General features: G+C 36.3%; 7 protein-coding genes across 9 annotated transcripts; 2 read left to right on the top strand and 5 right to left on the bottom strand.

The window, feature by feature from the left end:
- Positions 1 to 7,035: 7,035 nt before the first annotated feature.
- LOC125211761 (transcription factor MYB20-like) lies at positions 7,036 to 8,361 on the bottom strand. Its single transcript, XM_048111681.1, has 3 exons — positions 8,169 to 8,361; positions 7,953 to 8,082; positions 7,036 to 7,580 (listed from the first exon to the last, which is right to left on the bottom strand). The coding sequence occupies exons 1-3, from the start codon at positions 8,299 to 8,301 to the stop codon at positions 7,181 to 7,183; spliced, it is 663 nt and encodes a 220-aa protein (XP_047967638.1). The 5' UTR covers positions 8,302 to 8,361; the 3' UTR covers positions 7,036 to 7,180.
- An 18,059-nt stretch (positions 8,362 to 26,420) lies between these two features.
- On the bottom strand, positions 26,421 to 27,973 carry LOC125217095 (GDSL esterase/lipase At5g37690). The gene is made up of 5 exons (XM_048118920.1): positions 27,666 to 27,973; positions 27,396 to 27,523; positions 27,088 to 27,327; positions 26,756 to 27,005; positions 26,421 to 26,664 (listed from the first exon to the last, which is right to left on the bottom strand). Exons 1-5 carry the CDS (start codon positions 27,898 to 27,900, stop codon positions 26,474 to 26,476), a joined length of 1,044 nt encoding a protein of 347 aa, XP_047974877.1. The 5' UTR covers positions 27,901 to 27,973; the 3' UTR covers positions 26,421 to 26,473.
- A 1,127-nt stretch (positions 27,974 to 29,100) lies between these two features.
- Positions 29,101 to 31,680, top strand: LOC125217093. The gene is made up of 5 exons (XM_048118919.1): positions 29,101 to 29,959; positions 30,195 to 30,253; positions 30,366 to 30,494; positions 30,754 to 30,889; positions 31,125 to 31,680. The coding sequence occupies exons 1-5, from the start codon at positions 29,261 to 29,263 to the stop codon at positions 31,488 to 31,490; spliced, it is 1,389 nt and encodes a 462-aa protein (XP_047974876.1). The 5' UTR covers positions 29,101 to 29,260; the 3' UTR covers positions 31,491 to 31,680.
- A 742-nt stretch (positions 31,681 to 32,422) lies between these two features.
- LOC125215508 (THO complex subunit 4D-like) lies at positions 32,423 to 35,660 on the bottom strand. 2 transcript variants are annotated; one of them, XM_048116940.1, is made up of 7 exons: positions 35,437 to 35,660; positions 34,603 to 34,844; positions 33,672 to 33,815; positions 33,519 to 33,587; positions 33,037 to 33,227; positions 32,887 to 32,940; positions 32,423 to 32,794 (listed from the first exon to the last, which is right to left on the bottom strand). In XM_048116940.1, exons 2-7 carry the CDS (start codon positions 34,801 to 34,803, stop codon positions 32,617 to 32,619), a joined length of 837 nt encoding a protein of 278 aa, XP_047972897.1. In that variant the 5' UTR covers positions 34,804 to 34,844; positions 35,437 to 35,660; the 3' UTR covers positions 32,423 to 32,616. The 2 variants fall into 2 exon arrangements, with proteins under 2 accessions (XP_047972897.1, XP_047972898.1); XM_048116941.1 differs by having other exon boundaries at positions 33,037 to 33,224; positions 35,437 to 35,659.
- Positions 35,661 to 38,341: 2,681 nt separating this feature from the next.
- LOC125216807 (senescence-associated protein SPA15, chloroplastic-like) lies at positions 38,342 to 42,565 on the bottom strand. 2 transcript variants are annotated; one of them, XM_048118578.1, is made up of 13 exons: positions 42,349 to 42,564; positions 41,194 to 41,581; positions 40,693 to 40,836; positions 40,419 to 40,492; positions 40,172 to 40,248; positions 40,017 to 40,088; positions 39,744 to 39,812; positions 39,506 to 39,552; positions 39,306 to 39,423; positions 39,158 to 39,226; positions 38,966 to 39,069; positions 38,732 to 38,807; positions 38,342 to 38,653 (listed from the first exon to the last, which is right to left on the bottom strand). In XM_048118578.1, exons 2-13 carry the CDS (start codon positions 41,469 to 41,471, stop codon positions 38,489 to 38,491), a joined length of 1,293 nt encoding a protein of 430 aa, XP_047974535.1. In that variant the 5' UTR covers positions 41,472 to 41,581; positions 42,349 to 42,564; the 3' UTR covers positions 38,342 to 38,488. The 2 variants fall into 2 exon arrangements, with proteins under 2 accessions (XP_047974535.1, XP_047974536.1); XM_048118579.1 differs by lacking the exon at positions 40,693 to 40,836 and having other exon boundaries at positions 42,349 to 42,565.
- Positions 42,566 to 45,715: 3,150 nt separating this feature from the next.
- Positions 45,716 to 48,179, bottom strand: LOC125210506. Its single transcript, XM_048110055.1, has 7 exons — positions 47,877 to 48,179; positions 47,686 to 47,808; positions 47,410 to 47,578; positions 47,258 to 47,349; positions 46,443 to 47,153; positions 46,269 to 46,373; positions 45,716 to 46,138 (listed from the first exon to the last, which is right to left on the bottom strand). Exons 1-7 carry the CDS (start codon positions 48,177 to 48,179, stop codon positions 45,716 to 45,718), a joined length of 1,926 nt encoding a protein of 641 aa, XP_047966012.1.
- A 6,733-nt stretch (positions 48,180 to 54,912) lies between these two features.
- LOC125210504 (rhamnogalacturonate lyase B-like) lies at positions 54,913 to 58,915 on the top strand. Its single transcript, XM_048110051.1, has 15 exons — positions 54,913 to 55,016; positions 55,330 to 55,387; positions 55,602 to 55,723; positions 55,814 to 55,864; positions 55,990 to 56,103; positions 56,204 to 56,323; positions 56,397 to 56,538; positions 56,811 to 56,981; positions 57,051 to 57,209; positions 57,288 to 57,394; positions 57,475 to 57,565; positions 57,647 to 57,945; positions 58,024 to 58,140; positions 58,277 to 58,403; positions 58,675 to 58,915. The coding sequence occupies exons 1-15, from the start codon at positions 54,913 to 54,915 to the stop codon at positions 58,903 to 58,905; spliced, it is 2,013 nt and encodes a 670-aa protein (XP_047966008.1). The 3' UTR covers positions 58,906 to 58,915.
- The last annotated feature ends 11,660 nt before the right edge of the window (positions 58,916 to 70,575 follow it).

The raw sequence follows: 70,575 nt of genomic DNA, 5'->3' as shown, positions 1-70,575 counted from the left end.
AATTAATATGGTAAATTAAAGCGGACGCTTAATTAATGCAACTATATATTTTTTCATTTTTGGTATATATACAAGTTGTAGTACAATTTTTCTCCTTATTTAAAATATTAAGAATTAAAAAATTGACAATTAAAAAATTAAATCAAAGTTATGAAATTGTTATAATTAAAAATGTGAACTCAATTATTATTAATATTTTATTACACATCTAATTTTAATTTTTTGCATGGTAAATTAACTATGAAGCATTAAAACATTTAATAAATGAGTTAAAAATATATATGGTAATTTTTTTGATAGAGGTTCGTTTTTTGATAGAGGTTCGCCGTTACGTTACAAAATTAAGAATTTAAAATTGAAAAATAAAAAATGTTAACATTAAATTAAAAGTTAGTATTAACAAATCATTTTTAATTTGATGTATGTTATAGTGCATTGAGCCAATAACTCCATTTTACAAATAAAAGAAATTTTTTAACTAAATATATATATGATATTAAATAAACGAGTCAAGATCATGTACTATATTATCTTCTGATTGAACTAAAAAATCTATTATTCTATTAAAAAATTAAAAAAATATTAATTATATGGAGTATCTTTAAAATATTAAATAGATGAGTTACGAGCACGTGAGTTTTTTTTTTTTTTTTATCTTGGTTTGACTGTAACATTCCAAAAGTAAAGATTTTATAGAAAATGAAATCATGAAAATTAAATAATTAAAATCATAAATATAAAATTCTTAAATCAAAACTCTCAACTCAATTATTATTAACACATCACATATTAAATTCTTATTTGTTTTATAATATAGTAGATCAAACTAAGAACTTTAATTTTTCTAAAGAACATGAGAAATTATGAACTATATAACATAAAATATTAAATAGATGGGTTAAGAACATGCAATTTTTTGGGGGGAGTCAATTATAACATTCTAAAATTTAAGAATCAATAAATTTAAAGTTTTGCAAAAAAATACATTTTGAAATTTGCTCTAGAAGCTGCAAAGGGATCCGAATGGATCAAATAGGCATTTTTAATTTACATAAAGAATTAAGCAAATTGGTGAAGAAATAATTTTTTGATGGAGAATTATAATGGGAGAAGAAGAAAATGATAATTTGTTTATAGAAAATTATAATTGGAGAAAAAGAAAATAAGAATTTTTGATAAACATATAAACAGAAAAGAAGAGAGAGATCTTCACAACTAATGAAATATAAAAACTTTAAAATGTAATTAAATGTTAGGCACTTTATATAACAAAGCTCATTAACACACACAATACATTGCTTAATTAAAAGCAAGACGAGCGTTCATTACTAAAAGAGTAAAATAGTATTTATGTATTAACATAAATTTAATAATAAATCTAATATAATTTTAAATTACCCTTTTAATCCTATGTGTCATTATGTCTCTGAAACATTTTTCCATGTTAAATATAACCATCAAATAAATAGGTTAATAATTTATATTAAATATCCAATCATAATAATTGACTTACGGAGTCAAACTTTTCACTACATCAATTTTAATTAAGATTACTAAAAAAAAATTTAATTTCACAGCTAAACTTAAATACATACTAATGTTATTTATAATTGTATAGAATATTTATTTTTATATAAAAAAAACTACAAGCTAAAACATGAAAAAATTCTCCCACTTATATAGATAGGAAATAAATTAATATCCGTGCATCGCACGAGTAGGTAGAAACAAAAAGATAAGGATAGTTAAATGTGTTGTACTAGTTATATGTATAATTGAATGTGTTGTATAAATTATAAATTAGTATATTAGTAAATCATGCTCATAAAATGTGAAAAGGATTTCTGCATTTAATATTAACATGTCGATATTGATATACGTAGAAATTGGTGTAGGTATGATTGTCGATACATTTTAGATAATACCAAACATTGATTGAACGTTTAATTTCCAGATACGACACATATATTAATATTATGTTAATATGAAGTACAATGTAACCAAAATTGTAATTGTATATAATACTCCTCTTTTTATGCAAAAAAACTACTACACTCTAAAAACATGAAAAATATTCTCGCACTTAAATAGGCATGGAATAAATCAATGTTCGTGCATCGCAAGAGTATGTGGTAACAAAAACATATGTATAATTAGATGTGTTGTGATATGTAATTATAGTATTAGTAAACCATGTACAAAAAATGTGGAAAGGTTTTCACATTTAAAATCGACTAGTAGATACCTGAATAGGTCGATTGTCGATGGTCTATTAATTCGAAATACAATATAATTTCCGTTCATAATGCAGTGATTGATAAGGTTGAATTGATTATGATCCCATCCACTAATTTAACATAATACAAGATATTGCATTTAAACAGACATGTAGATACCTATATAGGTCGATTGTCAATAGTCTATTAATTTGAAATATAATCTAAATTGTGTGTATAATGCAGTTATTGATAATGTTGAATTGATTATCATGTAATCCATAAATATAAAATAGTAAAAGGTAATAATAGTAATTTTTTGAAATATTAATTTTTTATCAATATGTAAATTATAAATTATATAAGTATCCAGTAAAAAATATTGCACATAAAATGTGAAAAAGATTCTCTCATTTAATATTGACAAGTCGATACTGGTGTAGGTATCATTGTCCATACATTCGACGTAGTATATAACATTTATTGGGCGTTTAATTAATACATGTTGTATTAATTATACGGTTTGTATGATTGTACTAAAATGACAACCACTTTTAAAATGACAATATACCACCAATGAGAACCCTTAGATTTAGTAGTAGATTCAACCTTAGCATGCCACGTGGCAAACTTGCTTGCATATGTATCGTAGATTGCTTGATTATTTTTTATTTTGTATCGCAAATTGCTTGAAACCATATGTCGAGTTGCTTGCCTATGTATCGAAGAGTTTCAGGGAGGTGGTACCCTAGGGATTAGAGCCCTATGCCTCCCTATATAAAGGAGCCTTGTACGCTAAGAGAAGGGAGTTCCCCCACATTTCATTTCTTGCTAAGTAGTTTAGGAGGGGGTTCTCTTTAGAGTAGGTAGAATTTCTAGCTCTCTTCCAGGGCTGAAATCAAAGTTCTCTTCAATTCCAAGCTTTTCAATCCACTGCACACACTTGGTTCCGTCAGAGTAGCTGGTAGTTAGCTGTTGCCTTGCTTTCTTTGTACAATTTCAAGTTCTGTTTTGCAATCCCACTCTGAGAAGGGGTGATGAAACAATTTCCTGCTTCCTTAGCTTGGATTCTGTTTAATTTTCATGTATTGACTCTTGTTTCTGCTTTGCTCTAGTTTAATTTGAAGTTTATGTTTTCGTTCCTTAGCCTCGTGCTTGTTTTATGTTTAGATGTTTAGATATGTTTTCTGTTTCATGTTTTATCTTCAGTCTTAGCTTAGATCTGTTGTTTTCTTTTGAGTCCTTGTTTTCCTTTTTAGATCTACATGCTTTCTTTTCGTTTATGCATATTTTAGCCATAGTTCCTGCTTTTATGTAGTCGTAGCTTAGATCGTAGGAGTAATTTTAAGTTTTATGTGTCTTGTCTTGTTTCGTCTTCTTCAACTTTTTAGATCTGTTGCTGCTGTGTTTCTTTACGCTGATCTGTTGAGGAAGACGATTCTGTTAAAGTTAATTTGTTTTCCGTACTGTTTTGCAGGGGCTTGGCAACCCCGTTTATTCTGTTTCTCTTTTTATAGTAATGTCTTTCTTAGTTGATCAGTTAGGTAGTTTAGTTGTCCAGCTTAGTTAGTTCTTTTCTTTTCCGCACCATTAAATACTTAACCCACCCCAAAGTAAAGCGTGGCAGCAGCCAAGCCCCAAGCCGTATCACACAAACAATTCGAACCACCTCATCTCTATGGGATCGATCCATACTTCCCTATACTAGTTATTAGTATTAGTGGGTTAAGGTTTTTGACATCGCATCTCGTCCAACCTCTCATTTCCTCTCGCTCAAGTCAGAGCCGCTCAGCTTGATCAGCCCAAACCTCTACCATATCCACTCACCCGCATTTTTGTAGGTGAAACAGGCAAGAATAGGCTGGCTTGATCAGGTCGGACGCCCAACTTGAGCAGCTTAGGACGACACATTCAGCTTTCAAGAAGAGGGAGACGAGAAAGGAATCGGGCAAGATACACTCTGGTCAGACCCCTATTACCATTTATGGTAAAAGTGAACCGGGAGTTCTATTCGCGGATGGACTAAAATGGAAAAACAGGACTGCTGCGGACGGTGATACGCTCGGATTTCGCACTATTTTAAGGCCTTTATTTGGTCCATTTTGAGTGTCAAAGTTGCAATACACGTCCATTAATTGCATAGTTTTATCTATTTTGGTATTTTGACGTGTTTTGTGAGAAGTGTGCATATTTGAGTCTAAAAAGATAGCTAAAAGTCGAAGTTGGAAATCTGGAGCTTTCGAGAGGTCCAGCGGTCCGCTGCAACCCAGCCAGCGACCGCTGGCGGCACCGACAGCTGAGCCAGTAGTGGTCCGCTCGGGAAAAATTGTGTTAAAAAGAGGAACACGCCCAGCGACCGTTGGGGTGTGCGCAGCGACCACTCCAAGAGATCCAGAAGCTACGGGATGATTGCCAACTACCGCTGAAACAAGTGCAGCGACCGCTATTCAAGAGGCAGAGGCTACGGATCAACCCACGACGATCGCTGGCCAAGGTGCAGCGGCCCGTTGGAAAAATGCGGCACACAGATTTCACCTACTTTCTCCCCAATATTTACCATGCTTGGATACTTTTTGCCTTAATTGAGGATATACGAAATAATGGCTATAAATACCCCCTCAAACCTCTCCAACAATTATCTTCTTTTTGCTGCATAATTTCAGAGCATAATATTTGAGAGTTCCTCTTTGTTCATCAAAGTTTAAGGGTTTTGAAGATGGATTCATGAGAAATCAAAGCGATAAGAATTCAACCAAAGTGGTCCACTGTTTCATGCTCACACAATCTTTAGTTCTTAAGTTCACACAATCTTTAACACCTTGTATGCATATGCCAAAGTGGTCAACTTGTTGTAAGATATCTTGGGTGTAAATATTTTTAATGTCTTCTTTGTTTCTTAGTTTTTGTTTGCAGTTTTACGAGATAGCTCAGGCAGCAGAGGAAGATCAGCAACCTTGTCTATAAGGACTGATTAGCTTTCATTCTGGTGCTAGCCCAAGACCACCAATGTCAGAGGATATTTAGATGGGCAGAGCGTATCAGGTTTTACGTAGAAATTTTAGTTTAAATTTTATAAATAAACTTTTTGTTTCTTTTTGTACCCCAATTCGAAGACACTGAGTCGGAGAGGCAAGAAGCAGAAGAAGGATTGGAGCCACAAGATGCTCAAGATGAACCATTCCCCACCCCATCACCGACTGACTCAGGGGCCTACCGTGAAGAGGGTGAGGAAACCACCTTGGTGAACTCACTAGAAGTGATAGCCACCCCAAACCAAGAGGAGACACAAGAAGAAATCACAATGGAGGGTGCACAGAAGGAAGATCCGGAGATAGGTTCAATCTATGCCCACTCTGTGGCTGAACCATTATCTGGCATATCTATGACAGAGATATGCCAGAGGGACAGAGAGCTGCGTACATGGACCCAGAAGTGCTTACTATCTTACCTACCTTCTTGGGAACTGATGCCGAGGACCCGATTAAATTCCTTCGTGAGTTTGACAAAATTTGAAGAGTGCAGAGGAGGCCAAAGGGGTCAAGTGAGGATGATCTCAAGTTGAGAGTCATTCCACTCTCTCTGAAGAATGAAGCGGATGCATAGTTTAGAGGTTTGGAGCCCAACAGCATCAACACTTGGGCAGAATTTGAAATGGTGTTCCTAAACCACCACATCCCAGCATCAATCACTACTGCACGACGGGGGGAAATCAAGGAGGCCACCCAAGGGTATGGTGAGAGCTTGGGAAAATATTGGGACAGATATCAGAGCATTCTGGAGGCCTGTCCGAATCATAACCTGAAGAAAGTGGAAATATACTCCAAATTTTATGGCGGAATGGATGCTAAGAGCAAGGACTTGGTGAACTCATCAAGTGGAGGAAGCTTCTACAAACTGAGACTGAGTCAGGCTACGATTGTCCTAGAGAAGCTGTTGACCGCAAGGCGGGAGTACGAAGATGCAGAAGAGCCCTCATTGCAGGCGCAGGAGAAAAGTACTCCCACAACTGACAAGGACAATCTACTGGAGAGCCGAATTGACAAAAGTGGTAGAAGCCCTCCAATCAATGATCAAGTCCAGCCAACGCTCAACCATTCCTATTCAAGGCCACTTTCGAGCTGAGCAGGTTAACCACCACCAGAGTACATGGGAGTTCTGGAACGCAAATGAGTGCTGGAGCCCTAAAAGCCGAGCAAGGGTGTATCAACTGGAGTACTCATACGGGGGAGAATGGATCAGGGCAGAAGAACATCAGAGTTTCCAAGCTTATACAGAGCCCTACCCATACTAGTTAGTACTCCGTCCCACAAAAGATGTCACACTTGTGGGACGGCACGCGATTTTAGGAGTTTTGGTTTTGTGTGATAAATGGAGAAAGAAAATATAATTTTTATATTCATGTGAGAGAGAACTTTTTCTAAAAAGGAAAATGTGACATTTTTTATGGGACAAACTAAAAAGGAAAGTGTGATATCTTTTGTGGGACGGATGGAGTAATAAAACTAAATATTCACCTCAACAATGAGCTGCAATTCATTCTCATTTTTTAGCTCACAAATACTACCTCCGTCCCGCATTATAAGTCATATTTGGTATGGGCATGAATTTTAAGAAATATAAATAATAGTGGGTTGAAAAAGTTAGTGGAATGTGAGGTCCAATTTTTTATATTGATTTTATAATAGAATGTGAGTGAACTGAGTTGGTGGAATGTGAGACCTACATATCATTTATGGTAAGATTGAAGTGTGACTCTTACTATGGGACAGATCAAAATGGCAATGTGACTCTTATTATGAGACGGAGATAGCATCTAATATTCATATTAAACACGACGTTTACTTTAAAGGATATGTTTCATAAATACAAGTACAACTATTGTAAATTAATCTCTTCTTTAGAGATAATTTTCGAGCAACAAAACTATGGTTATTATATACTGAAAAGAAGTTCAAAGAGAAAATCTAGATAGATAAAAGCGAATCAAATTTGAAACAATTCAAATCACCCAACAAATCAAAGATGTCTCCAAATCCTTGGTCCCATGTATCCGTATTAACCTTCTCTATGCTCTGTGCCGCGTTTGACGATGACGCTCCACCACTGCTTGAGCACGACGACGATGGTGTCAGCGGCAGCAGGATCTCGTGGGGCCCGATCACAGGACTCTCGGAGTTGTTGACTAACAACACATCGTTTTGACCGTCATCAATTGAAATGGTTGACTCAACCTCCACTTGCAGAGGTTGGTGGGTGACGGGGTCGATTCCTATTTTCTTCAATTTCTTTTTTATGTGTGTGTTCCATTGATTCTTGATGTCATTATCTGTTCTCCCCGGGAGACGGGAGGCAATCTTGGACCATCTACATATATTTAATTCCGAAAATTCTAATGGTTATCATTTGTCTTCTAGTTATATTGAAACAAGTAAATGGGAAAAAAGAATGATGAATTGAAGTGTCGAAAAAGGGTGTGAATCCTCTATAGTGCAATTTTGCACAACAGCCCCAGCTGATTCTAGTACAACAATAAAATCACAGGTATGTATTTATTTATTTTCTATTTTATTTATTTGGATATTTTATTATTGTATTACGAACAACATGGTTGTGCAAAAATTGCACGCAGAGGATCCTCACCCGTCGATAAAAGGGCTTGCCCACTTCCATACTTTATAATTGCAAAAAAAAAAGATAATAAAAATAATGTTTTAAAAGTTTGAATGGTTGAACAACCTGTTCCCTAGCTGAGCATGAAGATCAATCACCAATTTCTCTTCAAAATCTGGGAGAAGTCCTCTTTTCAAATCAGGCCTAAGATAGTTAGTCCATCTCAATCTGCAGCTCTTCCCACACCTCAGCAGTCCTTCAACGTGGAGAAGATAGATAAGACAAAATATGATAAAAACACACATTTCAGATCAGATAACTACAAGATAGAACGACGAGCACCTGCGAGTTTAGGGACAGCTCTCCAGCAACATTGGCTATTAGTGAGAATGAAATTGAAGAGTTTCTTGTCTTCATCAGCAGTCCATGGCCCTTTCTTTAATCCAACTTTGTCACAGCAAGGTTTTCTCACCATCTTCAATTCACCATAACTCTCGCAAAATTTATTTATAGGAATGATACAACGGAATTGAGAGAGAAGGATATGAATGCAATAAGAATCTCACCATATATTAATATTCCCTTTTTATATATACATCTGCTTGTGCTGACAGGGATCCCATTTGCAGCATTTAAAACTTTTAACAAACTCACTCCCTATTTAATAGTACTCCTATGTAATGAATTGGACTTTTACAAAATTAAAATTGAAGTTTATAAACTATCAAGTCTATTAATACATTTCTTAATCCTTTGAAATATTATAAGAGTAAGGAAAATAATCCCTCTTTCCAATAAGAATAAGCATTTTTAGTTGGACACTAGTTTTAATATATACTCCCTCCGTTCCAATAAATATGAAACGCTTGCTTTTTGGCACAAGATTTTATGTAATGTTGTTTTGTGAGTTAAAGAAGAGAGATTAAAGTAAGAGAGAGGAAAAAATAGAGATAAAGTTATTTCTATTTTAAGAAATGTTTCATTTTTAATAGGACAATCCAAATAGGAAAACGTTTCATTTCTAGTGAGACAGAGGGAGTAATTGTTAAAGCAAGAAAGATGTAAGAAGAAAAAAGAATTAAAATATTGTTAGTGAAAAATGAGTGTCATTTCATTAGAATTAAAGAGTTTTTAAAATTAGAAAGTTCATATTTTTGTGGATGAACTAAAAAGAAAAAAAGTGCTTATTCTTGTGAGAGGAGTATAGATACTTAACATAGGTTTTCAATTACAATTTTACTACTCGAAACAAGTAATTAAATGTTTGGAAGGGCCGCCTAAGAGTTTAATGAAATTATTTAATTTGTATCTTCTTTCGAAGGGAAACTATAATTTATGAATACCGAGTATGCTCAGTGCTGTAATAATGAATAAACTGTACATTAGAATATACTAATAGCTAATAAATCCAAATGCCAGCTAAATTTAATAGTATTCACTTTTACTTATAGAAAGTACTTTACAAACATCTAATGTTATAATGGAGAGAGTGCCAATAAATTTAGACAATAAATTCTTGCAGTAATAATTAGGTTTTTCCCACAAATTTTTAATTTGAAAAATAATATTACGAACTTTATTCGAGTATATTATTTTTTATAGGTAAAAAATAACCGGCAAACAATATCACGATACGATTTTTTTTTCGTAATCTCTCGACAACAACTTCGAGAACTTCAAGTTGTTCAATCTTTATGGATAGTTTTTCTTGAAGCACATCCTCCAAAATTGTTCTTCAATCCATTAATATAGTTGAAATTTTTTTGTTGGTGGAAAATAGCAAACTCGGGTAAAGTTCGTGATATTATTTGCTAAGTTGAAAGTTCGTAGCAGAAGTCTTGTTGAAAGTTCCATGATATTAGTGGCCAATATCCCTTAATTTATTGAGATTTACCAAAATTCTAATTTCTATTTCCATATACTCCTCCGTTCTGCGATAATATAGTCATTTCTTTTTCAGTATAATTGATACGCTCGGATTTTGCACTGTTTTGAGGCCATTGTTTGGTTTGTTTTCAATGTCTAAATCACAATTCATGTCCGTAATTTACATGTTTTATCTATTTTGACATGTTTTGTGAGAATTGTGCATATTTGAGCAAAAAAGATAGGAAAAAGTAAAAAATGGAAGTTTAGAGCGTTCAAGACGCCCAGTGGCCCGCTGCGTGTGTCGCAGCAACCGCTGGACCATAGCGACCGCTACACCTGAAGCGGTCCGCTCTGGAGAAAGTTGTGCTAAAATTTGAAGACGTCCAGCGACTGCTGGGGAGTGCGTAGCGACCGCTCGAGAAAGTCTCGAAGCCACTGGACTAAATTGCAGCAACCGCTACATAAATGGGCAGAAGCTACGGGGAACGCACAACGACGGCTGGCTAAGGTGCAGCGGGCCGCTGCGAAAACGCAACCCACGATTTGATCTAGATTTTCTCTAGATTTTACCAAAATTAGCCAACATTTTCCTTATATCCATAGAACTCAAATTATCCCATATATATACCCCCCCCCCCCCCCCCTCAAACCTCTTCATTAGACACACTCATAATATACTTTACACACTTTTGCCTCACAATTCTAGAGCATAATATTTGAGAGTTCTTCGTTGTGCAAGAGGTTGAAGACGAATTCAAGTGAAGATCAAGGCTAAGAGGATTCTACGTTTGGGTTTTATCGCTTTAGTTCTTATTTTTACATTGCTTTCCCTTCAAACTATGTTTTTAGATTATTCTATCACGTGTAACTAAATTTATAGGATTCTAGGGATGTGTTAGTAACTTTTATCGGTTTATACAATTCATTTTGCTATTTAATATCTGTTTTGTTTTTACTTTGTTTCTTCCTTAAGTTGTTCCATAATATCGCATGTTTGAGTGACACATTCGATGCAGATTTAATATAACTTGCTACATAATCGTGAGAGGAGGATGGTGAGTTAGATCCACTTAATAGACACTACAATTAGTTTCCCTTAAACGGGCACTGTTAATTGAGAATGAGGACTTTTCAAGAGTCTTAGGAGCTTTTAGGAGTTACGAATCTAGGATTGACAACCCTAGTGTTAGTAATCTACGCTTGAAGCGCATGAGCATAACTACCCTAATATAACTTGCTACATAATCGTGAGAGGAGGTTGGCGAGTTAGATCCACTTAATAGACACTACAATTAGTTTCCCTTAAAACAACACTGTTAATTGAGAGTGAGGACTTTTCAATGGTCTTAGGAGCTTTTAGGAGTTACGAATCTATGATTGACAACCCTAGTGTTAGTAATCTATGCTTGTACCACATGGGCATAAGTAGTGTGACTCGTTCTATCGAAGTATAAACTGTGCTAGGGTATTGTAGGTGGAAATTGTATAACCATAATTGTGAACGCACATCCCTGGAATTCTCTTATCTCATATATTTTACCTATCCTTTGTGTTGCAATTTGCTATTTACCGTTTTCAGCATTATTGTTTTCAAAAAGTTTTCGAAAAACCATTTGTTTCTCCAAATAGTAAAAGAAGTTTAGTAGAAGGTAGCCAATCAGTGATCTTGTTCCCCGTGTTCGACAACCAGGTACTGACCTTTAGCTATACTAGATCTACCCTGTATACTTGCAGGTATTTTTAATGCTAATAAAAAGTGCATCAATAATGTATTAAACAAATAGATAATAAAGTAGGAGTAATTAAAAAGTAGCTAAAATAAAGTAGGAAATTAAAAAGTAGACAGATGAAAGTAAGAGTGAAAATAAAGAAAGAGTGAGAAAATGTGTTATTTTTTACTATAAAGGAAATTACTCAACTATCGTAGAACGTCCTAAAATTGAAAAATAACTCAACTACTATAGAACAGAAGGAATACTAAATATGTCTAAAATGTTATACAATATTACAAAATAATTCAAAAATCTACTTATACATTATAAAAATCAAACAAGATTGAGGTAGTACCTCAATCAGTGGCGGATCCAGGATCGAAAAATGAAGAGGGCAGAATCAAACAGGATTGAGGTAGTTGACAAATTGTATTTATGACATGCTATCAAAATTATCATTTCCAGTCAAGATTCCACCGTAGATTATCATCTTCCCGACGGGAAAATGATCCCGCGCGCAGCCGTTTCGTGCTTGTCGCCTAATTCAGGTTGCATATCGTCTATCGTTGCCAAGCTTCATCGCCGCCGGCAACAATTAAGAGAAATACCCTTAAAACATTGCCATGCTAGTTAAAATTAATAACCTTCATTGAGTTGCATCTATGTATAATAATCATCAAAATCATGAAATTTGGTTGAAGTTTAGTTGATATCAAATTATTTGAAAATGAAATATTAAATTTAGAAATTTTAGTTGTTCCTGATTATATATAAGGCATCACCTTTCGATTATTTAAGACGACATCTTTCGATGACTCTTAAAGTGACACTGTTTTTTTAAATGACAGATGGTCAAAAAAATCTTGAAAATTTGGTCAAATTATGGTCTATTCCGCAACTTTAAAAAATGATCAATTATATAACTTTAATATTTTTCTCAATTGTCTCATAGTCTATTATTTAAGGAAAGTTACGTATGCTTTTGGCAAACGAATAATATTATGAGAAAAAATATTCGGCAATTTAAACGACATCATGCTACATTTAATCAATTATGCTTTTAATTTTGCATATATTTACATTACGTTGATAAATTCAAAAACGTAGTATGATCTCATTTTTTTTTCATTTGCCCTTCATTGAAATAAGTACTACTCCCTCATTAAAGTGTCATGCTAATACTAAGAGTGAACTATAAAAATAGTCCCTGGATTATGCGTTTATCTTGCCAATGAATCCTGTACTTTAAAAATATCCCCAAACAACCCTGGACTAAGCGTTTATCTCGAAAATGGTCCTTTTCACTGTTTCGTGACGAAAATACCCTTTTGGAAGGTTTTGGGGGGTTTGGACAATTTGGTCTTTTTACATTTTAAATCTGATATTATTTCAGTGATGTACTAAATCTTATATTATTTCAAAATTATCATTCTTCTTCCCTTTTGCCATCCTTCACTTTGATTCTTTATTCCAATATTAGATTTAATTTTATAATATTAAATTTTAAATTTCTATTTTTAAATATCAATTTTTTAATTATTAAAATTACTATTAAATAACGAATTAATAGTTTTAATCAATATTTGATAGTGTCTAATATTTAATCAATAAGGTACGGCGACGCCTTAGTTTTAATCAATATTTAATAGTTTTAATCATAAATAGATCATATAACATGATTTATTCCGAAATAAATATGCATCTAATGTAAGACTAATATAGTTTTCGTTTATTAATCTGAAAACAATCAAATTAACTAGAAAATTTCAACAAAATTTCTCTTATATCAAATTTTTAGTCAACTTCATAATATTTTTAGTCAAATTCTACTATACATTAGATGCATATTTATTTAATTGTGTTAATATGATCTATTTATGATTAAAACTATTAAATATTAAGTAAAACTAAGGCGTCTGTCGTACCTTATTGATTAAATATTAGACACTATCAAATATTGATTAAAACTATTAATTTGTTATTTAATAGTAATTTTGAATAATTAAAAAAATTTATTGATATTTAAAAATTAAAAATTAAAATTTAATTTTATAAAATTGAATCTAATATTGAAATAAAGAAACAAAGTGAAGGATGGGAAGGGAAGAAGAATGATAATTTTGAAATAATATCAGATTTAGTACATCACTGAAATAATATTAGATTTAAAATGTAAAAAGACCAAATTGTCCAAACCCCCTAAAAGGAAATTTTCGTTACGAAACAATGAAAAATGACTATTTTCGAGATAAACGCTTAGTCCAAGGTTGTCTGGGGATATTTTTAAAGTCCAGGGTTCATTGGCGAGATAAATACATTGTCCAGAGACTATTTTTGTAATTCACTCGGCAAACGAATAATATTATGCTTTTGGCAAACGAATAATATTATGCGAAAAATATTCGGCAATTTAAACGACATCATGATACATTTAGTCAATTATGCTTTTAATTTTGCATATATTTACGTTATGTTGATAAATTTAAAAACGCAGTATGATCTCATTTTTTTTCATTTGCCCTTCATTAAAATAAGTACTACTCCCTCATTAAAGTACGTTCTACTCCCTCATTTGCCCTTCATTAAAATAAGTACTACTCCTTCATTACGTAATTCCTTTCCCTCATTATTTTTTCAACTGTCATGCTAATATTAATAGTAATAATTTAAATTTAAAATAATACCGTGATGCTAAATTCATCACTTAAAAGTAACATAATGGGACATTCGATTCTAGACGCATTGATTTATGATCTTTGTTTGAGTTACGGAGATCGGGGAAGTTGACTGAATTTCAAATCAGTATATCGTGTGAAAATGTGAAATTATGGCGTGTTTATCGGAATTCGAGTCTATCTACCTAGCGATTTTCCAATCATATCTATTGTGGCATTGACGGACGGGATAAAAGTCCATCAGTGTTGTAACTTGAAACTTCGCAAGAGAGAAGAAAGAAATGAAATTAATAATAAGAAAGAAAAATATAAAATGAAATAAGAGGATGGATGGTGTGCTGAAATACTCCCTCGTCTAAATATCTCATATTTTTCTTTTTCATACGTATGCTTTTAAATGTTCCATTTCATTTTTATTCTATTTGGTAAGTGGACTCTCCATATTACTAACTCATTTCACTTACATTTTATTACAAAACTAATATATTAGAGTAAGGTCCACGTTCCACTAATTTTGTTTACCCAATTTTCTACATAATATCAAATAATTTCTTAAAATTTGTGCCGGTCAAACATGAGACATTTAATCGTGGACGAATGGAGTAACAACTTCAAAAAAAAACAGTAAAGAAAGAAAAAAAATGTTTGAAAACAATGAAAACAATATTTAAATGTAATAAAGTCTTTAACTAGATATCTTTGGCAACAGTGATGGAGCAAGGATTTTATGTTGGATATCCAAGAAAAAGAAAAAACTTAGATCTATCACTGATGATAATTGCGGGCATTTCTCGATTTTTTTCGTCATCGAAATAGTCTTAAGAAGAATATGTTATGTTTTGTCTTTTACAAATCATATAAGAGATTTATTTTTTAGAAAAGAGAAACTTTTTTATAAATATTAAGATGTTTCATCCGATACAATAGTCAAAATGTTTTTAGGAATAAATTTACACCCACAAAATTTGGACATCCAGATAACAAATGAGCAATATTTTATTTGTTATAAAATATTGTGCTGTGAGGAACAGTAGGCACTGCTGTGGAGAGCAGCACAGTAGGGGATCCAAATCCCTCTTCTACACTATCTACTCTCCTTCTCTCAACACCCTCTTCTTCCCCTCTCTCTTCAACACTCTCTACTCTCCTTCTCTCAACACCCTCTTCTTCCCCTTCCACTCCACCACCCTCCTCCTCCGCCACACATGCTCACCAAGTTCGTATCAATTTATGTTGCTGCTGCTGCTTCTGGTGTTCAATTCGCCTCCGCTGCTCCTCCAATCCAACCATGTAATTCCTCACCTCCGCCCGAATCATCTCCTGCATCACTCTTATTTATTCCTTGCTGAAGGGTACAGAATTCACCCCCGCTTGCTTGCCGTTGCATCAGTTTAATAGGCAGGGCGAAATAGGTGGCGAAGGCGAAGCAGGCGCTGACGGATCTCTTCAAGGGAGGAGCCGTCTACTTCGGTGAAAGAGGAGCACTTGCGCTTCAGGGTGGAATTCCAGTGGTTTTTGATAGTGGCCGTCCAAAAAAGACTAAATCTGGCCGTTTTCAATTGTGAGGGACGAAATAATTTAAAAGAAAAAGTTTTGGACCAAAATCGTAAAATCATTATACGTATAGAACCACTTTTGACATTTACTCTTAATCGAAATATGTTTGAACTTTCTCATTTTTTTGCCCATTTAATTTCGTATTTGCTGATTTTTAATAAAATAAATTTGATAAAATGAATGGGAGGGCTGGGTTGTGGGAATGGCTGAGCTCTAATGATGTGACATGAGGAAATTTAGGCTGGGTTGTTGCTAAGTGCTCTAGTAAATCTACATTTCTTCAGCTTCTGAATTTTTTATGCAATTTCTTACGATTTTATTTTTGTTTTACTTAACAGTTACTCTGATTCGAAACCAAAATCATGGAGAATCTACAATAAGATGTCATATAATCGATACATATGGACACGCAGCTCCAGTTTTCGCAGTGAGAGGCCGATAGGTCTGCACATTCGATTTGATTTTAGCTTCAACGAAGTTTCTGCCCTTTCACATTGGATCTGATCTTATCAAAGTGGGAGGTCAGATTTTTATGATATCTTCGTCCTTTGGGTTAAAATCTTCGAGGTATCATCACCCATCGGTTTCCAGGGGAAATCACTTGGTACTATATGCAAATATGATAAGTGATGACGGGATCTATCATTCATATTTGCATATTTGAGTGTGTAGTAGGAGACGTAATAGGTGATCTCAATGATCAGTTTCTCATGTGGAAAAACCGTGGCCTTTAACTGAGAACTTAAACTCATCTCATTTTTCAAAAAAAAATTATTTATTTTGAGTTTAGAAACAAAAAAATTTTTAAAATTAGAGTGTTCATACTTTTCAAGGACGGACTGAAAAGGAAAAAGTTATACTCCCTCCATCCCAATTAAGTCATATTCCTTTTTGAGACGTTCCAACAAAGTTGAGTCATTTCCTTTTTTTCACAAAAAAAAGAACATCTAATCGTTTCTACTTTACTCCATAACCTACTTTACTCAGTTTTATATCTCCTACTAATTTCCTCTTTCCTGTTTTATTTTGTTACTCCCTCCGTCCCTAATAATTTGTCATCATTTGACCTGGCACGGGTTTTAAGAAATGCAATAGAAAGTGAGTTGAAAAAGTTAATGGAATGTGGGCTCCACTACCAAAATTGGTAAAAGTGAAAGTTGTCAAATTTTTAAGGACGGGTGAAAATAGAAATAAGTGACAAATTTTCAGGGACAAAGGGAGTATCATTTAACTCATATATCCTAATCTGGAGTGACAGTTTGATGAAAAAGACATTTTGCCCTTTTAGGAGGGAAAAAGTAAAGCTATTTTGTTTACCCTTTTAGTCATTGAGAGAAATGGTAACCATTGGATAGCAAAGAGGCAAATATTATTGGACAAACAAGTTTACAAATAATGATAAATAGATGTAGAATTGATTGAGAATTCATTTATTCATTCCTTTGAACTAATGTAAACTAATTTTCTGATTGCGGTGCTAATCTCTTGGGGATATTCTTCCAGGAAACCGGCGACCTCTCCGGCGACAAACAAAGGTAGTATCTTTCGATCTACCCTTTTCTGAGAATTCGAACACCAAAATATTGAGTTTATTTTACAAATTTTGAAAACATGAAAAAATTAAGAGAAAGATATCTCACTGGGAATAAGGGCAACTGATGCACTTTTTATTAGCATTAAAATACCTGCAAGTATACAAGGTAGATCTAGTATAGCTAAAGGTCAGTACCGGGTTGTCGAACACGGGAATATAATTGCAACTAGCTATTATGTACTAAGCGTCAAATACTATCTAGAGAAACAAGAGAATTTTGGATATTTGAAAATAAAAACAATTAAAAGAAAGTAAACAACTAATTGCAATTAAATTACAAAGATAAAATATGAGAGATAAGAGAATTCTAGGGATGTGCTGTAACAACCCGACATTTTTGGGAATAATAAATACGGCGACTGCTACCTAGGCGGACTTACATGCAACAAGAACGTAGGCTAGGGTTTCATTTAAAGAGATTTGACCAAGTAATTAATGAACTATTAAAGCAATAAGACAACGGCTTAATCAAGAAAAACCAATGATGAATAGTTATCATAAATCATGCTCAAAGCAAAGGGTATAATATAATCCAAAACGCATTACGTCTCAATATTCTAATAAAAAGGAAATAGTTCAAAAACAACGATACTAAGTTTCATGTTCAGCAGAAGCAACCAAGAGAAAAGTGATGTCATGTATGAAGACACAACCACACTCAATGTTTCAAGACGATCATATTATCATTCAATTTATTTGCTCAACACCGCCAACCGCTCGTCGCCGCTCAACCTGCACATAGGGAAAACACATGCAGGGCTGAGTATTTTAAACATACTCAGTGAACTCATGCCAAAACATTTTAATAGATACGTCATCCTTACCATAGTGAACTCGAGTTTTGCATTTAAGAAAAAGTATATCATCGAGTATCACAAAATAGTTCCATAGACTGGCCAGTCAAACAATTTCTCCCATTTTCTCAACAATCAACAATTCCATAGTGCCACGAAAGTGTGGCCACACTATTCGCCCACGAGACCGGCCGACTAGCAAGGACGGCTCCCGATCCCAACTGTGTACACTAGCCTAGGGCCGTATTCGTTTTTATAGCCCTATAGCCTAATGGAGCGGACTCACAAACTAGGCATCAGACACACAACATAATCAAAACAATCACAGGCATGGAATAACATTTTAATCCACCCTTATTACACCGTAATCAATATTTTGGTAATAAATGAGTTTAGTGAATAAAGCCCACCTCGATTCCTTAGATCACAAGTACGTTCTTCCTCTTGCTATCACACCGAGAGCGCGAGTTATCACCTTTAATTTATGTGTAACACAAGTAAGTCTCAATCATCTACTCAAATTCATGCATGTTCCTAACGTTTCCCTTTTTCCCATCGATTCGTTTTATATTATCACTCCAAAAATCAAGGTATGATTATCATATCACTTTCTATTCGCACCACAACTCCCGATCTGACGTCAAAACATGTCACACATGAGTGTTTTACAACACACATCACACGCGCACACACACAACACACATGCACGCACACCGAGGCACACACACACACACATGATCCACACACACACACACACATCCCATATTCATCAATTGTTTCCCCTTTCACTCAATCTATATGCATGAAGGTTCAAGAACACCGATTAATCGGTTAGATGAAGAAAGATTAATATAAAAATACCTTTTCTTGATAGAACGAACGGTAGAAACAAAGTAATAGCCTTGATTCTCAAAGATTCTTGAGTTTCAACTTCAATTCTTCTCAAATGATGAAGAAATATTGGAGAAAAGTAGAAGAAAAATTGAGAGAGTGGGAGAGAGGGGAGGCGTGATTTTCAAGAGTGGGAGGCGTGTGTTTTTATTTTTAGGGTTAGGATTTCTCTCTTATTTATAGAGTGCAAGATATAATCCCAAAATTAAATAAATAAAAAGATTTGAGTAGATATGGGAGGAGAATGGCGTTAATATTGGTGAGAAATAAGGGGGTTTCGAAATTTTATCCTATTTATTAGCATATGATTTAATTTCGATATTTCACAGAGTAAAATAAAATATCACGGAGCAGAATAAAAATAATAATCCCTTCCCAATTAAATAGGGAATAGGCGTGTAGTTTAGCTCCTTCTAAAAGGGATTTAATTAAATTCCTAATTAAATTAGGATATGGTAAGATCTTCTTAGATATGGTAAGATATGCTAGGATATTTGAATTTATGCATGGAAGAGAATAAATAAGGGATCAAATAATATAATAAAATAATTCCTTCTCTCATAAATAGGAGATTTTTGAAAATCTCCATGTGTTGGCATAGGGGTCGAAAATTTCACAGAGGAAATAAGGAATAATCGAACTTTGGATTTAATTTGGATAAATACCCCAAGCGAATAATTAAATCCACGAAAAATAGAATTCCTCTCCAATAAATCATGAGGGTCGAAAATTCCAAATAAATAATGATGCTCGTATTTAATCTCACTCATCCCTTAGGAATAAATCACTACAATATTATTTCGCACCGCATCAAAATATTCACATACTTACGTCACAAAATCCACCATTTTTAATTCCACCTCATCTTCACGACACATTGACCTTTCAACGGCCACGTCATATTTTCCACAATATTGACTATTCAATAGCCACGTCATATAATCAACAAATTTGACTATTCAACTCAAACTCAACTCCATATCGCAATTAGGTCACTAAGAATCATGCAATAAATCACTCATCATTTAATTCACATACTCTATAGCATTAAAAGCATTTAATGCAAAAATATTTTATGTCTCGAAAATTAAGGTTCGAAAAAGTGGGGTGTTACATGTGCGTTCACAATTATGGTTATACAAATTCCAACTACAATACCATAGCACAGTTTATACTTCCATAGACCGAGTCACACTAGTTATGCCAATTCGGTACAAGCGTAGATTACTAACACTAGGGTTGTCAATCCTAGATTCGTAACTCCTAAAAGCTTCTAAGTTTCCTCACTCTCAATTAACAGTGTCGTTTTAAGGGAAACTAATTGTAGTGTCTATTAAGTGGATCTAACTCGCCAACCTCCTCTCACGATTATGTAGCAAGTTATATTAAATCAGCATTGAATGTGTCACTCAAACATGCAGTATTACGGAACAACTTAAGGAATAAACTGTTAGGTTTGGTATACTGAAAAGCATGTTTCGAGCAAGTTTCGCGCGAATAGAATCTTGCTTGTATACGTAAAACTCTACAATCCACTTTTAACCCGATTCAGTATTATTCGAGCAGTCTCGCACGAATAGAATCACTATTATTATTACATTGTGTTTGCTTGTGCATTTATAAGATGTTTTACAAACATTTAAATGCATAAGAAGTAAACAAAGTCTTAGTCTTTTGCTTAGTAGACCGGTTGTGGGCGTCGTCCACTTTAAGGTAACATGGTCAGATCTATGCAATGCTTTGCAAAAGAAAAAGAAGAATTTCACAACCTAGATAGGCTTTGGCTACCTATCGTGAAAGGTTGCAATGTCAGTCCGCATATTTCTAAGCCTTACCGAAATAAGATGACATTGGTGTGGTATAGCACTGAACGGATCTAACAGCAAGACGTGTCTTTATGCTATCTACTGAAAGACTAGGTCTTGATAAAATACTATTTCTTAATCTACATATATTAGCATTGAGCATACGGTATTGATTATGCACTACTTTGACTTATCAAATGGTGCGGGTTTTTCGCAACCCAATAATCCCGATATATTGGGTAGTGGTGATTAATATCTAGCGGTGCTAGGATTGCTATTATGTTGAAACGTGCGCGAGGTGAGTCTCGTTTGATAATGTCCTCAAGAGGAGCTCGAACAAGGTTTTATTATTCGGAAAACTGGCCAGTTGGAGTTTTATCGCTCTATGAATAATAAATAAATGTTTCTTGCTAAGTCCACTCTTGGAATTAATAAGATGTTAATTAATTAAGTCCATAGCAGACATTAATTAATTAATGGATATTTATATCTTAAGCGCGAGAAATAAATAATAAACAAAGTGGAAACCCGAATTACTTGTAATTTTGGATTTGGATGGGGAGAGTTCAATATTACTTCTGTAGTGGCTGCTCGTAATATTCCAATATAAGCTTGTATTAAATTGTGGGTTCAATTTAATTAGTAAAAAGCTAATTGGGGGAGCCCATATCCAAAACCTTCCATAGATCCCTGTCTGGGCCCAAAAGAAACTTAATATAAATAGGAGAATAAAGGAAAGACATACACATAATTTAATTTTATTTGAAATTTTCGATCTCCTCTCTCTACAGAAGGAGTCGAAATTTTCAGCTCTCCTCCGTGAGAATTTTGTGTCTTCTTTATTCGAGTCCTAGTATTTTGATAAGATCAGCTCACCCTGATATCGAGATACAGTTCGGGAACCAGAGAGAAGATCCGTGGTCTAGTATTGAAGATCATCACGTGGAGAAGGCGCGAGCAATCGACGATTCTTTGGAGAATCAAATCGGTAACTCTAAACCGTAGAATTCATGTTTTAGGATTTACTTTCTTTGAGCATGAATTATTTGCGTTTTAGCATGCAATTATCTGTTTAACATGTGAATTAATTAATCACATAATCGGTCAAATAGATCCGTGTCTGATTTATTTGTTTTGTACAAGTCTTCCGTTGTGCAAGGGGCACCAAACCCCAGCAGAAACAAAGTAAAGTAAAAACAAAATGGATATTAAATAGAAAAAAGAATTGTATAAACCAATAAGAGTTACTAACATATCCCTAAAGTCCTATGAATTTAGTTACACATGAAAGAATAAGCTAAAAACATAGATTGTAGGGAAGTTATAAAGAAAATAAGAACTTAAGCAAATAAAACTCAAAGGTTGAATCCTTGTAGTCTTGATCTTCTCTTAATTCCTTCTTCAACCCCTTGCACAATGAAAAACTCTCAAATTTATGCTATAGAATTAAATGGCAAAAAGATGAAGAATGAAAGATTAGGGTTGGAGGAGGAGCTATGAAAGCTCCCCTTTCTGGGGCTATGGAATGGTGAATTCTATGAATGAGGTTATGAGGTACATAAAGGTTTCAGAATGATTTAAATTTGGCAATAAGTTTCCTCCAAGCATTTGGAAAGATGGAATCTTCGTGCCCCATAGTAGAAGGAAAAGATTTGGCTTCACAAGGTAATATCTTATTTCCTTCTTTAAATTTCCGCCTAGACTGCAGTTGACAACTCTGCGCGACTTTTATAGAACGGTCATAACTCTCTTCACAGAACTCCGATTGAGGTAATCTTGGTACCATCTCGAAGCTCTTTTCAAGACGAAGAGAATGGTGTATAGAACGCCCTAACCGGACTTAAGGATCACCGGAAAATTGAGTTTGACCACAGCTGTCGCGCGCCGCGTTTTCCCAGCGGTCGCTGGCAAGGGTCTAGCGACCGCTGGAGAGAGTCAGAGCCCTCTGGAATCCTTGCAGCAACCGTTGCACTTGTTCCAGCGGCCCGCTGGGCGTCCTTAAGCTCTTGCTTCCGGAAATTCACCCTTTTATGCCATTTTTCTGCTCTATTTTGCACATTTCTCACAAAACACGTCAAAATACCAAAATGGATAAAATATGCAAATAACATGTAATGCAACTTTGATACTCAAAACGTACCAAATAATGGCCTGAAAATCGTGCAAAATCCGAGCGTATCAGCAAGCAACACTGGCATGAAAGAACAGAGGGTGACGACAGCCACCGAATGGAGTTGCTGTCGGGCCGGGCGGCAACAACTGGGGTGGGGCGTGAAACCGAGAGAGATATACCACAATGGCGGAAGAACCGTCGATGCAGGGCAGTGGAGCGGCGGGTCGGGCGGAAGGAACGACGGCGAGTCGGGGCAGAGGGAGCGGTGGAGCGGGCGGCGAGTCAGGCGGAAGGGGCGGTGGCGAGTCGGGGCGGAGGGAGCGGTGGGGCGGGCGGAGATTCAGGCGGGAGGAGCGGCGGTGAATCGGGGCAGAAGGAGCGGCGGCGAGTAGCAGCTCCGATTGGGAAGATAAAGAGAGAAGAGAGATTGGGAGGAGTATAGTTTCATTTAGACTGGGTTGGGAGGAGTATAGTTTTCTTTTTATTATTGTTTATGATGTTATTAATTATTTATAATGTTATGAGTTCTTAATGTAATTAACACATATTCTTAATAATAAATCTCATTATATTTTTATTATCCTTTTTCTTTAATTTATTTACTTTATAATTTTTCTTCATTATTTAAAAATATGTTTTTAGTTATAAACAATTATATTGCAATTTCAAAACTTATGAACTACTGGTTTATTATTGTTTTACTTATGTTTTTGTTTGTATTTATGAATACTAATGTTTTGTTAATCGAAACTGGTGAGCTATTTATTCGTTCAAATAGTTTGCTTTTTTTTTTCTTTTGTAAATAGTAGTATTACATTTTTCTTTATTTGTATGTCTTATTCTATTTCATCCACATATCTCCTCTTTTGTTATTTCTTTTAATTTATACTCCTACACTCATATCAAATATTAAAATAGTTTACAATCATGTGCTAAAATATGAAATGTTTTATTGAGAGCGGGTAGAGAGAAGTACAAATATTTTTTTTGTTGTTGTTTATAATATTACAAATACTTATTTTAATTCTTTCTTATCTCTAAATATATTTTTATAGTTATTTACTCTTTATTTTTTATTTTAAGTTAATATTTCTTTATTATTTAAAAATATTTTGTCATGTGCATAGCACAGGTGTTAACACTAGTTCAACAAAATTTCTTAGAGCATCCGCAACGCTGTGCGATTGCGTCTCGGTCTCGTCTCGACGAGACGAGACGGCATCGAGACAGCGTTGCGGCTCCCGTCTCGTCTCGACGAGACGAGATGTCTCGACGCCCGACGCGTCCCGGCGAGGCCATCCTCGAGCTTGCGAGACACGCACGCGGGCGGCTGGCGTGACGCCCACTCGCCGACCCGCGAGTGGGCGTCGGATTTATGACGTCATAATTCATTTTTCTTTAAATCAGATTTTTTGAAGAAAAAAAAATTTTTTAAAAACGGTAATATGACCGTTCAACGGTCATATTTTTAATTTTAATTTTAATTTTTTTTTTTATTCTATATATACTCTTCTCCATTCTCCATTTTACACACAAACACACATCTATTCTCTCATCTCTCTTTCTTTCCTCTCCAATCACTTCTATAAAATCATTCCTTTATTTTTTTCTTCTCCCAAATTTAATCAATTATGGATCCATTTGAGCAAATGCGTCGAATAATGGAAGAATCACTAGAAGAAGATCGACGTAGGGAGGAGGAAGCCGCTGCGCCTCCTAGGCGACGCCGGACATACATCCATCGTAAGCGGGAGGAAGCCGCCGTAAGGTTGGAATGTGATTACTTCAGTCCGAACCCGGTGTGGGGAGATATCTACTTCCGTCACCGTTTCCGTATGTCACGCCCGCTATTTTTGCATATCGCGAGTACATTGGCGGCACGAGAAGAGTTCTTCAGAGAAGGGTTCGACGCTGTTGGCCGTCCTAGCCACACGACGCTCCAGTAAATGTACTGCGACGATCCGTCAGCTTGCTACTGGACAAACGGCGGATGCGTCCGACGAATACCTGCACGTCGGAGAATCCACTGGGCGACTTTGTTTGTTGAACTTCTGCAAAGGCGTCCGGGCAACCTTCACCGCCGAATTTCTGAAGAAGCCAACCACCGCAGATTGTCAGTTTCTGCTCCGTCTTCACGAACAAGTGCACGGATTCCCCGGGATGCTCGGGAGTGTCGATTGCATGCATTGGCAATGGAAGAATTGCCCTGTGGCGTTGAGGGGGTCATACACGAGCGGCCACAAAGGCACCCACCCCACCGTTATACTCGAGGCCGTCGCCGACTACCGGCTATGGATTTGGCATGCGTATTTCGGGGTCCCCGGCTCGAACAACGACGTCAACGTGCTCAACAACTCCGACCTCTTCGCTGAAGTTCTGAATGGTAAAGCGCCGGCCATCAACTTCATCGCTAACAATCGCCAGTATAAAATGGGGTACTATCTTGCCGACGACATCTATCCGAAGTGGCTAACCTTCGTGAAGACGTTCAACAGGCCTGCGGACGAAAAGCAGTCTCTTTTTGCGCAGAAGCAAGAGTCTGCTCGCAAGGATGTGGAGAGAGCGTTCGGGGTTCTCCAAGCTCGATGGAACATTATCAAAGCCCCGGCTCGACAGTGGTTTATGGAGAATATGGTCGACATCATGTATACGTGCATAATCTTGCACAACATGATTGTCGCCGACGAAGGACCTGAGGCGGGAAATTGGTTCGACCCTGAAACCCCGGGAAGCTCAACCGCAAGTAGTCCGCCTCGAACGGGAGTGCATCCGTCTTTGCAAGAGCGGTTGTCTATTCGGGCAAGGACACGTGATTCTACCGCCCACGCCCAACTCCAGGAGGATCTAATGGAGCACATTTGGGCAAAATTTGGCAACCGTTAGATGATCGTCACTAGAGAACTCCTTCTTCTGCTTCTTTGCCTCCATTATTTTTTATTTGAGTTTTAAGCGTGCAATTTGTAATTTCTAGTTTTTTAATTATGTCTTTTTTATTTTTTTAGGTATTTAATTTATAATTTTATTTTATTTATAATGAAGTGTGTTTTTTATTAATTGAATTTGTTGGAATTAAAAATAAAAAATGAAATTGAATGAATAGTTAAGAGATGGTTAAGAGATGGAGGGATGCAGGTGTTGTCTCTTAGTTAAGAGATGAGCTGAAAAGTACAGTGGGGCCCATGAATAGTGAAGAGATGAGACGGTTAAGAGACGGATAAGAGACAGCGTTGCGGATGACCTTAATCTCCGTCTCAAAAAAAAGTGATCCAACATAGTTGGGACGAAGTTAGTAATTGTTTGACATTACTCCCTCCGTCTCATAAGAATATGCATTCTTTCCTTTTAGTCCGTTCCACGAGAACATTTGGAAACTTTTTCTTTCTAGTGAGATAAGACTCATTCTTCACTAACAACACTTCATTATTTTTTCTTTTTACTTCTCTCTTATTTAATCAATTGTAACAAAAAATGTATATTCTTATTGAACGGGGGAAGTATTTCTCACTAAAGTTTTAGAGATTGAAATTAAGGTTTATCAATGATATTTATAAACAAATAAAACAAAATTTCAACTAGGATAAAAATAGAGAGTAAAATATGTCTGGTCGTATGTGTACGTAAATGAGAAGTGATTTAGTTAATGCGTGGTGTTTGGAAACATAATGTTAAAGAAGTGGTTGGCTAGGACAACATTAGCTGCATCCGATGGATGAAATGCATCCCAGAAAACATAGTCATTTCGGTTGTCGCATAATTTGGAGTTTGGCAAACACAACCCTCCTAGCTTGGCCTCTACTTTGCAGCATGATGTGTTTGATACCTTAAAACCTACATCTCATCATCATCAATATCATAATCAATCTGATCAAAGTGTGAAATCGAAACGAAATGAACGAAATGAGTGGTCGAGATTAGGTACCGTATGCTGAGGGGTTGTCGATAAGATGTAGCACCGGTTGATAAGTATCCGCAAATATCATTTTGGAGGAAGGAAGGTGTGAGTTGAGAGTGGTGATGAGTTGCTTCACTTTGGCGTTGAAGCGCTGGACCCATACATTGACTTGGTTTAGGCATTGGCCGTGGCTGGATTTCATTCTCTGCGATGGGATGCACCCTAGTGGCCCTAGTCCGTGGAATATCATCTTCCGTGCGCCTAATTGGTAAAGCCTCTGTCGCGTTGCGATATTTAGATGATCATGAAAGCTCAAATTTTTAAATTCGAGGTTAATATTTGGTATGCACTATAGTTACCATGAGTTGTTCGGCTAAGGTTGAGACGAGGAGCTCGAGAAACTCGTCATGAGTGAACTGCTGGCCGTCTGCGAGGAATGGCTGTAGAAAATTGTTGACGTAGTCGTTGCTGCCTATTCCAATGAAGTAGACTGCTTCGTTGCATAGTTTGTTGGCTGCCTCGTCTCCTATTTTCGCCCTCATCCACTGCTTCGTCCTCTCAAACTTGTCTATTTGATCGTCCAACGACAGCCTTTCTATCTGTCGTTAAACCGGTTGTTAGCATGTGAATAGCAAAAGAAGAAAAAAATAGAATGCCAATGGCATACAAAGTAGAGGCCGGTGTCATTAAGGATGCCAGCTCCACCAGAGGCGTAGTTTACGCCTCTGAAGATGGCATCGTCCGTTGGTGACAAGGAGAGAAACGGAGGTGGTGGCGGAATCCCTAGCTTGGCAGCTGATGTACAATTTTCATCAGAAAATGAGCAGTTTGGTATAAACTAAACATTATAAGAACATATTTATATTTTAAGTCATTTTTATTAATAAATCATAAGATAGATGAGTTATCTATCCTAATAAACTGGTAAAGTACTTACAAATAATGTCACCAATAGTCCTTCCATTGGTGAATCTTCCGGTGGGTTTGGCGGCATCAAAGTCGATGCCGTAGTGAGGGTAGTCGGATCTGGCGAGGGAGAGTTGCAAGTAATTGTTGTTCCCTACTTCCGTCAACGAGTCCCCAAACACGAATGTCACTAATGGAGCCCCTGCTGCCGACGCTACCAATGCCATCACCATGGCTGCACCAACCATCATCGCCGCCGCCGCCATCCTTTGTTTGCTGGAAATAGCAATTGTATGCCGTAGAATTTTTATACTGAGTTGTGGAGACAACTAGTCCTACCCATTTTTAACCAAGTAGTTCGAAATCAGAAGACTAGTTTCATCATTTCTCTTTAAATTGTTGGCCAACTTGTCGAAACTCCCTTCTATTATATAATTTACATGTGTCGTTGAGACAAGAATTTGGGTCACAAATTGTCCATAATATTTCATGTTCATTTTTCTTCGATTACGACAAGTTTAAATAATAAATGAAGATCTACACAACCTTATAAATAATAGGCATCTGCTATTTAAAACTGATATGATAGTCAATGATGTTATCGCTATTAAATGATTTTGCCATAAATTAGAAAAGACTTTTCATTATTTAGCCTCATCAGATTTAGCCATATAAAAAGAGAAGTCGTCATAGGAGTACACTTAGGGCGTGATCAATTAGTCATAAATGAACAGATTCAGCCTCAAATCGGGCCATTATAGGGTTTAGTGTGTGCTTCATTTATGGAGGGCCCTCGAAAATGGTGATGACCCATACTGTTCTTCAATAAATGTCAAGAATTGAATTATACCGAAAGAGGTGATTTAGCATTTCTGTATTGAAAGATGGATCTAGAATTGGAGGCAAATTCTCCTTTCATGTCCTTTATCTCACCCCTACTTCTCATCTCCATCTCTCTCTCTCTCACTCCCAAAACCCACCACCCCCTAGCCACCAATGTTGTTGCCGCCAACACCGAAATAACCTCCAAATTCTACAGCAACTACAACAACAACAACAACGGCGGAGGCAATTCATGTGGATTGTGGACCCGACTCATATCTTGGATAAAACTAGACATGAATTGCATCGGATAAAACTCATATCTTGACTGCCATCATTCTGTCTAGTTTTATTTCTTTTCATTTCCCACGAAGAAAAGCGATATTTAATGTCATTTTTTTCTTTGTGATGATCATTATAGGAATTTAGATTTTAAGTCAGAATTCAAATTTCATATAATCTGAAATATTCTATTATAATAGTCTCTCTTTTTTCGCACGGCATTTAAAATTAATTATATGTAGTAGTATAAAATTGTCGGTAGGCAAAAAGCAAAACAAAATCAAACCTTTTCACCTGAAGTTGAAGTAAATGAACGAAAATAAAGAATATAAAGGAATCACAGTTGTTCTTAACAAAATCATATTTGAATACGCAATTTAGCTTGTTAATTAAGTTGTTTACTCTCTTAATCAGAAACAGAAAGAAAGAGTGATTAGCTTTACAGCTCCACAAACGGGAAGCTTCTTCCGCTCTCTCTACTTATCTTCACCACCACAACAACTACTCTTCCATCAAAATGAAATGTCTGTAGCTTGCGGCGTCGAATGCGTCGTCGTTTTGGGCTGCCTCCGCTGGGCATGGAAGCGCTGCACCTACATCGGCTCCTACGACAGCGAGAGCTGGGCCACCGCCACCTCCGACGAGTTCGCCTCCGTCCCCCGCCTCTGCCGCCTCATCCTCGCCGTCTACGAGCCCGATTTGCTCTCCCCCAAGTACGCCCCCGCCGGCGGCTACCGCCTCAACCCCGATTGGGTCGTCAAGCGCGTTGCCTACGACCACACGCTCGGCCACGCCCCGCCCTACCTGATCTACGCCGATCACGAAAATCGCGAGATCGTCATGGCCATCCGCGGCCTCAATCTCCTCAGCGAGAGCGATTACAAGCTGCTGCTCGACAATCGGCTGGGGCAGCAGATGTTCGACGGCGGTTACGTGCACTGCGGCCTCCTCAAATCCGCCACGTGGCTGCTCAACGCCGAATCGGAGACGCTGCGGCGCCTCTGGGAGGAGAGTGGGAGGTGCTATAAGATGGTTTTCACGGGGCATTCGTTGGGCTCGGGTGTTGCCGCTTTGCTGACTGTGATTGTAGTCAATCACGGGGATCAATTGGGGGGGATTCCGAGGAGCTTGGTCAAGTGTTATGCGGTGGCGCCGGCGAGGTGTATGTCGCTCAATTTGGCCGTCAAGTATGCTGATGTTATCAACTCTGTTATTTTGCAGGTGATTGCCTCAATTTTGCTTTCTGATTCAATTGCCTAAATTAAGGCTTAGCTTAGGCTGTATTGAATTGCCTAAATTAGGGCTTAGTTTAGGCTGTATTGAATGAATGAGTGGGAAATTGGAATGCTTTTTCTTCAAATGGAGAAAAACTTGTTATTGGATTTGTGCTTCTTCATTAACTTCTCAGTATCATTTCTCACTGTTGAAAAGAGCTTCTATGTTGTTTGCTGTTTAGGATGATTTCTTGCCTAGAACACCCACACCATTGGAGGATATCTTCAAGTCTATTTTCTGGTAAGCTATGAAAAGATTACAACTGGTGCTTTACAGTCTCGGTTTACCTTTTAGATGATAAGTACATTCGAGATATCGTTTGAATCGTCGTGGTCCTGATGCTTTGTGACAGTTTGCCCTGCTTATTGTTTCTGGTCTGTCTGAGGGATACATTCATACCTGAAGGTAGAAAGCTCAGGGATCCAAGAAGACTATATGCGCCTGGCCGTATATATCATATTGTCGAGAGGAAATTTTGCCGGTAAATTAGCAACTTTAGCCCTGCTTTTAAGTAATGGAGCACAAATCATCTATGCAGTTTACAATAGTACTCATAATCTGCTCTGCATTTTTTGATATGCAAGGAAGAATGATTTCTGAAAAAACTTGTGCTTTATGATTTATAATATACCGGGGTTTTCCCTCACCGTTATGCGATCAGGTTGAGTGCTTTCGTTAAGAGGCATCAACCTACATTCTCTCGATTATCACTCTGAAACTGAAAACACTGCTCGGTACAGATGTGGGAGATTTCCACCAGAGGTCAGGACCGCTATTCCTGTTGATGGCAGATTCGAGCATATTGTGTTGTCGTGCAATGCTACATCTGATCATGCTATTATCTGGATAGAACGAGAGGCAGAAAAGGCCTTGGGAGTAAGTAAAGCTAGTTCCATCATTCTCTTTCCTTTTTGCTTCTATATTGCCTTGAATGTGGGTGGTGCTCTCGATCTTGAAACATCTGGATGCATCTGTCTTAATAACTTTAGGCTGTCGAGCAGTCGAGCACAACGAATGGATCTCTACTTATTGCAGCTCCAAGCCCTACCTCAATTTTAGAAATATGGATTATAGTATTCGCCAAATTATCACCATATTCTTGCATATGCAGAATTTAAGGGAGCAGGATGCAGAGACCATAACAACCCCACCTAAAGTGCAGAAGTTCGAGCGTATTCTGACATTGGAGAAAGAACATAAGGATGCATTAGAGCGAGCTGTCAGTCTAAATATACCTCACGCGGTGACGTCTGCTGAAGAAGAACCCCCAGAGGAGGGATCTTCAACAGGCAAAGAGCCTCGTGAAGATGACACTGGGCCGGAAGAACAAACAGATAAATCATTTTGTAAGAACGCTAGGAACAATTGGAATGAAGCGGTTGAGAAACTCTTCCATAAAAGCGAGTCTGGGAAGCTGTTGCTCAAGAGGGACGGTTCTGCCTCGGCAAGTGGCTCTGGATCAACAACAGGAAGGTGATCACACTAAGCATAGTTGCCGCTTTATGTTACATATTATTTCTTACCATTCTTTCATGCACAGGAATTGTTGTATTATACTATCGTTTTTCAGCTGTAAATCTTGCAAAACATGCATTTTTCTCCTTTTGGTTTGTTCAGCTGTAAATTTTCCAAACATTCTATTGAGATTTCATAGCATTCTTTCTTCATCAGGGATTGTTGTATTGTACTTCCGTTTGTTCAGTTTGTAAGCAAACGTGAAGATTATTCAATGCAAAAACACAATTTTTACTTTTGGCACGTGACCTTTGATCTCATACACTAAGCCATTGACTATACTAGGGCTGGCAATTTTGGCATGATACTATAACCCGACACAAATCTGCACGAAATTAATGGGTTTGGATCAAAGCTTATTTAGTTCGTGCCCTTATTGGGTTATCCTGTTAAGAACACGAAAATTTCGTGTCGTGTTCGGGTTACTTATTAAGAAATAATATTATAATATTACATTTTATTATTTAGAAATTGAGTCAAGGTATGTCCAGCATTAGCGTAATGTGAATTTTGATTTCTGAAGATGTTAATATACTTAAATTACTTGTCGCATCATGCTGAGTCAAGGTGGTTCGCGTCGTTAATATGTTCGTGTCGGGTTTCAGGTTTAAGGATAGCAGGTCGAGTTCGTATTCTGGTTTAGAATTTTCTTGACAGGTCATATTCGTGTTTATCCTTATTAGGTCGGGTCATTAACAAATTGACCATATAATGACCTAACACGTACAATTTGCCAACCCTAGACCACATTACATACAAAAGTCAAAACTATGGCTTTAAAAATTGCAATGGTATGAGATTTTTAAACTCGCTTTAAAATTTCTGATTAATAAACTGCATAAGACATAATTTTGCATACAGCATAATTCACATTCTGGCGGCTGCTTCCGAATGAACATACTAACATATTTTATAGTATTATAAAAAGCCAAGGACTACTTTACTATTAAGATAACAGTAATACCATCATCCAGCTACTGAAAGCAATATCATCCAAAGCATTATGAAAAGATAAACACTTCAGCAGTTGTAAGCACACCCAGATTGTACAGCTAACATCTTAACAAGTGAATAGCTCGAGCCCGTCTCTAGGTTTGCATTGCCTCTGCGTGATAACTGTCGAGTTCCTTGTCAAGATCATCAGCAGATTTGTCAACCTTCTTTCTCCACTGTGCACCTCCACGACCACGGCCTCTACCACGACCACGTCCACCGCCACGACCTGCACCTCCGCGTCCAGTAACAGAACCTCCACGACCTCTTTGTCTAGAATTCATTCAGATTTTAGTCAAATTAATCCTTTAAGAACACAAATGGAAACATCTCATAATGCAAGAACCAAGAAAACAGAAGCTTACCCAGAACCACGACTTGCCGGTGCAAAACCACCTCTTGAACGACCATGTCCAGACCTAAGAATACAGCAAGAACCGGGTTAGGAAACTCAAAAAAACTCTCAAAGAAGATAACATGGAAGGACATGTTTTTAAAAGGTTTTGGTCACATACGCCATGACAACTGTCCTTTTCTTGCCATTTGCTCCTCCCACTACATTAACACGAGCCGACAATGGGATCTCTGCATTAGAACCAACTATCTCTATCTTCATAGGCCTTCCATCCAATTGGACATTGTTGTAACGTTTAAGTGCTTGAAATGCATCACTCCGTCGTGCAAAAACAACTTCAGCTGAACCCTGCTAAACAATTAATGGAATTAATAATTGGGAGGAAAAGCGCCTGTAATCAAGTAAAGAGAAAGCACTACTAAACTAATAGTACATCCCAATGAGTCTGATTAGGGGCAGTTTGCAAAACATATCAACTCAACCCGACATTTCAGAGAAATAAAATACATAATACAAAATGGCATCCTAAGCTAGGGGAAACAAATATAAATGATGATATAAACCTATGTAGCCATTAAAAAGATCTATAAAATATTATTCACATAACTATTGAGAATATATCAAAAGAAAATATAAACTTACACTTAGGCGCCCATTTTTGTCGAAATGAATGGCATACCGAATCAACTCTCCGATCTCAGAAAACAGCTCCTGTGTGTAACTCTTCTTCAGCAATTTTCCAAAAGAGACCACTCAAAGATATAAAAATTGTCAAATGGCACACAAAAGTTATACCCTAATATCTTCATTGGAAACCCCAGCGTCCAAGTTCGAAATAAATAACTTTGTACCAGCTTCCAATCCCGACAGCCCAGCTGCCTTAAGACTTTCTTCAAGCAGACCACTCTGCCATGGCAAGTTCTTGGTTCTGCGGAACGACTGATGCAAGCAAACCAAAACATATTCGAATTGGGAAAAGCGATTGTCAGCATATGACAAGAAAATTATATTTTATCGCTCTCGTAGATAAAGGAGATATCATCAAAGATCCAGGAAGGAGTCACATGGAAATGCTTAAAAAAGATTGGTTATCTAAGTCCATTGAAAATTGAGATATGTAAATTAGTCAATATGGGGATGAAGATTTGACCCACACCATGTCAGTGCCATACAAAGGTGAGAGCTCCAGTTCTCAAGTTCGGTAAAGGAAAACCACATTTGCAAGATTCTATGAACTGTGACACAACAGAAATCTCGCCCCACGAGTTCCACAGTATGGTAATGGCATCCATCACAGAGCAGCAGATATCCTTCACAAATTCCCCTCTTATGATTGGCAATACAAACTAGAGAGATATTGATTTAACAGTTAGAGCAGAAAGTCGAAGCCTCAAAATATTAGGATTTTAATTTGGCGAAAGATCTTAAGCTATCACCTACAATGCTCCTCTGCATAAGATGACAAGTAGACTTCCAACAAATCTCTCACTTTTCACAAACATCCTTGCAGAGTGCTTGACAAAATCCCATAAGAACAGAACCATCATGAACTTAGAGCATTCTCTACAATATGACTGCTGTTTCCTTCTGAATAGTTGTGGGCATCTCCCCACGATCAAAATATGTCCAAACCTCTCAAATTTGAATTTATAAAACTAGAGAACCTTCAATGAGGTAATACAGCATAGCAGATTTGTCTATGTAATGCATAAGACATTGAGCTTGCCTTGGCAATAGTGTAGGCTGAAGGTCGAGCATTCACTCCAAGGGGATTTCTGCGAGGAGCGCCAAATGGAGGCCTTCCGCCTCGGGATGGCCCTCCAGGTCCTCCTCGACCACGGCGAGGCCTGCCTTGCCCTCTGCCACCTTTAACAGTATTTTTTCTACTCTTAATCATATCGTCCAAGGACATATCCAAAGAGGCCATAGACAACAAAGATTTCAAGTCTTTTTGAAATTATATGACAACTGCAAAACAAGAGAAAGGCAAAGGAACAACTAATCAGCATGATTCCCAAACACGAAAAGTAACTCACATAAGACTATAAATTGATATAAGTAATAATCAGCTAGAACAAGCTAAATATTACTCCTTACATCCCCTAAAATTATAAACTTTCTATTTAAGAAAATTTGTTTCAATCTAATGAGGTGGGACACATTTTCCACTAACACACTATTCTTTCTATAATTCTCCTACTTTCCCAATTTTGCATTAAAATCGGGGTCATTTCAAAAATTCATATTTTTAGGGGACAGAGGGAGTCTAATTAACTAAGTCAAAGTCAACACACGAAGAATCAAGCATAAAATCCAAATATATCATCGATTGGCAACGAAATAAGAACAGATTTTTAGGTTAAATAATTGGAGAATAACGAGAAGAATACATATTGCATAAATTAAAACGTAAATTTAGAGTAAAAATCGATTCCAATATGGGAAAAGGGATTTAATATTTGATATTTCAACACCTCAACGTCAAATCAGCACAAGTGGTTAATAGCAACATATAAAAGCATGTCGATAGAGTAAACCGCAAAATCAGGGGAAAAAATACCTATAATCAGCTTGTAGAAGACAGGAACGCGAAGAAATCCTTCGATCTTTCGGTATTAGAAGATCCTCAGGGAAAAAACACACGCAATTGAACACAAATAGAGAGAAATCTGAGGGCGAGTTGTGAATTTACAAAACAATATGCAGTGCAATCTAGGGGAGTTTATGAAGAGGAGCTAGGGTTTGAGAGGTAGAAATAAAAGTAAGGTACGATGCAATAGGAATTTTTCGTCAAGCGAGGAGTATAATTTTGTAAGTATATATATGGGCTTTATTTTTCTTATTATCTTGTCACTCAAAAGTTTTCGAAGTTAATTCGTCGTGTTAAAAATCGTACTCCGTAATTAATTTTATTTGGTGTTTGATTGTATTTAAAAAAAAAATTTATTCGGTGATAACGTATATTGGCTCACTTCCATAGTATTAAGATTAAGTTGTATGTCATGATTAATCATTTCATTATACTCTTATAATTAATTTAATCTTAGATGTATTATATTGTTGTGATTTATCTCATATCATATTATATTATTATTTTATTTAACAAACTGAACGTCATTATAATATATAATATATGCATATATTATATTATTTTTTTGAACTAATTTCACATTATCAATTAACCAACTATAATGAGAAACAATATCACTACGTAGTCTTTTCAAAATCATACTATATACTATGAAAAATAGTAAATAAAATAGAAAAGATTATATATAAATGTGATCAAATAATAACTAGATAAAATAGAAAAGGTTATATATGAATGTGATCAAATAATAACTAGATTTAGGTAACATACCTGATAAGATATTGTACTTGGTGCATATTACAAGTTTGAACACTTATATCTCAAACACATTTACTATATCAATACAATTATACAAGTATATTAAAAATCATAACATAATTATATAAGTGTATCAATACAAATACACGAATATATCAACAAAATAAATATGTTGGTACAATAAAAGAAAACACTAAATTTTATTTAATTACATTAGATTATGGGACATTGGTCCCTAAATATTGGTCTCTAATATCATGAAATTTTTAAAAATCTTATTTTTTCCACAAACTTTCAACTTGGCAAATACTCCCTCTATCTGTGAATAGGAGTCTCGTTTTTTCATTTTAGTCCATCCGCTAATAGGAGTCCATAAATGGTAATATGATCCCACGTTCCACTAACTCGTATTCAAATGACACACATATTCCACTAATTTTTTTCATCCATTTTTCTTAACATTTTTTAAAACTTGTGCCATCAAATGGGATATAACGGCGGACGGAGAAATAGTATGTATAGAAAATCATTAATCACATTATATGTCTTTATCCACTTATTTTTTCTCATTTTACCCATGAACTCCTTTAAGGCATACTTTATCTAAATTATTTTGATACTTTAGGAATTCATCTAACATTATACGATATACTACTGTATTACTTTTTTTTTCAATTTATATAAAAATACAATGTGTATATAAATATATAAAAAGTGAAAAGTATGCTTATATCTTGAGTGGCACAAAGTTTTAGAAAAAAATATTTAATATAATATAGTAAAGAGGAAAGATAGTAAGGTGTTTTAATGAGGAGAGAGGAGATAAATTTGTTTCCAAATATGAAAAATGGACATATTAAGTGAGACAAACTAAAAAAGAAAGATGAACATTTTGAGTAGGGCGGAGATAGTATATAATACTATTATGTACATAATTTTTATATAATATATAATACTATTATTATAGTTTTATGTATATGTCCAAATTATAATAACAAAAATAAAAAAGATCCAATTAGGTGTGTATATGCAATAAATATATTAGCAAAAGTAACCAATACGATGATGATGATGATGATGATGATAATTTATTATTTGTAGTATTGAAATTGTTGTGTATACATCCAATAATATGTAAATATATATAGTAATAATTTCTAAAATATTTAATATGTTTTTTTAATTATTATTATTATTATTATTATTATTATTATTATTATTATTATTATATACTATAAATTAAGAATTAAAAAATATATGTAATGTGAGATTTGAATTCTTTAAAGAGTGTCCTTAACGTTTTGGGTTCGGACTAAAGCACCCTCATGGTCCTATAAAGGTATTTTTGTCACTCCATTATATTGTTGACATAAGATTTCTGTCACATTTCTGTAAGCAACTTCTTATGTAATTTCCTAATAAGTTCGGGTACTTCATACATAATTAAATTTTTCATTATTTACACTTTCTATTTTTTTTTATATTATATAGATTTATCATTATTTGCATTAATTAATATGAAATAATAAAACAAGACACTTTCTTCCATATAAAACTCATTTTCCGTTATCGATTACCTACTTCTAAAAGATGCCGACTGAAAGATCTTTTGTATCTACGAGTCTATCAACCCGTCTACAATTTAGAAGAAGCATTGTCTGTTCCATTAATAAAATAATAATAAAAAATGAAAAATCACATGATAGATAAATTTCTTCTCATAAATAATTGGAAATTAAGTTATATAGTACAAAGCAGCATAAAGCATGCTTTTGAGTATCTACCCTGACAGCCCGATCCGACTGGACCCGGCCCACTTGACAAGTCTACTTAGCATTTCATCAAAAAATATCCAAAAGATGAAAACTAACCTGAAATAATATAATGCCTTATTATTAGTATATTAGCACTTTCCATTATGTGCAGTCTTTTAACATGTTTTTAGCTTATGCCATTATGAACTCGATAAAAATCACCTACTTGTGTTCTTAAAGCAACGACATATCCCACAGTTTCTAAAAGTCAGATCTGTTTTACCCCGTTTCTTGGTTGAGCACAGCAAGGCAAAGAAATGGCCCTTATCCTTACAACCTACTTAATGTCACTTTAAAGGAGATTATCCTTTGAATGTACTAAATTTGGATTAATTCATTCTCTTTATTTTACAGATAATGATACAAAAGTAAGATTTGAATAAGCATCAGGTAAATTAGTAAAAAAAGGACCCAATGATAGTCTAGAGATTATAAACAAATATGGATTCCTAATCAGATTCAGTATCATCAGCATCTTTGTTGTCTGCTTGAGCATTTTGGTTCATCATGAACCTCCAGCTATCACCTTCCTCTATTTCCCACTGTCTCTTCAATTCAAACATGGTTTTCGTTGCAGCTTCCGCAATTGCAGGATTACTATCTTCGGCCAGCCTCTGCAAGCATGTAATGCGCGTTAAGCTTCGTATTTTCAGAGGTAAACTGGTCTCAAGAGAGTGACTAGGAATTGTTACCTGCAGAGCTCCCATGCCAGCATTTCCTAGAGTCCACATTGATGGAGCTGTTGATAATGCATTTGCTAGCGCTCTCCTGATCAATTATGATACAAAAAATTGAAAAAAATGATCATAAAGGTATGTGGAGGCAATGGGAAAGCCTGACTCCTAAAGTTCACAACATTGATGTTTATTCCTTGTTGATGAACTAGATATGGAGCAAAGAAGAAGAAGGGTAACAGAAGCAGATACCTAGTGCTGACATCAGGAGAGCTTGAGCACTCTGCCAATAGAGATACGCTGCTTTTGCCATCCATTGCATCGAGATCGATAAGAGCTGCCACAAGCAACTCCAACTGTTGCAAACAGAGAATAAGTATATGAGAAAAAGAATTGGGAATTTGGGAATCTACTGAATATGTTTGTATTCAACTGAATCTAGACCTCTTCAGGGTCGGTATAGTCAATTCCATCAGCTACAGAGAGTGCAGAAGCCATGCTCTCGTAAGCTTCCTGTGTTACAAAAAGGCTCAGAATAAAGGTTTTTAATAGGGTGCTATCATTTTTATGTACAGATCGTGTCTACACTAACCTGAATGGCATCAATGTGGTCGGTAGATACCTCCCCTGGGAGAAACTCAAGAGTTTTCCCGTTCTTTTCAAGCGTTACATGTCTTCTGGCCTCAGTAGCATCTGTAGGATCTCTTTTCCTGTTCGGATCATATAATTTTAGTCAGGAAATATTCATATATCTTGAACGATGAGGAATACATATTGCTGTAAGAAACTTACGATCTCTGCATTTTGCTCACCATCATTCCATGAATGTTTTTGAGAAACTGCAACTCCAACAAACAGAAATCTGAATCCCCAAATAATTAATATGAAAAGAAAGGAGAAATATTTCTTGTGAAGGGCAAATGAATTTGTGAAAACTAATAAATAAACCTCTCGTTGAAATGATTATATTAAGAAAATTTTTATCCTATCTAGCAAAACAAACAAGCTTGTCTGATTATGATAACAATACCTCCAATGCCATCAGAGAATCTTCCATAGCACGTCGTTTGGCAGCAAAGTCAGCTCGCTTCAAATCAGCCTGAACAAGGGCATAAAAAGCTATTTCAGACAAAAGCCTCTTAGTATGTTGGCCATTTAGTAGAAGACATTCAAACCACTATGGCAATCAAATTAATAAAAGAGGGAAAAATAAGAATTCACTACAAAACACCAGTGCAACTCAAGATGAAGATGTTCTGACTGAAAAAAAATTCTACAAGACAGCGTAAAGCACCATACTGACCTCTAATGCACCATCACTCCAGTGTTTGTCAGCAGCACTTTTCAATCTCGATTCAGCTATATTTTTTAGAAGCTGAACGTAGTAATCAGAAGAGGTTGATTAGAGATCTTCTTTACTTATGTTTTAGGAACAGTTAAGAAATGGATAATACTTACTGTAGCTACATGATGAAGCCTTTCAGCTCTTTTCTTTACATCATGATCTATTTTCTCTGTGTCTTCCCTTGCACGTGCTACCAAATAACAAAAGTAGTTATTAGTGATGAGTCTTAATTGAGTTCAGCATGAACATCTTTTAGACTCTTTTTCAAAACTCACTAAAGTAGTTGGATCTGTAAAAGTTGTTTCATGGTTGTGTTCACAAAGATTAATGATTTTTAATGAAGATTAAAGAAATGCTTACCATCAAGTTTGAGGAACTCTGAACCAAGAAAGGCAACGTCTTGTCGTGCACGAGCATCCAACTTCATTATGCCCCTAAATTTAAAATAATAGGAGGTATTACAGAGCGGATATGAAGGTTATTCATCTGGATTGAATTTTTGAAAATGCTGAAGCTATAGAATCAACAGAAACATTAAAAAGAAATCTTATGTAGAACCATTTATTTTTTCTAGAAACTACGTCAAAAAAGAAAGAGAATGGCCTGGTGCTGAAAAATTGGACAGTCATTATACCGTGAAAGAAGGATCATATCATTTCTAGCCCTTTCATTCATGAATTTTGCATCATTTGAGACATATTTGCATGCTTCGGCTAATCCCTGACTAGACGAGATGGTTTTGCCAGTCTCTATGGGATGGTCATCTCCACTTCGAGATCTACGCAACAAAAGAATAAATTATCAAAAATAACTTTTAGAACAGCTTGTCTTATGACACAATCCTGATTATTAAAAAAAATTAAGTGCATAACTGTTGCAACTTGCAAAATCGACGTTCAGCACCAATGACCAAAATTTTAAAAGATTACTGCATACGATATTTGTCTAAAATTAATAATATAACCATAAAATAGCTGCTAGACATATGCTCAACTAACCAGTCAGCTGAAATGTAAATAATTATATCAGAAAAAGCTCAGTCAAGATATTGAAATCCCAATAGAAGGTGGCCATCGGTGATCGTATTGTGTTACACAGTTGTCATTTTATCACTATCAAACAAAGCAATGTATACCTGGATATAACTGAACCATCACGGTAGCGCCTGAAACGCACTTTTGTTTCTGTATCCTGCGTTTCTGTTGATTGGCATACCAAAGAAAATCCTCGAGGTTCGATACATGCATCCAATTTTCGACCTAAAGGCCAAAATCGCTTTGAAATGCATTTTAGGCTAGACAGCGATAAATGTCCTGTTCCCTGTCTCTGATGGTTTATTCCTTGGTTTATGATATACTTAGGGTGTTGCGGTGATTTCGCAGATGAATATACAACACCATTTACTCTAGCCATGGATTAGACTCAATGCTCCTGTTGAGGCTTAGCTTACACGAAAGAGATGGATAAATGATCTATGCAGAGTGTGGACAGCCCGTGCTAGAGCATTCCCCAGAATTTGTAGGCTGTAGAAAGAGAAGACGGGCACAAGCATTACATATCAAAATTAAGTATTAAGGGCTATTGATGTTCATTGATGCAGATAAACTTCTTCTCATTTAGGTCATTCATTGTACTTGCTGAAACTAATACATAAAGCATCAAATTGACTATCATATTGAAATGTCCACAGCATAACCTCTTGTTGCTCAGCAAATCAAATTAAAACACCTTAAATACCACTTTTGCTCTATAATGAATTATTAACCAAGTAAAAGGGGCTGTCTTGCTAAGGCTAGGATCCCGGACAGATTTCATTGAAGCTATCTGAGTTGTTGAAAAACATAACTAACAAATCAAGTTGATGTTATAAGCTAAATCAACAGTTTCTAGCATACTCACACTTGAAAAAGTATAGCACTGAATTCATTTTATAAACACATGAAATTGAGCTCAGTTACACAATTACTCCATAAAGAGATGCATTCCCTATTGAAAAAGAGCATCAGAAGCAGTAAAACTGATACCTTAATTACCCATACCATTTCATATTTTTACATGACAATTCTAAGCAAAAGAGCAAGCCATTTCATATCCCAAACATAAGCATCTCCAAAACACGAACACACGCACACAAATAAACAATTTTCCATAGAAATTGCACGAATTAGCAATTTAGAGGTAGCTCTCAAAATTCAAACAATCGTCAATTAAATAAAAAATACTACAGAAAATCAAAATCAAGTTCATTCATAGAAAAAAATGCAAAATTTAGTACAGAAAAAAGCCCTACTGAGGAAGGCCTTGCAAATCGAGAGGGAGAGAGAAGATGAATGAGAAAATTGAAGGTAGAGAGTAGCGAGAGCGAGAGTGTGGGAGTAATTGAGTCGGGGAATTGAGAGTAGAGAAGATTGAGGCAAAATTCCAACCACAAGCGAAGCATGTGGCCCCTCAACGGCCAACGCTACCCAACAAAAGAATGTAACAGAATGAAGCAGACGTCGCCATTCACCCCATCCTATTCCTACCCATTTCATCACTGCATCTACTACACACATACGTGTTGAACATTCAATTAAATCAAAATTCTATGACTAACCAATCCCTAAAAAATATACTCCCTCCGTCCGTGAATAGGAGTCCCGGTTGGCCATTTTCATCCGTCCGCCATTAGGAGTTCCGGTTAGACATTTTATCTTGGGAGTATAAAAAGACCCCACTTTTTCCTTAATTTAGAAGCTGCAATTAATTTTAATCCACTTTGATTGCAAATAATAATATAAATGGGTCCCACATTCCACTATCACACACTTAAATTATTACACTTAAATTTTTCTTAAAACCCGCACCCAACTCAACTGGGACTCCTATTCGCGGACGGAGGGAGTATCAAGGTAGTCCAAAGGTAATGATGCATTTTTTTTTTGCATAAAATTTTAAAAATTAATATATTAAAGATTAAAATGAAAAGAGTAAAGTAAAAATTTGAATAAACTAAAATAGACTGAGGTAAAATAAAATATGAGAGAAGATAAGTTTTTTGCCAAAAATAAAAACGACTCAAGAGAGAGTATTTTACGGCTTCACTAACATGGTTATAATTAAACAATATTTGAAAAAAATCGAATCAACCAAGCTAAGGAATTATGATTCAACCAGACACCGGTGGGACCACTAGCAAACCATTATATTGCAAATACATAGTATTCCCTCCGTCTCTTTTTAGGAGTTACAATGTACCATTGTTAGGTGTCCCACTTTAGGAATCCTGGTTAAAATATTCCATAAGTAGTAATAGACACCACATTTCACTAACTTTTTTCCATTCACATTTTATTAAAAAAACTACTCTCTCTGTCCACAAGACTATGCACTCTTTCTTTTTTAGTCCGTTCCACAAAAATATGCACTTTCTGATTTTGAAAACTCTTTTTCTCTCTATTGAGGTGAGACTCATTCTCCACTAACAATACTTTAATTACTTTTTTTTTTCTCTCTCTCTCTTACTTTACCAATTTTGCATTAAAAATCGTGTCGAACCCCGAGTGCATATTCTTAGGGACGGAGGGAGTATTATATAAAAGTATGACCCACATTCCACTATATTTTTTCACCAACTTTCCTTTACATTTGTTAAAACCCATGTCAAACTCAAATAGGACTCCTAAAATAGGACGAGGAAAGTAATAAATAAAATATAATCTATTATTAATTTAGAGTTCGTTTGATTGTCTTGTTTAACATGGATAAAGAGGGTTACCATGGCCCTGCCAGATGTTTGATTGCCTGGTTCGTACGATACTCAAAATCAGGCACACTGATAACACCAACCTTAACGACTGCTGCGATAACTCCGAGTCCTACGCATCGTGAAACTCTGCAGAACAATTGTGGACCTTTTTTTCACTTATATAGTGGCCACCCGCTTTTAATTTTCACCTTTAGGCAAATCTTTGAGTTTCTGAAATAAAATGATTTAGTTTTAAAAAAGAGCTAGTTGTTAATAAAAAGATAATAATAGGTCAACATGAACTTAAAAGTTAAACAAGTAACTAGGGCTAACTACTTAGCTAAGTATGTAAAATAGTCGAGTTGAATGCATATAAACTGGGGTTAAATAAGCCATGGCAAATATAACTTGTAATTAAGGTTAGGGGTTGCTAAACTTAGAAATCATTTGAAAAAGGTGTAGGTCACTATTCCCTCCGTCTCTCAAATTTTGTCACACTTTAACGGGCACGGATTTTAAAAAATATAACAAAAAGTGAGTTGAAAAAGTTAGTGCATAGTGGATCCTACTTTTATATACTAATGTTATAATAAAATGTGAGTTGGAATGAGTTAGCGGAATATGAGATCTACTACAAAAATGACAAAAAGTGAAATGTGACAAATTTTGTGGGATAGACGGAAATAGAAAAATGTGACTAAATTTAAGGGATGGTGGGAGTATTATCAAAGAAAAGCATTTAAAGAAAAAATTCTGATTTAAAAGCAAGAAAGAATTTTTCTGAGAATACGTGTATGTGAATGCAAGTGAAATAGTCAAAGACAACTGAAAAGGCATTGTTGACAAAATTTGTATGGTTATAAAAAAATAACACATAGACTCCCTCCGTCTACAAATACAAAAAAAATAACACATAGACTCCCTCCGTCTACAAATACAACGGGAAGTTTTGACCTAACACGAGTTTTAAAAAATGTAGTAAAAAGTTGATTGAAAATGTTAGTAGAAGGTGGGTTCTATTTTTATATATAGAATTTCTTTTTGTTATGTAAAAACCGGTGGTTTCGAACTGTGGCCTGAAACGACGTTTTTTTGAACCGGAACTGCAACCACCGAACACCTTGCCGGGCAGATTCAAGTTCAAGGATTCAGAACCGACATTTTTTTAACCGTGTACAGGTCTACGATCATGGTCTCCCGTTGCTTTTACCTTTTGTCTAGTCCATTTTTTAGTAAGTTTCATTTAGTAGCTTTTTGTTCCAGGGGCACTAATAGTTAAGTCATTTACATTCTCTCGCTTACCATTTTCTGCCATGATGCGTTTTGAGTCACACCCGACCTCCTGGTCAGTTTAGTTACAGATCCTATTTTCAATTCAGTCCATCCTAGTTAGTCTCAACCTCATAAAGCGTGGAAGCAAACAAACCCTTCCAAGATGTCATCACAAGTGTACACGTTATTTCCAAATGTGTGGGATCGATCCTTACTCCGCTATACTAGCTAGTAGAGGTGAGTTGAGGTTTAGATACAAGGTTAAGGTTTAGGTCTAGGTACCCTCTTGGCAAGTGGAAACATTGCACAACACAAAGTCTTTTTTTTTTTGGATAATTAAATCATATGTATCTCATGAATCAAAATTTACATGATCACATCTTGGGCATACCCAAGGGAAAGAAATCCGAACATGCTCGGCATTACAAAGAACTAAGAGCTAAGGGCATAAAAACCCAGGATCCAATCTACATAAGTACAACCGCAGTGCCATCTATATGAGGAAGTGGGCCTCGTTAAAACCTTTCGAGACCATAAACCCTTAATGGGAAAAAAGGATCCCAAAAGGAAAAAGAGTACCCGAGATGGCACTACGTGGATCAAAATTTCCGGCCTAGTGAGCATCGGCTAGCCACTGCCGAGCCAAGGTGTAAAGCCATTATATATCTGGCACATGCTGAACGACTTGGTCAGGGGGAAACTTAACATAAAGGATGCTATAAGTGGCTGTCTTGATTTGGAAGAGGATCCGCCTATCATCAAACCTCTTGCCATCCTTAATCACCGTGTTCCTAGCCAACCAAACAAAATACACCGTGGCTAAAAGTGCAAGTTTCCTTAGCTGCATGCACAATGCGCGAAGCCCTCCTGTCTCTCGCAAGCCATTTGATAGCACTTTTGATAGTAATCGGGCACCTATGAAACCCAATTGAGTCAAAAGATCCGCAATCTCTTGCTTCGAGCCTTTGGTGAGCATATTATCACGGATAGATATGACATGTTTGATAAGCGGCGATTCATCCTTCAATCTAGGCTGCCACTCCCAAAAGTCCGTATCCCGAATGATTTCAGAATGGATCCACTTGATCCAAAGAGAATCAGCTTTCGCATGTATGTTCCACAAAATATTAGAACGCCGTGTTCCAAGTATCCAGATCACGGATCCCCAGCCTTCCCTCGTTTTTTGGAAGAGACAAGTCCTTCCAAGCTACCTTGCAGTGCTTGGAACCCCACAGGAATTGCCTAGCAATAGCAACAATCCTTGAAGTAACAGTATCCGGTATCGGAAAGGATTGTAGCCAGTACGCCTCGACTCCCTGCAAACAGGATTTTATTAGTTCAAGTCTACCAGCTTAGGATAGGGACTTACCATTCCACTTCTTGACAGTAGAGGCGATTTTGTCAATGAGGCTGGAGTAATCGGCCGTCTTAAGCATTCTCGACGCAAGAGGGATGCCGAGATATTTGACCGGGAGGGAGGCAGGGGTGAAGCCGAAGATGTTTATGATGTAATCCCTCGTCTCGGGCGACATTGTACCGGCCAGAAAGATGTTTGATTTTGCTTGGTTAACTTCTAAGCCTGAGCAACCCGAGAATTCAGCAATTGTATCGGCCAAGACCTGCATAGAATAATTGTCCCCTCTCCCAAAAAGCATTAAGTCATCTGCAAAGGCAAGGTGAGTAATGCGCAGACTAGCACATCTAGGGTGGAAGTTAAACCCCATCCCTTGAGCGCGGAGAGCAAAAAGACGAGAAAGGTACTCCATACAATGAATGAAAAGAGCCGAGGATATCGGGTCACCTTGCCGTAGTCCCCTCTTACGTGGAAAGAAGCCGTGGGCACTTCCATTTACCATGATAGAGTATGACGGAGATGTGACACATTCCATAATTCTTTCCACAAAAATGGGATGGAAGTTGAGGCCAATCAGCGCATCCTCAAGGAAGTTACATGAAATGGTGTCATATGCCTTGCGCAATTCAATTTTGACCGTGCACCGAGGGACCCCTCTAACACGATCATAACTCCTCATAAGCTCCGTGGCAAGATGTATATTATCCATTATGTTCCGTCCCGGCACAAAGACAGATTGGGCCTGTTCACAAGCTTAGGCAAGAAACTATCCATTCTTCTATAAATGATCTTAGTGATGACTTTGTAAAACACATTACAACAAGCAATAGGACGGAAGTCACTTACCTGGGAGTTGTTCGCCTTTTTAGGGACAAGAGCAATGGCCGTTGCATTAAAGCTTTTGAGAAGCTGGCCAGTGTGGAAGAACTCAGTGGCAGCTGCAATGAGGCCAGGGCCGAGTTCATCCTAATTTCTCTTGTAAAAGGCCGAAGAGTAGCCATCTGGTCCAGAAGCCTTATCATCTTTAATGGCAAAGAGGCCATCCTTGATTTCCATGGCAGACACGTCCCTAATAAGGCTGGCCGACTCATCGTTACAAATCACATACCCGTTAGCAAAGGCATCAGGGGCTAGAGGTGTCGTCTGCTTTGGAACCCCTAGCAACCCCTTGTAGAAGTGCACGAAACTATCAATGATGTCATTTAATCATCTAGAAGAGAGCCGTCCGGCTTGGAGAGGAAGAAGATGGTGTTTCGGGTGTTGTTGGTGCGAACCATGGCATGGAAGAAAGCCGTGTTGCGATCACTAAGGAGCCTGTGCTTCAGACCCGCTTTCTGACTGTAGAAGTTCTTCTCCGCCGTGACAAGGAGTTCGGTTTTCTGTTTGAGTGTCTTAATCTGATCTTGGAGCAACCTGTTTCTAGTGTCTTAGTCGGCTAGAATTTGAAGATCTTCAAGTTGCTTGCCTTTGCTCTAGCCGAAATATCACTAAACTCTCGAAAGTTGAATGATTTGAGGACCTGTTTGAACGCCTTCTCCCGTTGAAACAGCGCGAATTGGTATGAGCCGACCACATTTATCCCCCAATGTTCCGTGAGAGTACGGTTGAAATCCGGGTGATCCATCCAGTAATTAAAGAACTTGAAGGGCTTCGGATAGGCCCTAATGTCAGCGAAGACCTTCGTGACCACCGGGGAGTGGTCTGTCTGAAATCCCGAAGGAAGGAAGGTAGTATTCGATCCTGTATCGAGCCATTCTTGGTTGATCATGGCTCGATCAATTTTGCTGAAGACGTGCCCATTCGTCCAAGTAAAAGTGCAGCCCGTGGATGCAATGTCTTGCAATCCCAGGATCGCGCAAGCTTGGATGGGCCCATCCATTTCTCTGGTTTTCTAAAGCGTCTCCGTTCATCCACATGCATGACCGCATTGAAATCACCACTGACCAGAAACGGCATGCCCTGCAAATCAAAATTAACTAACGAGTCCCAGAGGGGTTGTCGTGTACCTGGTGAGTGCAAGCCATAAACAAGGGAAAAAAGGAAAGAGTTCCTAGAACGAACACACCTGATACGAGTATGGATGGCCTGCTGTTCTGTCGAGATGACTTCCAACCCCGTTCTTTGGGGATTCCAGAGCAAGAGCATCCTACACGTACCATTCGTGTTTGATAAGATAAAAACAAATTTCCACGAGGGAAAATGCATCGCAATAAAGGCCTCAAGATTAGCCTTCTGCATCTTGGTCTCAACTAGACCCATAACATCCACACGCATCCTTTTGATATGATCAGCTACAACCGGTTGTCTTTCAGGGGGTTGCATGCCCCGGACATTCCAAGTTGAGGTGATCATTGGACCTGGCCAACAAAATCAGACAGACCTAAGGGTATTACAGGATAGAGATCGTTTAGATTTGCCAATCTTTTTCCGAATAGATGTGGTGGCAGCTTGGTCCTTCTTCGGTCCACGGTTCTTGGAGTGGTGGCGTGCACTGGGTGGATCGATACCCGGGTCATGGGAATGACCATCATCCGAATTAGGCACAATAGTCTTGGAGGGATCAGCAGCATCATCAAGCTCAGGAGCTAGATTCAACGGTTGGGCATGAGGATGAGGTTCGGCTCTCGATGGGTCCTGAACCTTCCATCCTTGTTGGCCAGTGAGCTGGGATGCCGAGCCCTTCATCTTCCCCGAACCGGCTGCCATAGCTTCTCCAAGATAGGGAAATTCCAAGGGGTCTAAGTCCCCTATGGAGTCACCTCTTAGGGTCACATTCCTCTCGGAGTTGCTTCCATTCTCAGCAATGATATGGTTAATCTCATCAAGACCTTCACATTCAGAATCTTCAACACGAGGACCGAAGACACCATGGGCTGCCAAGGCTGTACCGGTATCAATCTCGGATGGCCAAGGGGTCATAGTTGCCCCGGCATGGCCTGTACTACGGCTACGCCTCTGCTTGATTTTTGGTTGCTGAGGCTGCGTTTCCTGAACAGTCTCCTCCACGTACAAGGCCACATCATTGTAGGCACCGGGTCCGTGACCTTCTCTGTTTCATCAACTTGGATTAGCTGGAATTTGTTCGCCAGAGGTAGCTCCTTGCTCGAAGAAGTGTTAGTTCCTTTGTAGCCGTTAGTCTTGTTCTTTCCTGAGGCATTCCAGACCATAGCATCATTTTGTGGACGGGCTTCCGGCTTCTGATTAGTGGCTTGGCGTAGTCCATTAGCTGATCCGCGGACGGCAATATCTCGGCCTCGGCTTAGCTGTGTTCGAGGGCCAGGACCTCTGCTCTGAGATGGCTCTCTTCTCTTGTTAGCTAGTCGAATTCTTTCCCGCTCTTTAGGGCCCCGGCATCCAACAATGATGTGGCCAAAAGCGGTATAGGTGTGGCAAAACATGGGCAAGTGCTTATAGACTATCTTCTGGTGCAGTGAGGACCCTCCAGGCAGAATGAGCTCAATGGTATCGCGCGGGTCCTTTCATATATCAATGATCACCTGGACACGAGGTCCATCTAGAGTTTGTCGTCAAATAGTGGAGTGGTCAACCGCAACAGGGGTGCCCACCGAGGAGGCAATCTTTTGGACAACCGCCTTTGTCCACAGCACAAGGAGGAGATCCGGTATGCGGATCCATACCAACATTTGGAGTTTCACTTTATCTTCTAGGTTGAAATCAGTGGGAGTTGGCTCTAGGATCAATGGGACCCCGAACACAGCAAAAGGGCCCTTTTCTCGAACTACCTCAAGGTCCGCATAGGTCTGAAAGCAAAAGAGGATCCATCCTCTACTATGGAAGGCGACGTTTGTATGTGCACCCCACCTTCTTACCAAGTTATAGAACAACTGCCTTCCCTGGGAAACGTCCTGCAAACATACCACGCAAAGAGGGGCCCCACCCTGTCACACTCAACCCTCTCTGACATATGTACTTACTATAAACATTTATCAAGTACATATTTTAAAACATTCTAAACCATAGTGGGACCCTCTCACCACTCTATATACTACACATTTATCTACATGCAAAAATGATGAGGAGGAGAAGGTTGCCAAAACGCGTCAGCCGCCGACCCTGATAACACGTGGAGTTCCTATGACTCACGTCAACCCAAAAGGTTCACTGATATCTTATTCCTGAAAAATATTATTGGTTTATATGAGCCACAACTCAATGTATATAAACCTTACCTTTAATTCCACATCCCAAATATCAATACATTCTTTAACCAATATATATAACAATAACCAACAAATATTAGAAACAATTTCATGTACATATGCATATGCCACACTATTCAGTTTATTATTCTGTGACAAATCAAGCCTTACATCTGCCCGGGATTCCATTGTATCTGACCCGAAGGTCTCATTGCCATTGTACATATATATATGACCCGAAGGTCCATTGCTATTGTATATATGACCTGTAGGTCTCATTGCCATTGTATACTGTATACATATATATGACCCGAAGGTCCATTGCCATTGTATATATAACTCGTAGGTCCATTGCCATTGTATATGACCCGTAGGTCTATTGCCATTGTTATCAGACCCAGGCAAGACTGTCACGGATCCTTTTTAATCCAATGATTCAAATAATTATAAAACCATGTGTAAACGTATCAATTGCATCAATTTCATATTTCTATCATATTTCATTCAATAATACCTTTATAATATATATACAATGAAAAATTAAAAGTGTGATTTATACACACCTGCTTATTATTTTGTGACAAATCAAGCCTAACATCTATCTGAGATTCCATTGTATTTGACTCGAAGGTCTCATTGCTATTATACATATATATATGACCAGAAGGTCTCATTGCCATTGTATCTGACATATGTTCGTATGATATGTGAAGCTTAAAAGCTTTATATGATGAAGAACTAAAACAATATATCTAAGTCGGCTAAATAAATTATTGAACCACTAAATTGATTGATCTCATCCATTTTCCTTCTTTTATATTTTTAATACTATAGTTTTGATGACTTATACATTTGACAACTTACACGTATTTTCTACAAGTACACCTATTACAATTAATATATTAAAGTATAACATGTATGTTGATTGCCAACTCTATATATTAAAAAAAAGAGATCACCCTATTATTATTACACTATTTTCTAAATAAAGTAACTACTTGCATACAACAAAATTTCTTTAAACTACTAACTATATAATATTCACAGTTTAGTTAAAAAATACATAATCATATATGCATAAAGGTGATATACATATGTACTATATGATATTCGTATATATATTAATAGATGATCTAATTTACTTAGTTATTTAATTATACTTACCTATATTTAACTTATACGAATACATAATTATATTATTAAATCTTTAGAACCTTGCTAAAAAAATATAATTAACTACATTTTCTTTTATATTTAATTTAATGTTATCCTCTTATGAAAGTGACAATATAATATGCAATAATGTAAAATGATGCATGTTTTCGGACTGCTCCATTTGGATTGAAGGGAGATCTTCAGATGTTCAGCTAGGGTAGTGAGATTCACTTGAGCTCCGCCCACTTTACAGAAGTGAGCATAATGCTTATACTTCTTCACAGGGGTGTACCCTCACACTGCAAAGCAAGGTTAGAAAAAGGATAAACAAGGAAGGAAAAGAGGTAATCTGCTTGGCATGGGTTCTCCAACAGAACACAGAAGCGGTAGACCTGGAGCTCCAAGGAGTAAATCACCAAACCCTCGTCGCTCTAGACTGAACCCTAACCCGGCCCACACACAACACGACCCACAACGCTAGCAGCAGCAAAACCCTAACCCTAGTAGTCCGCCTCTCACAACGCCGGCCTGGGCCAACTAGGGTTCCGGTAAAGACTTTGCTGAGATCAAAACACAGAAACACACAAGAACTCCAAAGAGGATTCAAGCAACGATAGGTACTAGAGCACATAAAACCAAAACAACTATCACTCTAGGACGTAAAATAAAGGAGGGATAGGAGGACTTAGCCAATCCAAGCAGATTCCAATCGGTAGAGTTGGAGTCTTCAATTGATAATAGCTCGCTCCAGCTTAGCCCAAAAGAGCCGGCCTTCCTCAACCTCCGAGAAAGCGCTCAATCGGGGATGAAGGAGAGGCTCTCAATTAATGGATCTACGTCTTCACGATCCAATTTTGAGGTCGAGCCGCCCAAAGCCGCTGGCCGACAAAGTAACACCACACCTCCCCTCTCCGACTATTCACGCCAAAAGCACCACAATTGGTGCTATCTAACGCTACTGGAGTGGAGGGGAGGCCGCCAGGATTAAGGGAGACCTTCAAAATCACCAGCAATCTGAAGACAACGAAGCTGAATCAGTTCGATGCAAGCCGCCTTTATCTTCACCAGCCCCGGAGTTTGTCGGATCAACTCAGCGTCGTCTGAAGGAAAATCATATGACGGAGGGAGGGATCCACCGGTATTGATGGAGGAAGGTGGCGGCGGCAAAAGAAAGAGACGACGGAAAGGCGGGGTTAGGGTTTCTAGAGAGAAGCAGCGTGATCTTCTAGAGAGTGGAAAACTCAACCCTAAAACTAAAATATGGGTAAACAATATTTATAGTGGCACGGGCCCACCGCAAACGGCCCCTTACTCCAGAAATCCTAATCGGTACAGGCCCACTAAGTAAGCCCGTGTCGTAGGATTTTTTGGGAGCCTCGTTTCCACTCTTCACTGCCCGAAGGCACTGGTAGTGACACCGAAGGGCACGAGACCCTCCGGGATTGGACATGCCCGAAGGCAAGACACCGAGCCAAGGCTCGGGCATTCCAGGGATCAACTCCGGCCTGGACCTACGGGTTGGGTACCGCTTGTCCCTACACGATTGAGGACCCCTTTGGAGAGAGACGCTCGAGAGATACCCCGAAGGATACCCCTGTTCAAGCGAATTACACCGAAGAGCACGGGGCCCTAAAGGATTAGACTCCGAAGGCATGAAGGTCCTAAGGGAGGGACACCAGGGGCCCGAAGGCCCGTGGGAGACACCATGAGCCCGAAGGCCCGAGAAGGACACGAGCTCGGAGCCCCGAGAGAGACACGAGCCCGAAGGCCCGCGATAAACACACGCCCATGCGCAAGCACAAGAGGCGGAGCCTCATGGAAATAAATTTCCACAAGTTGTCTCCATAAGTTGTCTCCATTGAGGATCGAACCACTGACCTCATGGACGAGTAAGAAGGCGCCCTTTGCCATTAGACCAAGGTGCCTCCTTCACAAAGTGTTTAAAACACTTACCTACGTAGGACTCTGAACACCTTGTGTATCAATATCAAATTTTGCAATTTAACCTTCCAAATTATAGTTTGAAATTTGTACAGCATATAAGTTCATATTTAATTAGTACAATAGAATATATAGTGAAGGAATGTAAAATCAATGTATTGTAAAGAAATATATAGACATACTAGCTTTCATATCAATAAACAAGAAAATTTAATATTCTGCATGCATGTATTGGTAAAACAGTAAATTGTTTAATTTTAATACCAAAGGTTCGGGTCAAACCCATCATCAGGATGCAACCTTTGCAAATTTATATTCATTTATTAATAGAAAAAAAAAAAAGAAGGAAAGAAAATTGATTACTCTACGAATACATCTTAATGGGCTTTAAGCATTTGACGAACTGTGAAGATCTACTAATGCATACTTATTCTACTACAGTATATATTTGCATACTTCAAATATCATCCCCCGATGGGCTTTCATGCATAATCCAAATATATTTCACGGCCTAAAATTTTAATCATCTAACCAGAGACATTTTGTATGATTAATTATTTTTTCTTGATTGAGACTGCTAGCTAGTGCTAGTTGAAATAATTGCTGGATTATTCTATCACCATCCACATTAAGAGCATCACATGTATTTCACGGTTTCGTTTATCTATATAAAACACTTCTGTTTCAAATTTATATCCTTTAACCATTAAAAAAAAATATTTGGAGAATTTCAAAATAATTCGAGTGCATGGATACACACAATACTCTTTTAGATATCTCAAATCTCCGATCTACTAGTTGGAGGAAAATCTTTTTACCAATTAAGCTAGATTCTTTTTCATATTATCCCTTGAATAATAAAATCAACATTCCACTAATTGTGAAAGTCCTTAATTAAATGTCATTTTGATTTTGACTTTATAATTATGAGATTCCCATTTATTACTTTATAATTGTCCGAATCTCAAACTCAATCCCTCATAAATCATAATTGCCTTACGTAAAAAATGGTGTCTTTTAATAAATACAAATTGCATGAATTGAACTATTTTTTCTTTTTCTCATGGCGTGCATGATCCATTGAAAGTAAAAGAAGAAAATTCAATTTAATGACTCTGAATTGTGCATATATAAAAGGTGAAGTTTCTTCGATATTTTCTTTTTTCTTTTATTATATACATACATCAATCTCTTCACAAAATTGGTGAAGAAGAGGTTTTTCATTTGTTAGATTTTTTGGGTAAGATGGCTAATTTGCCGGAGAGGGATGGATGGGACTTCATTATTTGGAGGCTTGCGCTTGTTGGGCACCTATTATTTCCACTTGCCTCATCACAAGATTTTGATCGGTAAGTGTAATTGTTTGTACTTTGTAGCATTACAAAACGTTTTCAATTCGTCGTTAATTACCATATAAATTTCTAGCTAGGAAAGATAGATAAAGCAAAACATGATTCGAACATATCAGTTTAAGTCAAATAAGTTCAAGATATAAGAGTTATCTACCATAACAAAACCACTATAGTGTAGTGGCAGAACTAGAGGAAAAGATCCACAGCTTTTTATGATGTTTCTTCTTCATTTTCTTTTTAGTTTCCAACCAATTCACATATAAACTGAGAATTAATTAACTTGATAATCTGATTTTTCTATTAATCTCAGGCCGATGACTTTGGAAGAAAATATTGAAGCTGTGTTGCCATCCAACGGGATCCTCATGGTGAAACATGATAAACATGTAAAACTCCTAATGATTTTTTTTTTATTTCATTATGAAGTGGAGATATTCTTACAATTCTTTATAATCTTCCGACTTCAAATTTAATGAGCATGTGAAGAAATAATTATACTATATCATGTTAACTAAAAAGCATCATTTTGTTTCCTCCATAAAACATTATGTTAGCATTAATTCTGGAAAATTATGTTTGCAGGTTGTATTGACTAATAGATTGGTCAACCTCACATTGTCAATACCAGATGGTATGGTCACTGGTGTGACATACAAAGGGAGTGCCAATTTGCTCAATACCAAAAATAAAGAAGATAATAGGGGGTCATTTCTTTTTTTCTAATGTGATATATAATTATTTTGATAAAGAAAAATTTTCAAATCTAAGTTAATTACAAGTAAACAAATCAACAGGTATTGGAATGTTGTTTGGAACAAGCCGGGCAATCAAACCATCATAGATAAGTAAGTTAATTATAACAACAGCAAATTAATACTGTTAGCTCTACACAAACCTATCAAAATAAAAATAAAAAATAAAAAATAGATAATGGAAAAATTCAAATTGAATTGATTAAATGTTTGTTCAGGTTTCCAGGAACAAGCTACAAAATTGTAATGCAAAGCAAAGATCAAACGGAAATCAGCTTCACCACAACATGGGCTGTTGGAAATTCAAGAGTTCCTTTAAACGTTGATAAAAGGTGAAAATTAAATAATATCAACACTTTTATTAATTTATATTTATATTAGTAAGAGTAATAATTTTGGAGAGATTTTTCTTAATTATGAATGAAAAAACAGATATGTACTGCTACGAGATTCTCCTGGGTTTTATACATACACTGTGCTGGAGCGATTGAAGGAATGGCCGGCTTTTCTAATACAGGAAGGGAGAATCGTGTTCAAGCTACAAGAAGACAAGTAACTAATTAAGATTAAATTTTCTTTTGAATTTTTTTTTGAGAAATGTATTTATTGTATTTGCAATTGATAGATTTCATTACATGGCAATGTCGGATGAGCGACAGAGGGTTATGCCAATGCCTGAGGATCGACGTATTGAAATTGCTAAACCTCTTGCCTATCCGGAAGCTGTTCTCTTAGCCGATCCATCAAATCCCCAGCTTAAAGGAGAGGTAAGGAGCACTCCATTTTGTACTAATATTTACTCTAAATATTACTACAAGACGGGTTGGAGAGCCCGTTATGTAAGGAGCAACAAAACGGGCTGGAGAGCTCACCTAAATCTTGGCTCAAGCACAAGGCTTGGGCTAGGATCGGGTCGGCCAGTAGGTTTTCTTGGCCCAATTGACGAATCTAATTACTACAAATTACAATCATAACATCATCAATGATCTATCTACTTGGATTTGTGATATCATTCATAATTTTGTTTAATGAATTTTAGGTGGACGATAAGTACTTGTATTCGTGTGATAACAAAGATAACAAGGTCCATGGATGGGTGAGCAGTGATTTGGGCCTTGGATTTTGGATGATTACTCCAAGCAATGAGTTTAAAACTGGTGGGCCCTTCAAGCAGGATCTCACTTCTCATGTTGGCCCAACTCTTCTTTCTGTAAGCATCAATTTCTATATGTGTTGTTTTTATTGCACCATTATTAAGTACTTACTAATATAATTAAAGATGTTTATGAGCACACATTATGTTGGAGGGGACATAGCTATCAAGTTGGAGGCAGGGGAGTACTGGAAAAAGGTTTTGGGGCCAGTTTATGTTTATTTAAATTCTGATACCAAAGCCAAGACCAAGCCTTCTATTCTTTGGAATGATGCTAAACAAAGGGTATAGTTACTTGAGTGGATTTTAATTTATTCCTTTGATTATTAGCTGTTATTTATTTAAGTAATTTACAATGATCAGATGAATGAGGAGGTGGCTTCATGGCCTTACAATTTTCCTCTTTCCCCAGACTTTGTTAAATCGGAGGAAAGGGGAATTGTGAGTGGTCAATTATTTGTCCGTGACAGGTTAATCATAAATCAATATCTGAAAAAAAAAAATTATAGTACCTTGTACATATAAATTTAAGTACCTAATTATTTTACAGGTTCAAACATAAGGAACCTTTGGGTGGGGCCTCTGCTTTGGTGGGATTGGGCCCACCTGGACCAGCAGGCTCATGGCAGTTAGAAAATAAGGTAATTTTTTTTAATTAGGCCATTCATTGTAGTGGACAATTGTTTCAAAAAGACTAACTAAGCGTATTGTATTTGATTCAGGGTTACCAATTTTGGACAGAAGCAGATGAGAATGGGAATTTCTTGATCAAGAATGTGATACCTGGAACATACAGCTTGTTTGCATCAGTTCCTGGAACCATTGGAGATTACAAGCATGCTTTCGATATCATCGTTTCTCCTGGATCCAATGTTGTTGTAAGCGATGTGGTTTTTGATGCTCCAAGAAATGGCCCTACACTGTGGGAGATCGGAATTCCTGATCGGTCCGCAGCTGAATTCTTCATTCCAGATCCTAGTCCACAATTCAAGATTCATCACTACCCACGCCCCGTTGAAAAGTTGTTCGGTTTTGCAGATATTATTGTACCTATATCCTTATCCAACTACGACACTCTTAATTTATCATCGTTTTGCAGGTTCAGACAATATGGACTATGGACGCGTTATAAGGATTATTATCCCCACATAGACTTGGTCTACATTGTTGGACGAAGCAACTACTCCACAGATTGGTTTTTCGTCCACTCCACCAAGTACTGTTTTCTCTTTTTTTTCAAACTATTATGATGTCATTTAGTACGTATATGCCGTCATGCATGAATGATACAAAAACAGAAGATCACAATATATAGTTTTTAAGTTTAATCTTTCCAAGGAAATGTTGACCAGGAATATTGAAGGCTATGATTACAAAGGAACGACGTGGCAAATCCAATTCGACCTAAAAGATGTTAGAAAGGAGGCAAACTACACTCTCCAAATAGCACTTGCATCGGCTAATGGGGCTGAACTACAAGTAAGATTATTTGAGATTTGTTAACTATCAATGTTACTCCATTCTTTCATTTTTGGTCCGTTTCTAAAAAGAAGAAACTTTCTATTTTAGGAAATAGAACCCACAATCCATTAATACTTATTCCACAATTTTTTTTCTTCATTTCCCTTATTTTATCCCTTTTATCAAAACTCGTGTCGTTTTTAAAGTTCCTATATATAGGAAAGGAGGGGAATAGTATTTTATAAGGCGACTAACTATATGTTTAACATTTAATCTAAATTTGTATTAGGTACATGTGAACAATCCAAACTGGAAGCCTCAATTTAGCACAGGAATGATTGGCAGAGACAATGCGCTAGCAAGACATGGAATTCATGGGTTGTACCATTTGTACAGCATTGGAATACCAGGGACCTTACTTGTCGATGGAAATAATACAATATTTTTTAGTCAAACAAGAAATGTAGGGCCTTTTAGAGAACTTATGTATGATTACATACGTTTAGAAGGACCTGCTTGAAATTTTCAAATCTAACTTTAATAAATCACATGTAATTTTATCAATGTAACAATTGGGCTTCAATTTCGGATTCTTGTATGTTTCACAGTTTTGCAATTTCATTCAATATAAATCATCATATGCATTTCCTCTAATGAAATTAAATCAATCCTGTATTATTGTGAAATGTACAATCAAAATAATTCATGAATCTAGAGGACAATTAGTACTACTCCATTTGAATAGGCCATAATATATATTTTAAACGCGTGGAAAGAGTAAGCGTCCAAGATGAGATCCATTTATTAATTAAAGCCCAATATAATAGGGCCCAAATAAGTATATAATGTGTTTCATGAGAAATGGCTTCTAATTTTCTTATTGCAGACCCTACAATATAATATGAATGCCATGGCATCAACTGTCATGTTTACTTGTGTAATGACTAATGTCTAATATTTATCTTTTGTTCGGTTATAATTTTTTCAAAAGCTTGGCTTATGACATTTATCTTGATCTCTCTTTGTAATATCAAGATTACATGTAACTCATAATTATTCATCTCACTTCCACCCCTTATGAATGATTTAATCTTAAATATATAATATTGTTAAAGATATTCATATGACTACCATACTAAAATCTTAAAGTACAATGTCGTATCGTACTGTATAACCATATTTTGATATTTTTAATAACTCGCACACCTAATTAGCATGGATATAGCCATGTGTCATTTCACGTAATAAAGGATAGACAAAGTTAAATGCAACACTTGCACCGGTCATACCGGTCATAGTAGTATCATGAAAATGTATACTATGCATGCCACAATTGTCCTCAAACTTTTATTAACTAACTTTTCTTAATGTGATTCACTAATTAAGTTTGTACATATCCCGAGGTATTTGCATTTCCTATTATTATTTTTTGACATTTCGCATACGTATATACCTAAACCTTGTAAAATAATTATGATTATAAATCTCCGCACACTGCCTGGCTTCACACCGGATAGTGATTTTATTTTGATATTATTTCTTTTTTAATATAAAAAAAGATGTTCAATGATTAACACTTTACTCATTATGACCGGAACTTATAAAAAATTATGTCGTGCTAAGACGCGATTTGACTTGATGTTTTATCATCAAAGAACATAAATTGGTTTCACATTATGAAGGGTTTGTTGTGCATTTTCTCAACAATAAATCTATGCAGTTGTGGCTAGTTAAAATTACATTTCAATAAACATATGTCACTCACATTCCTTTTAACTTTTTTTAAAAAAAATATTCGTGTTGTAATTATTGTTACCCATTATTTTCGGTGGAATGAGGAAGCATAATATAATATCCCATTTCATCTATCTTGCTCTAGTTGAAGCAAATCATTGATGAAACAAAATAGATATCAGCAATTTTACATATTTTCTAATTTTATTAATTTTAAAATTTAAAATTAATGGCATTTCAATAAATATGTACTCCATATTACTAACATCAGGGCCGGGCTTGTCCTATTTGTATTATTTATAGCTGTAGGTCTGGACTGTACCTAGGTTTGAAAAATGAACTTCAATCATAAGCACAGTCCAGACCGATTCAATTTTTAATAATGAACCGGATCTGAGCCATCTCTCATCGGCCTCGACCGTACTGAGCTGAATGGTTCTAACCTAAATAACAACTCTAGTCTCTGGACATGACCTTTAAATCAAATAAATGTGAACCGGGTGAACAACCTACTAAAGTATTAGAAACAGTAATTAATAGTGATTGCCAACTATGTCAACAATAATTAAGGTTGAATTATTATCAAAAATCGGGTGGTGTCAATTGTCATCGACTTTCTTATTTTCAACTGCATGAAATTTCGCAATTTGAAAAAGTCTCATGCTGGAAATTTAGGAAAGATGGATGTGGCATCATATGCCCCACAAGCTCTAACGTAAAATGAAGGGCATATTTTTGTATTTTTCACAACAATACTTGTTTTATTTCAATTCTATACATAAAGACAATTTTATTTCAATCCTGGTATTGCGGCTGCTTATGTTTGTAGCAATCATTTTATCTATTTGTCATGTTACATAAATTTTGGATTTTCCTATGTCACAAAATTGGATGACCAAATGCTTCTATTATTTTCCCTACCGCATTATTTGCTCCATTATTATCAACGCATACTATCATACTCTACTATTAGAAATTGAATTTTAGAAGTTGAAAAACTGCTACAGATGATTATTAATCGATGATTATTACTGTCGAATAAGAGCAGCTTGGCAACAATGACAAGTAAACTTTTTTCATAATTTTGAAACAATTAAAGATTGTATTCAAATTGTCATTTACTGAGGCTAGCTAGTGGAATTCATCGATCTTTAATCAGTCAATTATGGGGGGTCAAGTTAGGTGGCTGAAGCTTACCATTAACAATATTTTCTTTTCCATTTTATAATTTTCTATCTTCTTAAAAGTGCCTTTATAGTTCACACCAACTACCATCTTCTGAACTTCGAGATTTTGCCACTGCACTACCTAATATACAAAATTTGAAATTTAATACTCCTTCCGTTTCTTCATAGTTGATGCGGAATTTTTCGGCACGGAGTTTTAGAAATAAATGTTGGATGTGTTAAATAAATAGATAAAAAAGTAAGAGAGATAATAAAGTATAAAGTGAATAAAGTAGAGAGAATAAAGTAAGAGAGAGAAAAGTAAGAAAGAGAAAAAAGTTATCATATATGAAAATGACTCAACTATGAAGAAACTTCCCAAAATAAAAAAATAACTCAACTATGAAGAAACGAAGGGAGTACCATTGTATATCTAAATATTTTCAACAAATCAACAACTTTATGATACAAATCATACAATTGATTTTTAATTTTTTATGGTCTAGATTCTAGTAGCATTATATTATGATTTTTCTTGCGATCAACAAATTTATTAATGGCATAAATTTTTTATTGTATGATTTGAATTGGAAAAATAAGGGAAAAAGAATTAAAAAGAAAATCCGAATGAAGGAAATGTTTTAATTTCAAAGTTATAAATTAAAATTTAACTTAAGATTCCCAATATTTGTTTTAGTAGACTACAAAATGGCGTACGCATAAGTATACACTCAATTTCATTGCTTCATTATTGACTAATATTGCTCTACACTTAGATTGCCACGCATAGCATTTATGTAGTTGAAATCTCCACCAAAAAGTGTGAAATTGGTGCTATACAATTTCAATTTTCAACAGAACTGCATTTTATTATATAGCAATTATAATGAAACAAAGGAAAACAAATTTCAAAAATTGTAATACATTGAATCAATCAACTTTTGTGATTATTAATAATTTTATGGTAAATCCCATATATCAGTCGGTTCCAAACTATTTACGCATAATGCCAAGAGACGAGGCAATTTTAGAACACGAGGCTTTAATTTGAATATCATATTATCCAATTAATTCACATTTCATTTTGAACAAATTTACTTCAACAAATTAAAGTTTGAAAATTTCCACAATTTCAATTTTCAGTTGAAGGACGAAATGCATCAGATCTCTGTCTAATTAAATAAAAGTGAAAATCCAAACAAATCAGGAATTAATTTAAAAACACCATTCTCATTCCATGATGCTATCCTCTACCAAGAAAAAAAGGCTAGTACATAATTATTGCTAATTATATTTACATGAAGAAAAAAAATTAATTTTTTCAATCAATCATCGGATTTGTATCATCATCAATAGAAACAGAATTCCTCTTGATGAACTCCAAACAATCAGCGATCGCCTCCGAGCAGAATGAATTCGAGTGGTTCATCGTTCTAACCGCCGTATACCGGCATCCGCTGACCCGGTCCGTTCCGGTCGAACCGGCTTTATTTCCTCTTCTGCTTCTTCGGACCAGATTCCTCCGCAGCAGTCTTAGACACTTGTTGTAAGAATTCTTCCACTTGTTGAAAACTCTCAGAATAAACAAGAAATTGGTGCGAAGGCGATGCACTGAGAATCTTCTCGAGTTGAGACGAAGCCCCTTCATTCCACACCATCTCTTGCTCATCATTTTCTCCTAGTTTGTCGTACTGATTTGGTATTGATCACAGTCCTCTATATATCTATATATATATAAAGAGAATGGGCAATGATTTTTTTGTGAGGGGTCGTTGGGGGTGCGTGGAAAACGATATGTATTTAAGACTTTGTTGGGTTGTACGCGGTAGAGGAATTCAAAAAAATAAAACAAATTAATTATGTGTGGAGTTTAGGGGGAAATATTTTTAAATGGGGAAAATGAGAGGAAATGGATGGGGGGACAAAGAGACATGGAAATTGAAAATAATGGGTGTTTTGCCAATTAAAGTGACTGGAGTTGTTGTAATGTTAGATAGGGCTAAGAAGTCTAAAAACATCTTGGGATTTGTTGGTTGCATGAATCACAAAGGTGACCTAATTCTTGATTTCTTTCACCATCTTATGTCTTTTATTTCTTGTACACATTAGAATGAAAGAAGAATCGTCCATGTAACTTGTATATTCTCTCCATCTCAAAGAAGATGACCTTCTTTTTGGATAGCATTAGATTTTATACGACTTTATTTTATATGTAAAATGAAAAGAATAAAGAAAAAACAATATAATAAAGTAGAAATAAAAATATTTCTATTTTAGTAATAAGTCATCTTGATTGAAACAAAATAAAAGGAAATGTGAGTAATTTTCGGTGGGACGTAGGAAGTACTTTATATGCTTACATTGAGATTTAGCTAATCAATAGGAGTAGCTTTTAAAAAAAAATTATCTACGTGCGTTGGGGAAAATTATGACTTTAATGGTTTTTCTAAGTCCTTACCAGAATTTGCAATTGATAAGATACTCTAAGATACTATACTATATGTGTAAAACAAGTTTTAGTCTACTATTCCGGCCACTAGAACTATTAATTAATTTGTAGAATTTGGATTAGTACTTTTATTTCATGTCGTTTTAGTATTTGTTTATTAGTTTATGAGGTTGTGATGAGGACGAGTTATCCTTCACTACTTAGTTACTTGATCAATTTCGAATAGATAATATTTAAAAAAAAAACAAGTCAATCTAGTATATAATTATGCCTTACAAAGGTAGCTATTAGCAGAATATTAATAGAACTGACTTATGAATTTTAATGTTAATTTGCATAAGGTCGGTAATATCGGTGGAGTAAGCTGTAAGCTGGGCTGGTTTTATTTTTGAATTAAAAAGTTACAGGCACTATGTCACCCTCGTGCTCTTCAAGTGATTTATAATTTCTACTTAAAGTTATAGGAGTAGTTAATTCAGAACACATGTATAAAAAGCGAGTTTGGACTTTATTTTGAATATTTATGAGTTTTAGAAATAAATTTAAATATTTAATAAATTTTAGACATGAGTTTGAATAGTTTATAGGTAACTCTCATAAATATTGATTTAAATATTCTAATGAGCATTTTAACTCATTTTTAAAGCAATGCAATAAGTAATCGGCGGTTACAAATCTTTAAACATGATAATGAGCATCTAACAAATTTTGAAACCTTATTCTCTTAATTTTATAATTTATGATATTTTAATTCAATGATCTCTCATATCCTAATTTTGTGCCTATAAAAGGCATAGAATTGTGAATGAATTACACACCAACAAAAGCATTCTCCATTCATTCTCAAGTTCTCAACATTTTATTGTATAATTTAGGAACATTGCATTGCTCAAATTTTGGAGCTCCATCAAGTTCATCGGTGCCTAGCAGGTTTGAGATGTTATATACGTTAGGAAGAAGTCGTTTCATCTTTGGGGATAATATGTCAATTCAAGAGCACTAACTGTGATGTAATTTGTCTTGCGGAAAGAAGGTTTTTCTCGACTAGACTTACAGTTCGGTTTATTTTATAATTTTCACTATAATTTCCATTTCATTTACTGTAGTTTTTTTTTTTCTTTGATTGCAATAGTTAGAGTACCGCGTGTATATGGTTCGAAAATTTTATCCTAATATTTTTTTTACAATTCTTAGAAATTGAAGAATTGTAACATCCTTAACTCGAAACATGCATAATAATTAGCTTCATCTTTACACAATTTATTATTTTTGTATATGTATATTGTCGCTGGCGCTATAATTTTATTAAGTGGTGTAACAAAAATAATATTTTATCACTTATGATGAATTAATAAGTGGTGCATGATATGTATATTTGCAATGAGATAATTAAATCAATAAAAATCGAGTTGATTAAACAACTATTGTTCAAACAAAATAAAATAATCTGCTACCAAATTTTGGTTTACTAATAATTATATTGTTGAAATTAGGATTTAATGCTTAATTGTTGGGATACAACTGATTTTATATGGAGAATCTAATTCTTATCTATAGGTGATCATGCTGAGCGAAATGGAGTATATCTGTGAGTATATTTTTACAAAAAGAAAATTTGTAGTATTGAGAGTTGTAAAGTAACATAAAAAATACTCCCTCCGTCTCGGATAATTCGTCTCACTTTGACCGGGTACGGGTTTTAAGAAATGTAATGAAAAGTAAGTTGAAAAAGTTATTGGAATGTGTGTCCCACTTTTATATATTGGTTTTATAATAAAATGTGAGTAGGAATGAGTTAGTGGAATATGAGGTCCACTACCAAAAATGATAAAAGTGAAATGGGACAAATTACGGAGCAAAATGGAAAAATGAGACGAATTATCTGGGACGGGGGGAGTAGTATAGATGTTTCATATTTCAACAAGTCAAATTGGCAGTATTGAGAGTTGTAGAGTAACATAAAAAACAGTATAGATGTTTCATATTCCGACAAGTCACGTTTAAAAGTGCAATAAATAAGATAAATGTTTCAACATTGAAAAAGGCTATCATTATTCAATAATATAATAATGTTAATTCAACCAATTAATGTAATGTTTTTTTTTTTTATAGTTTATCATTTGAATTTTTTTATGGTCATAATTTTGACGTTTTGAATATTATTTGTTATTGATTTATTATTTTGTTAAAAGTATGATTTGAATTATTTTTAGTAGAGAAATATGAAGGATTGTGTTAAATATATTTTTCAAAAGTGTCAACACTTGATATAGTCTCTTAATGACCGAATATGGTGTTTGTCTTAATTCCATTTCAAATATGTTTAATTTTATGTTTTTAGGTGTAAAACGAATTGAGGAGCATATATTTATTGAATTTTTATTTTATAGTATGTTTTCATATTTTTAAATATTATATAATTATATTATTTCTTATTTTAATTAATCAATTAACAATTTAAAACTGTATAACGAAAAAATATTCCGTCGTGCATCGCACGTGGGTTAACACTAGTATAACATAAAGATTAAAACCAGAGTGAACTAAGATCATGAACAATGAGTTTATTTTGCCAATAGTTTTTGAATTTTAAAAATATCTACAGTAGTCCATAGACTAGGGATTTATTTCAAATCGGTCATTTTGCAAAAAAAATTTCACTCGAAAAATGCCTTTTTGGGGGCTGGGTAATTTCATCTTTACACGATTTTCTCTTTTTCATCTGATATTATTTTAATGATGTACTAAATCTAATATTATTTCAAAATTATCTTCTTCTTCCCTTTGTCATCCTTCATTTTATTTCTTTATTTCAATATCAGATTTAATTTTATAAAATTAAATTTTAAATTTAGATTTTTAAATATGAATAAATTATTTTGAATTAAAATTATTAAATTATGTATTCTTTCTTGAAAAAAAATTAAATTTAATGGAAAAGATTTAGATTAACTTCATTATAATTAAGAAAGTAATATATATTATATCTTAGCAAGTTAGCATTGAGTTTCTATACAAAATTGAATTCTTATGGGAGTACTACATAGCAAGTTAGCATTGAGTTTACTAAAAAAAGAAAATGACTCCACTACTATGGAACATACTAAAGTGACAAAGTGACTTTTTTTTTATGAATCAATAAATTTTATAACTAAAAGAAACTTACAACCAATACAGCCAACTAGCCGAGGCTAGCGAGCCAGCGCTTAGGTGATCTTCTTGACTTCAAAAACTATATCCCTCAGCTCAAAGGTTGGTCCATCATGGACTACGGCATTACGAGCTCTTCAGCTCATAAGAGCCAATCTTCTAGCCTTGCGCATGACAACAGCTCCGTGCCTTTCTTTGGTTATCCACTTAATTGCCATTGGAATAGAGGTCATCATTCTTCGCATGCCCAGCCAGGTCTTTATCTTTCTCCACACGACCCTGGTCCTCTAGCATTTAAAGAACAGATGGTCAGACTCTGTATGCTCCATGCATAGTGGGTAGTGTTGGTCGATATCCAGGTATCCAAGCCTGTCACGCGTTGCTAAGCGGCCTCTGATAGCTTGCCAAGTTGTGAATGAGAACTTGGGTGGCACGAAGACCTTCCACACAAACTTCGGCCAAAACTTGCGTTCACCTTTCGGTCTGAACCAGTCATATGCCTCAGCTGATCCCTTAGATATGTACCACTTATCCCAGAGATTTGCAACCTTAGATTGTGGGTGATCTGTGAGCATGATATCTCGGATTTTTAGAATCCTCTTGAACAAGGGTGAGTCTCGTTTCCTTGCTGTCCACTCCCATTTTGACCTGTCTTTAAGGAATTCGCTATGAATCCATTTTACCCAAGAGAATCTTTCTTTGAATGGATGTTCCAGAGATTACGGCTAAGGAGGGCTTTGTTCCACGCTCCCAGATTTCTGAATCCAAGCCCACATTCTTCTTTCGGCAGACAAAGATCCTTCCATGCGACGGGTGGATATTTTGTTCCCCGAAGGAATTGACGGCAAATAGAGGTGATGCGATCAATTGCATTTGATGGGAGAGGGAAGACCTATAGCCAATAACATTCCACACCTTGTAGCACCGAGCGAATAAGTTCGGTCTTCCCTGCGTAAGAGAGATTTTTACCAGTCCACTTGTTTGTTGTTGAGGCGAACTTGTCTATCAGTGGTGAGTAATGCATAATATTTAGCTTCTTGGACTCATGCGGGATGCCCAGGTACTTGACAGGGAGATTATCAACTGGGAAGCCAAAGATCCCCTTCAACTCATCCATTTCTCAGCTTTGGTATTTTCCACATGTGAAAAGATGGGATTTCTCCTAGTTGATCTGTAGACCCGAGCTCCTAGAGAATTCCAACATTGCGTCCCTTAGGATACTCATGGATATAGCATCACCCCTGCAGAATAACGTAAGGTCGTCCGCGAATGCAAGGTGAGTGATTTTCTAGCTTGCACACTTTACATGGAAGTTGAAGTTAATATCAGCCGTTCGGGAAGCAAGTAGGCGAGATATATACTCCATGCAAAAGATGAACAGAGTTGGTGACATTGGGTCGCCTTGTCGGATGCCCCTCTTGCTAGCGAAGAACCCGTGTGGACTGTCGTTAATAGCGATTGAAAATCGGGGTGTAGTAATGCATTGCATTACCCAGTAGATGAACATCTGTGGAAGCTTAGTCCATACAAAATTGCTCGAATGAACTCCCAGTTCACCGTGTCGTAGGCCTTTCGGAGATCGCCTCATTGATTTCTTGTAATCGAACCATCATTCCTACAGAGGACGGAAATGTAGTTTGTGCATTGTTTCTCTTTACAAGGGAGTGGAACAAGGAAGTGCCCTGATCACCAAGCAGTAAGAACTTGAGTTTAGCTATCTGTTCGAAGTAAGCCCTCTCAGATTCAATGAGATATGCTGCAATTTTCTTTTGGCACATGATTTGGTCCCTCAGTACCATGTTTTTCGTATCAATATCCGCTCTCAACTGTAGTCGTTCAAGCGTTTCCGTAGCTTCTTTTGCCCTCTTCGAGAGGTCACTGAACTCTTGGAAGTTGAAAGATTTGAGGTGAGCTTTGAAAAGCTTACAACGCTCGGCAAGCCTGTATTGTGTTGTTCCCTCAACGTGTGCCAGCCATTTCTCCTCCATAAGCTATGAGAACTTATCATTTTTTAGCTAGAAGTTAAAAAATTTGAAAGGCTTGGGATAGGAAACCATGTTACCAAATAAGGTGGTGACCACTAGTGAGTGGTCAGAATTGTAACGACCCGCTAAGACATTACGACTAGAAATAATAATTTTAGCTTAATTATATATACTTTGCTTGTGACATTTTGTGTGATTACATCCAAATTACGATAGATTGTCGTCGTCGTTTGTTTTCAGCATTTGGCAAATAAATAAACACACACACACACACACACACACACACACATATATATGTAGAAATATAATAAGTTTAATTAGACAAATAGGATTCCAAAACCAAAATTTTAATGTCTGATACATTCAACAAAAGTTTAAATTATACATCAAACATTCGAAGAAGGCGAGTATATCAACGAGAGCAGCCACGAACTTGGACCGGTTTTTCCTACACCAAATCAAATCAAACAGATGAGTAAATGAATATCCTAAATCATTATTAATACAAATACATTACATTACGTAAAATAAAGAGGAGCCGGATCCTAGAGGATCCACTTTTCAGCACAGCATTTAATGCTGCATTTAATGATCTGGCAGAAGAATCATAGCTCTGCTGACAAAAAATATATTTGGCAAAAGAATGCCAGCCAACTTGCTTTCCTTACACATATATACCACCGTCACTTTCACTGCCCCACCCTTTCACAAACAAATACTCACCTCTAAAAACGCAACAAGAATCCTTCCACCACAACAAGAAAAAGGACGTTTACATTAGAAGAAAATCCAGCTAACAACAAATCTTTTCTTTTCCACATCACAACAAGGGTACGTTCGCAAGTAGAGTTGGAACGAAAGATTCAAGTAAGAAAATTAAATGATCAAGGTGAGCTTTCTTATACTAAAAATACAAATTATATTTTGTGAAAACTCGAACGCATGTTCGTGATTTTAATGATGTTGTCTTGCCATAAATGTTTTGTGTATGATGTCTATCTGTTGGCTAAGGCCAAGTGAATTATGAATGATGATATATAAGTCGAATTCGGGTCCCAGTGAGGGTGGTGTCCCCGCTCGGACTAGTGTACACGGGATACCTCTGACCGTGAACGGACGGCAGAGAAGGTGACCGTGGAAGGTGGCCACCTTCCCGGCACAAGGATACCTCTGTCACGTTGGGCAGGGAAGGTGACCGTATGAGAACACCATCTCAGCGGCACAAGATGATCAGATATGGCTAAGTACAGGAAAAAGGGCCCAATGTGAATATTTTTAGTAAGCTCAGGTCTTTTCAATAAAACCCCTGAGTGTTATTGTGGTAATGGCTTGACAATATTTTTTAAATGTATATGTGTATTTTTCGGCAATGTGTTCACTGAGTACCTTCGTACTCAGCCCTGCATATATTTCTAAATGTGCAGGTTGATCGTGGAAGGGTGGATCAAGTGCTGTGGAGGGCAGGCTAGTAGCTATATAAGAATAAAACTCTCGGAGGTTCATGTCACCACACATGAACCGTGTTCTTTTGCTTCCGATGTGCCGTTAATAAGGCCTCACTTATTGTTACATTTCTAAACTCTGATAAGTCGAACTTGTAAGAACAGTCTCTCGAGTCCCCTTGATCGAGTTTATTTTGTTATAAGTATTATCCTTTATTATTATAATTTGTGTGTCTCCTTATGTCTCGACCTTAACTTCCCTTA

This window comes from Salvia hispanica, chromosome 3 (genome assembly GCF_023119035.1).
Source record: "Salvia hispanica cultivar TCC Black 2014 chromosome 3, UniMelb_Shisp_WGS_1.0, whole genome shotgun sequence".
NCBI lineage: Eukaryota > Viridiplantae > Streptophyta > Magnoliopsida > Lamiales > Lamiaceae > Salvia > Salvia hispanica.
The sequence above is the reverse complement of the archived record's forward strand: the minus strand, read 5'-3'. Positions and strand labels throughout refer to the sequence as shown.

Coding starts and splice junctions, on each gene's coding strand:
- LOC125211761 (XM_048111681.1), bottom strand. CDS start 8,301: ATGGTGAGAAAACCTTGCTGTGACAAAGTTGGATTAAAGAAAGGGCCA. Junction 8,083..8,168: donor AGCTGTCCCTAAACTCGCAG/GTGCTCGTCGTT, acceptor TCCACGTTGAAG/GACTGCTGAGGTGTGGGAAG. Junction 7,581..7,952: donor CATGCTCAGCTAGGGAACAG/GTTGTTCAACCA, acceptor AAATATATGTAG/ATGGTCCAAGATTGCCTCCC.
- LOC125217095 (XM_048118920.1), bottom strand. CDS start 27,900: ATGGCGGCGGCGGCGATGATGGTTGGTGCAGCCATGGTGATGGCATTG. Junction 27,524..27,665: donor GACTATTGGTGACATTATTT/GTAAGTACTTTA, acceptor ATTGTACATCAG/CTGCCAAGCTAGGGATTCCG. Junction 27,328..27,395: donor ATGACACCGGCCTCTACTTT/GTATGCCATTGG, acceptor GTTTAACGACAG/ATAGAAAGGCTGTCGTTGGA.
- LOC125217093 (XM_048118919.1), top strand. CDS start 29,261: ATGTCTGTAGCTTGCGGCGTCGAATGCGTCGTCGTTTTGGGCTGCCTC. Junction 30,254..30,365: donor ATCTTCAAGTCTATTTTCTG/GTAAGCTATGAA, acceptor GCTTTGTGACAG/TTTGCCCTGCTTATTGTTTC. Junction 30,890..31,124: donor AGGCAGAAAAGGCCTTGGGA/GTAAGTAAAGCT, acceptor TTGCATATGCAG/AATTTAAGGGAGCAGGATGC.
- LOC125215508 (XM_048116940.1), bottom strand. CDS start 34,803: ATGGCCTCTTTGGATATGTCCTTGGACGATATGATTAAGAGTAGAAAA. Junction 32,941..33,036: donor AAAAGGACAGTTGTCATGGC/GTATGTGACCAA, acceptor CTGTATTCTTAG/GTCTGGACATGGTCGTTCAA. Junction 32,795..32,886: donor CCGGCAAGTCGTGGTTCTGG/GTAAGCTTCTGT, acceptor AATGAATTCTAG/ACAAAGAGGTCGTGGAGGTT.
- LOC125216807 (XM_048118578.1), bottom strand. CDS start 41,471: ATGGCTAGAGTAAATGGTGTTGTATATTCATCTGCGAAATCACCGCAA. Junction 40,493..40,692: donor GATATGATCCTTCTTTCACG/GTATAATGACTG, acceptor TTTTAAATTTAG/GGGCATAATGAAGTTGGATG. Junction 39,227..39,305: donor ACCACATTGATGCCATTCAG/GTTAGTGTAGAC, acceptor TTTGTAACACAG/GAAGCTTACGAGAGCATGGC.
- LOC125210506 (XM_048110055.1), bottom strand. CDS start 48,179: ATGATCAACCAAGAATGGCTCGATACAGGATCGAATACTACCTTCCTT. Junction 47,579..47,685: donor CGGCTTTCTTCCATGCCATG/GTTCGCACCAAC, acceptor CACTTCTACAAG/GGGTTGCTAGGGGTTCCAAA. Junction 46,374..46,442: donor TTGACAAAATCGCCTCTACT/GTCAAGAAGTGG, acceptor TCCTGTTTGCAG/GGAGTCGAGGCGTACTGGCT.
- LOC125210504 (XM_048110051.1), top strand. CDS start 54,913: ATGGCTAATTTGCCGGAGAGGGATGGATGGGACTTCATTATTTGGAGG. Junction 55,017..55,329: donor TCATCACAAGATTTTGATCG/GTAAGTGTAATT, acceptor TATTAATCTCAG/GCCGATGACTTTGGAAGAAA. Junction 56,539..56,810: donor ATCCCCAGCTTAAAGGAGAG/GTAAGGAGCACT, acceptor AATGAATTTTAG/GTGGACGATAAGTACTTGTA.